This window comes from Nicotiana tabacum, chromosome 17 (assembly GCF_000715075.1).
Source record: "Nicotiana tabacum cultivar K326 chromosome 17, ASM71507v2, whole genome shotgun sequence".
In the NCBI taxonomy this organism is placed as follows: Eukaryota; Viridiplantae; Streptophyta; class Magnoliopsida; order Solanales; family Solanaceae; genus Nicotiana; species Nicotiana tabacum.
The window spans coordinates 42,467,690-42,539,778 of NC_134096.1; the positions used below are offsets into that span (position 1 = coordinate 42,467,690).

At 37.7% G+C, this 72,089-nt stretch overlaps 2 long non-coding RNA genes and 1 pseudogene across 5 annotated transcripts; 1 reads left to right on the forward strand and 2 right to left on the reverse strand.

Moving 5' to 3' along the window:
• The first annotated feature begins 14,164 nt into the window (after nt 1–14,164).
• Nucleotides 14,165–28,746, forward strand: LOC107765957 (ATP synthase gamma chain, chloroplastic-like; annotated as a pseudogene).
• Nucleotides 28,747–40,582: 11,836 nt separating this feature from the next.
• LOC142171532 (uncharacterized) lies at nt 40,583–42,330 on the reverse strand. Its single transcript, XR_012701159.1, has 2 exons — nt 41,330–42,330; nt 40,583–41,033 (listed from the first exon to the last, which is right to left on the reverse strand). It is a non-coding gene; the product is annotated as an uncharacterized LOC142171532 (long non-coding RNA).
• A 19,734-nt stretch (nt 42,331–62,064) lies between these two features.
• LOC107765955 (uncharacterized) lies at nt 62,065–68,860 on the reverse strand. Of its 4 annotated transcripts, XR_012701163.1 has the most exons (5): nt 65,204–66,398; nt 64,831–64,923; nt 64,652–64,749; nt 64,234–64,564; nt 62,092–62,384 (listed from the first exon to the last, which is right to left on the reverse strand). It is a non-coding gene; the product is annotated as an uncharacterized LOC107765955 (long non-coding RNA). The 4 variants fall into 4 exon arrangements; XR_012701162.1 differs by having other exon boundaries at nt 64,831–68,860; XR_012701161.1 differs by having other exon boundaries at nt 64,652–64,923; nt 65,204–66,400.
• Nucleotides 68,861–72,089: the final 3,229 nt, after the last annotated feature.

Below are 72,089 nucleotides of genomic sequence, written 5' to 3' on the forward strand. Positions count from 1 at the left end.
ATAGTGCAGTATCAGTACAACCGACCCCATGTACTTGTAAGTGCCGAGCCAAACCTCAACGAAGTAGTGACGAGGCTAAGGCGGGTCACTCACACTACAACCTGTACGCAGTATATATAATAAAAGCAGAATAGGAAATGCAGAATAGAAGAAAGCAGTAAGTTGCAAGAAATACAACAACTCCCAGAGATATATCAACAGTGTTCAGAAATTACCTATCCTTAAGTGTAAACGAGAATATCGTAAGGCTAACATAGCTCAGGGAAATATTAACACATAGGTTGTTGCGGCGCGGAACCCGATCCCACCATATCACAATAACACGATTATAATTCACCCTTATTCCACCAAACAATCCACCCTTATTACACATGTTGCGGCGTGCAACCCGTTCCTACCGTACAGTATAAATTCACCCTTTATTCCACCTCAATATACCAACCTTATTCCTCCTATTGCGATATGCAACCCGTTCCCACCGTACAGTATAAATTCACCCTTATTCCACCTCAATATACCACCCTTATTCCTCTTGTTGTGGCATGCAACCCGATCTCACCATATCAATATTAGTTACTCAGTATGTACAGAAATTTCACAATTTAAATCACATAAACCCTTTACAATACTTAAACTCCAAACCGAAACAAATAGGAAACTTGTACACCATGAAAATTCACATAAGTAATACTACACAGCGAGACCAATTAAGAATCTACAACAGAAAGGTACCGGTAAACCAGATTAAGAAAATAACACGAGATAATGAAACTATGGAAGAACAAATATCATTAATCGGAGGAAACAATGTCTAACACGTTGCAACTAGGCATGGGAGAAAAAGTAGAGTATGTAACAATTAAGACAGGGAAAGAGACAATATGAGAAAAATGGGAGAAACAAGGAAAACAGATAAATTGGCGGCGCATAAGTACTCGTCACCTCACATATATGCCGCTCACATGAATTTCACATAGCAAATAGTTTGAGGCTTCCTAATTCCCTCAAGTCAAGGTTAGACACAACACTTACCTCGTTCCAAAGGCCACTCAATGCTCAATTACCATTTTTCCTCTAGAATCCACCTCCAAACCACTCGTATATATCCACAAACGATTCAATAATATCAACTATTGCTAAACAAAATCAATTACAATGCATAAATTTAGATTCCCCAAACTTTACCCCAAAATGTCAAAAATCCACCCGGGCCCGCATGGTCAAAACCCGAGGTTCATACCAAAATCCATTCACCCATTCACCCCCGAGCCCGATTATATAATTTATTTCAAAATCTGACCTCAATTCGAGGTCTAAATTCCAATTATGCAAAAATCCCTAATTCTACCCAAACCCCCAATTTCTACCATGAAAAACCTAGATTTTAGGTTGAAAACTCATGAAATGTAATGGGTAATTGAAAGAAAGTATGTTAGAATCACTTACAAAAGAATTGGGAAGAAAATCTTATGGAAGAATCGCCTCTAGGGCTTTTAGTTTTGAATTTTTTGAAAGAATGGCAAGAATCCCGTTATTGGGACTATTTTATCACTGGGCGTCAGTGTTCATCGCGTTCGCGTGAACACTGACGCGTTCGCGAAGAGCAGAGCCCTAGTGGATTACGCGATCACGGGAGACACCACGCGTTCGCTAAGGTATAGCCTGCCTCACCTTCGCGTTCGCGAGACAGAGCTCGCGTTCGCATAGAGTCACCTTAAGCCCCCTGCCCAGCCTAGCTAAAGCTACGCGTTCGCAAATGACGTGTCACATTCGCGTAGAGCAAACCCCCCAATGCTTCGCGCTCGCGACCATGGTCTTATATTCATGTAGTGAAAAATCCTCCCCCAATCCAGATTCCCTTCGCGATCGCAAGAATGGTTTCGCGATCGTGGAGCACAACACACCAGAACACCAGTTGCAGCAAAACACCAGATTTGCTTTTTTAACTCCAATTCACCCCGTAGCCTATCCGAAACTCACCTGAGCCCTCGGGGCTCCAAACCAAACATGCACACAAGTCCTAAAATATCATACGAACTCACTCGCTCGCTTGCGCGATCAAAACACCAAAATAATGCCTAGAACTATGAATCGAATACCAAATCAAAGAAAATTTCCAAGAAGACTTTAAAACTTCTATCTTCACAACCGAATGTCCGAATCTCGTCAAATCAACTCTCTTTCTCACCAAATTCGACAGACAAGTCATAAATATTATAGTGGACCTCTACCGGGCTCCAGAACTAAAATACAGACCCGGTATCATTAAATCCAAACATCAATCGATTCTTAAATATCATAAATCTTTCAAACTTTAAATTTTCAACAAAACCTCACTAACTCAGGCTAAGGACCTCCGAATTCGATTCCAGGCATATGCCCATGTCCCAAATTACGATACGGACCCACCGGGACTATCAAAATATGGATCCAGGTCTGTTTGCTCAAAATATTGACCGAAGTCAACTTAAATAAATTTCTAAGGCAAAAATTCTTATTTTTATCGGTTTTTAACATATAAGCCTTCCAGAAGAACACCCGGACTGCGCACGTAAATCAAGGAAGGCTAAAATGAGGTTTTTGAGACCTTGAAACACAGAATTAGATTCTAAAATATAATATGACCTATCGGGTCATCACATTCTCCACCTCTAAAACAATTGTTCGTCCTCGAGCGGACATAGAAAAGTACCTGAATTGGTGAAAATATATGGATATCTACTCTGCGTATCTGACTCGGACTCCCAAGTTGCTGCCTCAACGGGCTGACCTCTCCACTGTACTCGAATTGACGAATAACTCTTAGACCTCAGTTGTCGAACCTGCGGGGCTAGAATAGCCACCGGCTCCTCTTCGTAAGTAAATCCTTGTCCAACTGGACAGGGCTGAAATCTAACATGTGGGACGGATCATCGTGATACTTTCGGAGCATGGACACATGGAACACCGGATGAACTACTGATAACCGTGGTGACAACGCAAGCCTGTAAGCCATGTCTCCTACTCTCTCGAGAATCTCAAAAGGTTTGATATACCTAAGGCTCAGCTTTCCCTTCTTCTCGAACCTCATGACACCCTTCATGGGTGATACCCGGAGCAACACTCTCTCCCCGACCATGAATGCAACATCACGAACTCTACGGTTTGCATAACTCTTCTTCTTGGACTGAGCTGTGCAAAGTCAATCCTGAATAATCTTAACCTTATCCAAGTCATCCTGTACTAGATCTGTACCCAACAACCGAGCCTCCCCCGGCTCGAACCACCCAACTGGCGACCGGCACCGCCTACTGTATAATGCCTCATAGGGAGCCATCTGAATGCTCGACTGGTAGCTATTTTTTTAGGCGAACTCTAAAAAGGGCAAAAACTAATCCCACGATCCTCCAAAATCTATAACACATGCGCGGAACATAACCTCCAAGATCTGAATACTGCGCTCGGACTGTCCATCCATCTGAGGATGAAACATTGTGCTCAACTCAACCCGTGTGCCCACATCACGTTGTACTGCCATCTAGAAGTGCAAGGTGAATTGCGTACTTCGATCAAAAATGATAGACATGGGCACACCGTGAAGACGGACAATCTCGCGGATATAAATCTCTGCCAACCGCTCCAAAGAATAGGTAACTACCACAAGAATGACCCAAACGGTATCGAACTTCCTCTGAGTCCGTGAGAGTCCAACAACGAAATCCATAGTGATACGCTCCCACTTCTACTCAGGAATCTCTATCTTCTGAAGAAAACCACCAGGTCTCTGATGCTCATACTTTACTTGCTGACAATTTAGACACCGAGCTACATAAGCAACTATATCCTTCTTCATCCTCCGACACCAATAATGCTGCCACAAGTCCTGATACATCTTGGCGGCTCTCGAGTGAATAGAATACTAGGAACTGTGGGCCTCCTCAAGAATCAACTCACGAAGTCCATCCACATTAGGCACACAAACACGACCCTGCATCCTCAAGACTTTGTCATCTCCAACAGTAACCTGTTTGGCACCACCGTGTGGCACTTTCTAAGGACCAACAAATTAGGGTCGTCATACTGCCGATCTCTGGTACGCTCAAACAAGGAAAACCGAGAGACTGTACAAGTTAGAACACGGCTGGGCTCTAAAATATCCAACCTAACAAACTGGTTGGCCAAAGTCTGAACATATGATGCAAGTGGCCTATCACCGACTAGAATGAACTCAAGGCTGCCCATACTCGCTGCCTTTCTACTCAATACGTCACCCACCACATTGGCCTTCCCAAGATGATATAAGATGGTGATATCATAGTCTTTCAATAGCTCCTACTACCTCCTCTACCTCAAATTGAGATCCTTTTGCTTGAACATATATTGAAGGCTCCGATGATCCGTGAAGACCTCACACGACACGCTGTAAAGATAGTGCCTCCAAATCTTCAGCGCATGAACAATGGCTGCCAACTCTAAGTCATGGACATGGTAATTCTTCTCATGAACCTTCAACTGCCGCGACGTATATGCAAATCACCCTGCCATCCTGTATCTCTACCGCACTGAGCCCAACACGGGACGCATCACAATATACCATATAAGATCCTGAACCTATGGGCAATACCAACACCGGCGCTGTAGTCAACGCAATCTTGAGCTTCTGAAAGATCGCTTCACACTCGTCTGACCATCTTAACGGGGCACCCTTCTGGGTCAACCTGGTCAACGGGGATGATATAGATGAAAACCCCTCCACAAATTGACGGTAATAGCCCGCCAAACCCAAGAAACTCCTGATCTCCATAGCTGAAGCGGGTCTAGGCCAATTCTAAACTACCTCAATCTTCTTAGGATCTACCTGAATGCCCTCTTCTGATACAACGTTCCCCAATAAAGCGACTGAATCCAACCAAAACACGCACTTTGAAAATTTAGCATATAACTGGCTGGCTCTCAGAGTCTGAAGTACAATCCTAAGATGCTGCTCTTGCTCCTCTCGACTACAGGAGTAGATCAAGATATCGTCAATAAACACAATCACAAAGGAGTCCAAATAAGGCTTGAACACTCGGTTCATCAAATCCATGAATGTTGTGGGGGTATTTGTCAACCCAAAGGGTATCACTAGAAACGTATAATGCTCGTACCGAGTCCAAAAAGTTATCTTAGGGACATTGGATGCCCTAATCCTCAACTGATGGTAGCTAGATCTCAAATCAATCTTCGAAACCACCTTGGCACCCTGAAGTTGATCAAATAAGTCATCAATCCTCGGCAATGGATACTTGTTCTTGATGGTGACTTTGTTCAACTGCCGATAATTAATGCACATCCTCATCGATCCATCCTTCTTCTTCACAAACAACACAGGTACATCCCAGGGCGAGACACTAGGTCTAATGAAGCCCTTATCAAGCAAATCTTGCAACTGTTCCTTCAATTCTTTCAACTCTAGCGGGGCCATACGGTATGGCGGAATAGAGATAGGCTGAGTGCCCGGAGCCAAATCAATACAGAAAACAATATACCTGTCGGGTGGCATCCCCGACAGGTCTGCAGGAAAACACTCTGGAAACTCACAAACAACTAGCACTGAATCCATGGAAGGAACCTCCGCACTGGAATCACGGACATAAGCCAAATACGCTAGACACCCCTTCTCGACCATACGTCGAGCCTTCATATAATAGATAACCCTACTAGTAGAATGGCCAGGAGTCCCTCTCCACTCTAATCGAGGTAACCCCAACAAGGCTAAGGTCACCGTCTTGGTGTGACAATCCAATATAGGATGATACGGTGACAGCCAATCCATACCCAAAATGACATCAAAATCGACCATATCGAGAAGTAGAAGATCTACACGAGTCTCAAGACCCCCAATGGTGACCACACACTAACGATAAACACTATCTACAATAATAGCATCTCCCACTAGTGTGGACACATACACAGGAGCACTCAAAGAATCACGAGGTACAACCAAATATGAAGCAAAATAGGATGACACATAGGAGTAAGTAGACCCCGGATCAAATAGAACTGAAGCAACTTTACTGCAAACTGAAATAGTACCTGTAATAACATCATCGGATGACTTAGCCTCAGGCCTGGCTGGAAAAGCATAACATCGGGGCTGGGGCCCACCACTCTGAACCAAATCCCTAGGACGGCCTCTAGCTGGCTGGCCTCCACCTCTAACGGCCTGACCTCCACCTCTAACAGCCTGGCCTCTAACTCTGGCTACATAACCCTTGCCTCTGGCTGGCTGAGCAGGCGGTGCAGCAACTGGTGCCAGAACCATGGCACGAGAACCTTGATGTTGTGGCGAGACACCCAATAATCTCGGACAGGTCCTCCTGATATGCCCATAACCACAACACTCGAAACATCCATCCTGGTACTTGGCTGTGGAAACTAAGACTGGCCCGAATGGGCCGGATGACCACGGTAATAACTCTGAATAGGAGGTGCACTGATAGGAGTTAGTGGTACACTGTAGGCTGGCTGGCCAGAATGAGGCACATAAGGACCACGACTCCCTGAAGCAATGTGGGATGCCTGAAGAACTGAATAAAATGGCCTGGGAGGATGGCCCCTACCAAAAGTACCCCTGCCTCCAGATGAGACACCGCTGAACCTATCGGAATGACGAGGTCTCTTGTCAGACCCCTGGCCTCCCTGTGCAAGAACCATCTCGACTCGCCTGGCAACATTGGCAGCCGCCTGAAAAGAAATCTCACTCCTAGTCTCCTTAGCCATTTTCAATTTGATAGGCTGAGAAAATCCTTCAATAAACCTCATCACCTTCTCTCTCTCTGTGGGAAGCAGAAGAAGAGTATGACGGGCCAAATCCATAAAACGGGTCTCATACTGTGTAACAGTCATGCTGCCCTGCTGGAGACGCTCGAACAGACGCCGATGCTCCTCTCTCAATATGATAGGCAGAAACTTCTCTAGGAAGAGCTGAGTGAACTGGTCCCAAGTAAGAACAGGCGACCCAGCTGGTCTGGTCAACAAATAATCCCTCCACCATTTCATGGCGGAACCAGTCATCTAGAATGCAACAAAGTTGACCCCATTGGTCTCCACTATACCCATGTTCCGTAGCACCTCATGACAGTTGTCAAGATACTCCTTGGATCCTCTGAAGTAGCACCACTAAAGTGAACTAGGAAGAGCTTGGTAAACCTGTCCAATTTCCACAAAGCCTCAGAAGACATAGATGACCCATCACCGATCCTTGCCACAACAACCGACTAAACTACTCCGACTGGATGAGCCACTGGATTCTGATACTGGGGAGCCATCTGCTCCGTAGTGTGAGTATCAGGAGTCTGGGCTCCTCCTCCAACCTGGGAGATGGCTGGTGCCATGGGAAATGCGCCAGTCTGGGGCACACTCTCCATAAGGATCACCAAACATACCAAAACGTCTTAAAGCATTGGGGTGGCAATGAACCCCTCCGGAACTTGAGCTGGTCCGGCAGGAATAGTCTGGGCTGGAATCTCCTTGTCAAACTCTACCTGAGGCTCTGCAGTTGAGGCTTCTGCTCAGGCTCTAGGGTGAACTATGCCCCTGCCTCGACCTCTGGCACGACCTCAGACTCGACCTCTTCCCCTCGTAGGAGCTGCTACTGGAGGCTCTGGCTGCTGCTCAGCTGAAGAAGCGGTACGTGTTCTCACCATCTGCGAGAGAATAAGAGTAGAAGAGTTCAATCAATATTAAGGAAACAAAATCACACGACAAAGAAGAATAGAAGTGAAATTTGTTCCTAAACTTCATAGCCTCTGGGAGATAAGTACAGAAATCTCAGTACCAATCCCCCAGACTCTACTAAACTCGCTCGTGAATTGTGAGACCTAGGCAACCTAGTGCTCTAATACTAACTTTTCACGACCCAGAATTCCCACCGTCTGGACCGTGATGGAGTCTAACATTTCACTTGCTAGGCAAGCCAACGTTAGAGAGTCATTAAACCAGTTCTTATACATTTCAGTAAATAACGGTAAATAAGCTATAACAAGTTTAAAATGAGTGCGGAAATATATAATAGCCTTAATATATATATACTACTACCCGGATCTGGAGTCACAATTCACAAACTTCTAAAAACTTTCTACAAGTAAATGTCTGAAAGAAATACAATTATTTTCGAAAGGAAAGAAACAATAAAAATGCAATGGCTAGAAGGGGACTCCAGGGTCTGCAGACGCCGGCAGATCTAACTTGGGTCTCATGTCCGATGAATCCAGCAACTAACCTCACGATTAGCTCGGACCAGCACTAATATCTGCACAGGAAGTGTAGAGTGCAGTATCAGTACAACCGACCCTATATACTGGTAAGTGTCGATCCTAACCTCAATGAAGTAGTGACGAGGCTAAGGCGGGTCACTCACACTACAACCTGTACGCAGTATATATAATAAAAGCAGAATAGGAAATGCATAATAGAAGAAAGCAGTAAATTACAAGAAATACAACAACTCCCAGAGATAAATAAATAGTGTTTAGAAATTACCGATCCTTAAGTGCAAAAGAGAATACCGTAAGGCTAACACAACTCAGGGAAATATAAACACATAGGTTGTTGCGGCGCGCAACCCGATCCCACCATATCACAATAACACAATCATAGTTCACCCTTATTCCACCAAACAATCCACCCTTATTACACATGTTGCGGTGTGCAACCCGTTCCCACCGTATAACATAAATTCACCCTTATTCCACCTCAATATACCACCATTATTCCTCATGTTGCGGCGTGAAACCCGTTCCCACCGTACAGTATAAATTCACCCTTATTCCACCTCAATATACCACCCTTATTCCTCATGTTGCGGCATGCAACCCGATCCCACCATATCAATATTAATTACTCAGTATGTACAAATATTTCACAATTTAAATCGCATAAACCCTTCACAATACTTAAACTCCAAACCGAAACAAATAGGAAACTTGTACACCATGAAAATTCACATAAGTAATACTACACAGCGAGACCAATTAAGAATCTACAACAGAAAGGTACCGGTAAACCAACTTAAGAAAATAACAGGAGATAATGAAACTATGGAAGAACTATTATCATTAATCAGAGGAAACAATGTCTAACACGTAGCAACTAGGCATGGGAACACAAGTAGAGTATGTAAAAATTAAGACATGGAAAGAGACAATATGAGAAAAATGGGAAAAACATGGAAAACAGATAAATTGGCGACGCATAAGTACTCGTCACCTCACATATACGCCGCTCACATGAATTTCACATAGCAAATAGTCTAAGGGTTCCTAATTTCCTCAAGTCAAGGTTAGACACAATACTTACCTCGCTCCAAAGTCCACTTAATGCTCAATTACCGTTTTTCCTCTAGAATCCACATCCAAACCACTCGTATCTATCCACAAACGACCCAATAATATCAAATATTGCTAAAAAATCAATTACAATGCATAAATTTAGATTCCCCAAACTTTCCCCCAAAAAAACAAAAATCGACCTCGGGCTGGTCAAAACCCGAGGTTCGGACCAAAATCCATTCACCCCCAAGCCCGATTATATAATTTATTTCGAAATCCGACCTCAATTCGAGGTCTAAATTCCATTTATGCAAAAATCCCTAATTATACCCAAACCCCCAATTTCTACCATGAAAAACCTAGATTTTAGGTTGAAAACTCATGAAATGTAATGGGTAATTAAAAGAAAGTATGTTAGAATCACTTACCAAAGAATTGGGAAGAAATTCTTATGGAAGAATCGCCTCTAGGTTTTTTAGTTTTGAATCTTTTGAAAGAATGGCAAGAATCCCGTTATTGGGACTATTTTATCACTGGGCGTCAGTGTTCATCGCGTTCGCGTGAACACTGACGCGTTCGCGAAGAGCATAGCCCTAGTGGCTTACACGATCACGGGAGACACAACGCGTTCGCCAAGGTATAGCCCGCCTCACATTCGCGTTCGCGAGATAGGGCTCGCGTTCGCGAGATAGGGCTCGCGTTCGCATAGAGTCACCTTAAGCCCTGCCCTGCCTAGCTAAAGCTACGCGTTCGCGTATGATGGGTGGCGTTCGCGTAGAGAAAAACCCCCAATGCTTGCGTTTACGACCATGGTCTCGCATTCGCATAGTGAAAAATCCTCCCCCAACCAGATCCCCTTCGCGATCGCGAGAATAGCTTCGCGGTCGCGAAGCACAACGCACCAGAACACCAACTGCAGCAAAACACCAGATTTTGTTTTCTAAATCAAATTCACCCCGTAGCCTATCCGAAACTCACCTGAGCCCTTGAGGCTCCAAACCAAACATTCACACAAGTCCTAAAATATCATACGAACTCACTCGCGCGATCAAAATACCAAAATAACGTCTAGAACTACGAATCGGACACCAAATGAAAGGAAATTTTCAAGAAGACTTTAAAACTTCTATTTTCACAACCGAACGTCCGAATCTTGTCAAATCAACTCTGTTTCTCACCAAATTTGACAGACAAGTCATAAATATTATAGTGGACCTGTACCGGGCTCCGGAACCAAAATACAAACTCGGTATCAATAAATCCAAACATCAGTCGATTCTTAAATATCATAAATCTTTCAAACTTTCAATTTTCAACAAAAATCAATAACTCGGGCTAGGGACCTCTGAATTCGATTTCGGGCATATGCCCAGATCACAAATTATAATACGGACCCATCGGGACCGTTAAAATATGGATTTGGGTCCGTTTTCTCAAAACGTTGACCAAAGTCAACTTAAATGAATTTCTAAGGCAAAAATTCTTCTTTTTATCAGTTTGTAACACATAAGCCTTTCGGAAGAACACCCGGACTGTGCACGCAAATCGAGGAAGGCTAAAATAAGGTTTTTGAGACCTCGAAACACAGAATTAGATGCTAAAATATAAGATGACCTATCGGGATTCGGGTCATCACAATATTATACTAATCAATGTGGATTATCGGGCCCTAAATAAAATCAATGTGAAGAACAAGTACCCTATCCTACTAATGGCAGACTTGTTCGAAGATTGGGTGGTGCTACAGTGTTCACCAAAATAGACCTGAAGACAGGTTACTGGAAAGTCCAGATTGCTGAGGGAGACGAACACAAGATGACCTGTGTGAAGAGATATGGGTCGTACGACTTCCTAGACATACCATTCGGGTTGACTAATGCTCCAGCCACATTTTGCACCCCGATGAACCAAGTCTTCCGGGAGTACATTGACGAATTCGTAGTGGTCTACTTGGACGGCATTATGGTCTACTGGGATGACATTGTGGTCTACTTGAGTCACAATTCAAGTTTCCATCCGCAATATAATGGCCAGACGGAGCGGTTCAATAACATGCTGGAGGAATACCTCTACCATTTTGTTACCGGATCGCGAAAGAATTGGGTGAAGCTTCTGGATGCTGCTCAACTGTGTTTCAATCTACAAAAGAGCTCTATTACAAATAGAGGCACTTTTGAAATTGTTACCGGACAGCAACCGCTACTCCCACTCACTGTAAATTCCCCAAACATGTTGAAATCTCCTATAGCTGCTAACTTATCGAAGGAATGGAAGCAAAATTTGGAGATAGTGCGGAGCTATCTTGTCAAAGCCCAAAAATGGATGAAAACGCATGCTGATCAAAATCGTCGCTTTGTTGAATATCAAGTAGGAGACAAAGTGATGGTGAAAATCCCAAAGTGATACTTGTTTGCAGGGGTCTGTGACCCTTGCCTGTTGCGAAAGTACATTGGACCCTTCTCCATTTAGAACCGCATTGGGAAAGTTGCATACCGGGTGAATACCCCAGCCTGGTGGAAAATTCATCCAGTCTTCCATGTTAGCCTTCTAAAACCTTTTCGGGAAGACATGAAAGATCCTTCGCGGAGACAACTTATAATGCCCAATATTTGAGGCCCTAATTCAACAGGGGAAAGGCGTGTAGAAGTTATTCTCGATGATCGAGTGATTCATACTTCAAGGAAAGATTACCAAGAGTTCCTAGTGAAATGGAAGGGCTGTGATACAGAGGAAAATACTTGGGAGAGGAGAACAAACCTCAAAGCCTACAAGATCCTGGTCCAAGATTATCTTGCAAGTAAGGCGTCGAGGACGTCGCCAACTCAGGTGGGGGAGAATATCATGGGCGGCTTTCCAGCCATGCCCCATGACCTCTTGGACGCACCCCATGGCGTCCTGGCAAGCCTCCCAATGCCTAGCGCCATGGACGGCCCCGTGGTCTTGGCCGCGCCAAGTGACAAGCGCGCATATGCCTATGTCGCCCCACCGATAGCTCTCGCCAGCACCCAGCCGCAGGCAGATACCAACAACGACGTGCACGTAGACTCTGATGCTAAATACAATGTTTCTGCCAATGGACCCGCTTCTACCTTGTAGGAATCTAAGTCATTTCTATTGTAAATATAGAGTACTTTTATTTCATGTATTTCTATTATGTCTCTCTAGCTTAGTTATGTCAAGTCTTGTAACTTTGGGTTTTTTTTAAGCATTATTAGGGGGATCAAGCAAGCAAACAATTATTTGTACTGGTGTCTCTCTTCCTCGACACGGTGTTGGTTTTCTATAATATATTTCATTAATGCAATCAAGCTTTCTTTCATTCTCAATTCTCTTTTTTGTTCCCTCAATAGCTCTTGACATTGGTTTTCCCGTACGGCACTGACAGTTTCATCTAGTGTAAGGAGGGAACCTCAGTTGGGGGATAGTTATCGCACAGACATCGGTTGATTAGCCTTATGTCGCCCTTCCAAAACATCTTAGGAAGGCGCCGCATAACATTACGTGTGACATCAATTGCCGTATCTTCTTCTCAACAAAGAAGCAAAATGATTAGAATCACCCAAGGGAAAAAGGTTTCACTACATAGTTTGTTTGTTTTTTCAAATTATACATACGGGAAAGGGATCAGAAAGGACAGACGGATTATGAGATGGATAACTTTCACCAAGAAGGTAAAAATTCAGACAATCAACCACTGGACTACTAATATTATCCATTTCACTAAGCAATTATTGGTAAGAAAGCTTGATTTCCAAATGAAATCACTCACTGTCAGCCTGTCGGTGGACCCTGGATTATGTTTGCTAGGGATTATCAACGGTTCACATATTTGGAGTTTCCTCGATTGTACTATATTCCACTGAATTCTTGACTATACTTTATATATAGTTACACATGCAATCTGTGCACTTTGAATCAAAAAGCCAACATTAATGCATTTTGGTACATGGCAATCGCTTGCATAAATGGCCGATGTAGTGGTTGAGTGAGTTCTCTTCACTCTTTTCAATCTTTTTAACACACTCAAAATCCCTACAAGTATGCAGACCAAATTGAATTCAGCTAATTCATTGACCTAAATTTCTTTTTAAATCTGTAGTTAATGATGATTAGTCATATGGTCAAGTAAATTGAGGGAATTAACTGCTTAACCGACCAAATATAATTACATAAAAATTTAAAAAAATTATGACAAAGCCCTCAAGAGGTAGCTAAATGACTGTAAGAATTTGGAGTATTTGAGAATCACACATGCATTTCTGCATATTCCTTCAGTGAAAGCATAATGGGGTTTCAGGCATCTCTAACACACTATGCTGACCATATGAAATCTTCGTCATAGAATTTGCTTTTCAAATATTTGTTAAGAAAATCAAAATCCCACTTCCCAAAAGTAAAACCAGAACGTTTTTATTCACAAACAGAATCTCCAACGCTCTTTGTCCTAAAACCTCATCCAAATGCCCTTTCCCTCCACCTCGCAGTTCCTCCTTTCCCAGTCATCCAATACAACCAAAAACCAAGAATTCTACCATTGTGATAAGCAGGGGCGGAGCTAGCCCATCGAGTACGGGTTTTGTAATTATGACCAATATTTTGGCTAATGGAGTCCATCTCACATAAGCATAAGTATCTTTGCAAAGTGTAGACTTTGTTGGCAATATTTTTTGGGACCCAAAAATATTATATTGTGTGTTGGATATCATTTGCACAAGTTGTATCTCTTCTTTTACACCTAAACAAAAGAAATAACCCCTAAACAAAAGCCAGCATACCTCCAATTCCCTCTTTCTTTTCCTTCTTTGGCTGGCCTATTGCTTCCCCATAGCCACCTTTTTATAGGAGCTAAGAAAATTGCTCATTTTGCCAAAACCATGTCCTGCTCAAATTTGACAATGTTGGTGTCCTCAAAACCATCTCTTTCCGACTCTTCTTCAATTTCTTTTCGCTCTTCTGTCATCCCTTTTCAGCTTCCTAACCACAATTCAGCCTCTTCAACTCTCCTTCTAGATCATCATTTGTCACCCCAGTTCACTGTGGTCCTCGTGAACTACGTGATCAGATTGATTTTTAAAAAAACACCCAGAAAATAACTGAGGCAATGAAACTTGTGGCTGCTGCTAAAGTCAGAAGAGCTTAAGAATCTATTGTGGGTGCTAGGCCTTTCTCTGAGACTTTGGTTAAGGTCCTTTACAATATCAATGAGCAACTTCAAACAGATGACATTGATGTTCCCTCACCAAAGTGAGACCTGACAAGAAAGTGGCTTTGGTTGTTGTCACTGGTGACCATGGACTTTGTGGTGGTTTTAACAACAATCTCATCAGAAAAGCTGAGGCCAGGATTAGGAATTTGGAAGCTCTTGGCCTTGAATACACTATTATCAGTGTTGGAAAAAAGGGTAATTCTTATTTCATCCGCAGGCCTTACATTCCTGTAGATAAGTTTATTGAAGGTAGCAATCATCCCACTACTTAAGATGCTCAAGCCATTGCTGATGATGTTTTCTCACTTTTCGTGAGTGAAGAGGTTGACAAAGTTGAGCTTTTGTACACCAAGTTTGTCTCTTTAGTGAAATATGATCCAGTGATTCACACCTTGCTTCCATTGTCACCAAAAGGAGAGATTTGTGACATCAACGGGCAATGTGTTGACGCTGCAGAAGATGAGTTCTATAGGTTGACAAATTGACAGTGGAAAGAGATGTCGCGAGGATTAAGACAAGTGAATTTTCTCCAATCTTGCAATTTGAACAGGACCCGGTTCAGATTCTTGATGCCTTGTTTCCACTTTACTTAAACAGTCAAATCCTGAGGGCATTGCAGGAGTCATTAGCCCGTGAGCTTGCTGCTAGGATGAGTTCCATGAGTAGTGCAACAGATAATGCAGTTGAATTGAAGAAAAACCTATCTAGAGTGTACAACAGACAACATCAGGCAAAGATTACAAGAGATAGATGCCTTGGTTTAAGCACATTTTCTTATTCTCCTAATGATCGCGCTCCTCGCTTGGTACTCTTTTGTGGGTGATCAATGTCTCTTTAAAGACAATAATCAACCATAGAAAACTTTGATATTGTAATTCTCAAACTCTTACAAACATTGTGATCAAAATGAGAACGTTGTATATTTTGCAACATAAGGCAGGACCCAACTCATCTTTGTATCTCAATATTTATGATGTAAAAGATTCACTTCCTCTTCCTCATATGGGTTTACTAAGTAATAGTGTAAAATAGTACATATATTAGATCGTTCATTTCAATATACTACAATATCAAGTTCTTTATAAGATGGTACAATCTATGCACCATGAAAAAGATTGGTTGCATGAATATATCACTCTTTATAGCAGAATACGTTGTTCTAATCAGTTAGTTGTCTTTGAATGTCTCAAACTTTCATGGATTTTTGTCATTCTGAACGTTATTCATCAAGATGATCTGCTATGATTCTCGAAAGGGACTTTAAGAAACCACTTGGAATGCTTGATCACAAAAGTAAAACATGTCATGTACACTTGAATAAAAACTAGCCAATTCCTGCATATTGTTTGATTTGCTTGTTGGAGAAGTAATAGAAGTTGGCTGGCATTAAACAGGTCAAAGATACATGATGTAACAGTAATATAATAGAAAGCGTAGGAAATCAGGATGGCAATGCTAAATCAGAGGGAGCCAAAGGAAATCAGGATTACAATGCTATCAAAAAGGAAATAAGATCAAGTGCAACTGATATGGAAAGCCAGTTCGTAAATTACGGAGAATTTTAGTAAAAGCAATCGGAAGATTCTGGTGATTGATCAATCAATCCATGTCATAAATCACTCCCTTAATTAGGAAGGCGAAAAGGAAGGAGATCATTGAATCAAGCCCATCTTGTGAGCAAGATTTAGAGGCAACCCTTGGGTCAAATCTCTTAGAATATTCTTGCCTCAGTAAATGGTCAATCTGCAACGGTTAGCTCAAAAAGAAGATTACAAGATCTCAAGACTCTCATATAAGAAGACTAAAAGACAAAAGAAGTTATGCAACTTACCACTATTTATATACCTTTCTAATTCTTAGGAAAAATAATCGTATTCTTGAATTTACAAGTGTGACAAAAGATAGGAAGAGTTAGAAAACAAAACAAGAGTTGTGTCAAGTTTAGACAAACATTGTTGTTGAACATCATTGGTGGTGAACGAACTAAAACCACTACTGTTGTAACGAATTATTAAAGATCTAAGAGAACCCTTGTGACCCAAGAGAACTGGATGTAGGTACCATACCGATACTTAACCAATATAAAATCTTGTGTCTCTACCTTTTTTATTCTGCACAACTTACTTTTTTGTGAATCGAACTTGCTTGAAAAGTTTAGTCGACTAATCCCTCTCTTAGTCAACTAAGGTTTTAATTTGGCTACAATCCCCCCCCCCTTGTACTTTCAATTAGTATCAGAGCGAGGACTCATAATTATTTCCTAACAACAAGTGAGGAAAGGATCATGGCGTCAAACACAGTCGTTGGAGCACTATTTCAAGAAGGAACCTCTCAGGTAAGACCACCCTACTTTAATAGCCAACACTTTTTACACTGGAAAGTGCATATGAAAACATATACGATGTCATACGATATTAAAGTATGGCGTGTGATCAAAAAGAAAAATCTTCCAATTCCACCAAGGAAAGATAAAGATGGTGAGATCATTGTATCATCTGATCCTCTTGACTGAGATGATTACACTGAAGAACAAGCAGCAATTATTTAAGTGAATGCTAAGGCTAAAAATCTCTTGTACAACGCCATAAGCGGTGAAGAGTATGAAAAGATATCAAGTTGTAAAACTGCGAAAGAAATGTGGGACAAGTTAGAAGTCACATACGAGGAACAAACAAAGTGAAGGAAACAAGAATAAATCTCTTGGTTCGTAACTATGAATTATTTCAAATGAAAGATGAAAAATCAGTCGAAGAAATGTTCTCTCAATTCAGCAAAATTCTTGGAAATTTGAAATCCTTTGGTAGACCAATCAGAAGTGGAGAACATGTCAGAAAAATACTAAGAAGTCTACCCACCATTTGGCAACCCAAAGTTATTGCTCTGGAATGTCAAGATCTTGACGAGATGTCATATGATGAACTTAGAGGTGATCTAATTGCTTTTGAGAAAACTCACATAGACTGGAAAGTTCATTAAGAGAAAAGGAAAACAGTTGCATTTAGCACCCAAGGGTGTGGCCTAGTGGTCAATGAAGTGGGTGAGAACCATGAGGTCTCAGGTTCAAATCCCAGCGGAGGCAAATACTAGGTGGTTTCTTCCCATCTATCCAAGCCTTGGTGGATAGAGTTACCTGGTACCTGTTGCTGGTGGGAGGTGGAAGGTATCCCGTGAAATTAGTCGAGGTGCGCACAAGCTGGCCCGGACACCACGGTTATCAAAAACAAAAACAGTTGCATTTAAAGCAACTGAACACGAACACATTCAAGCAGAATGCCCTGAACTGAAGAAGAAACTCAGCAAAAATTTCCAAAAGAAGAAGTCATTTGGAGCATGGAGTAATAAAGAAGAATCTAATCATGAGAAAATTGCCAACATGTGCTTCATAGCCATCAATGAAGACAGTGATGAAGATTCAAGTGAACTTGGTCTCATGGAAGATAAAGGAACAAGTGAGGTACGTTCACCTGTGTCCTAAATGCATTGAACTTCAAGAATTTATTGATATTCCACTTGCAAACATTGAGAAAGTTCTAAACAAGCTTCGAAAGATTCAACGAGAAAAGAAAGACTGGGCACTAAAACTAGAAAAAGACTGGGTACTAAAACTAGAAGTATGTGAAATTGAAAAAGACATTCTTCAAGAAGAAGTTCATGAACTTCAACTTCAACTGAATGGATTACGAAAATCCATCAGTCACAGTTCCATCAAATCAAACCGATCAACTTCTCGTAATAACTCATCTAGAACAAGAATTCATTCTGCATGCATTCATTGTGGCAAAGATGGTCACAACTCTAACCATTACAGGTTTAAAAATAGCAGAGAAAAGACTTCTGAAAGTCTTAATAATCCATCTTGTTTTATTGCGGGAAACCTAGCCATACATCTAACCATTGCAGGTTTAAGAGCAGCAGAAGATGGATTAGGCGACCCAAGGCCTCGAAACAGGCTAACAATCAGAATACTAACCATCCAGGACCCAAGCAGGCTTGGATACCTAAAAATAAGTAATTTATTTTTGCAGGAACACGACAAGAAGATTCAAAAAGAGAAATGGTATCTCGAGAGCGCGTGTTCCAGACACATGACTGGTGATAAACAACTATTCAAGACGGTCACCAAACTAGATGGAGGAACACGCGATGTAGTTTGATTCAAGACGGTCACCAAACCAAGTCCCTCTCGGCTCAACATGTGATGTAGACGAAGATACCTAGTTGATGAACTTGGTTACAACCTTCTCAGTATCAGTCAACTATAAGACAATGACTATAAGTTTTGTTTTAAAAAACATGATTGGTTTATTGAAGACGAATCAGGTAAAGTTATTCTTTGTGGAAATTGAGACATGAATGTCTATACTATCAGTAACATAGATAGCATAGGGAATCAAATTTGTCTAGCCTCTATGATTGATGATCCCTGTGTATGGCATAGAAAGCTTGGTCATGCTAGTATGCATACAATTCAAAAAAAATTCAAACACGATCTTGTCATTGGTCTTCCAAAAGTAGATTTTTCAAAAGACCAAATATGTGACGCATGTCATTTAGGAAAGCAAACTCGTTCCTCTTTTAAAGTCAAAAATATTGTCTCTACTACAAAACCTCTTCAACTTTTATATATGGACCTCTTTGGTCCAACCAGAACTGCCAGCATTGGTGGTAGAAAATATACTTTTGTTATAGTAGATGATTTTTTTCGATTCACCTGGGTTATTTTTCTGAGTCATAAAGATGAAGCATTAAGAAATTTTTAAGTCTTCTGCAAGAAGATACAATAGGAAAAAGGATATTACATCTCTGCCATAAGGAGTGATCATGGAAGAGAGTTTGAAAGCAGAGCTTTTGAAAACTTCTACAATGATCAAGGAATTTCTCACAACTTCTTTTCCCCAAAATCACCTCAACAAAATTGGAGTGGTAGAACGCAAAAACAAAACCTTGCAACATATGGCAAGAACCATGACTGTAGAAAACTCTCTTCCGCACTACTTCTAGGCAAATGTTGTAACCACTGCATGTCACATCATTAACAGATGTCTAATTCGACCTATTCTCAAAAAGACTCCATATGAGCTATGGAATGGAAGACCCAACATCAGTTATTTTCATCCATTTGGATGCAAATGCTTTATCAACAACAATGGAAAGGATAAACTTGGTAAGTTTGATCCAAAAGGTGACGAAGATATTTTTCTTGGATATTCTCCCTCAAGTAGAGCATATAGAGTTTTTAATAAATGAACTTTATCTATTGAGGAATCCATTCATGTTGTGTTTGTGGATACTAACCCTCGCTCAAGGAATGAAAAACTTCCTGAAGATGAGGAAATTTCCATAGTCCCAAAATATGTTCTTACTGGGAAGGACATTCACGATGAGGTGATTAACCAGCAACATCAGTCGACTGACAGCCACATGGAAAACCAGGAATCACCTACTACTGAACAATCAACTCCCATTGAAAAGGAGTCAGTCTCAACCGTCCCAAATGAATGGATCAGTGAACATGGCTATCCCCATAAGTCCATCATTGGAAGTCCACGGGAAGGTATTACCACCAAAAGATCTCAAAAGCTTAACTCTCGCATGGCTTTAATATCACAACTTGGGCCAACAAAGTTGATGAAGCTCTCAAAGATGACAACTGCGTCAAAGCCATGAAAGAAGAAATTGATCAATTTGAAAGGAATAAAGTATGGAACTTAGTTCCAAAACCTTTTGATGCATCTATCGTAGGAACTAAATGAGTTTTCAAAAATAAACTGAATGAATCTGGTCAAGTAGTTCGCAACAAAGCAAGGCTAGTCGCCCAAGGTTACTCACATCAAGAGGGAATTGACTACGATGAAACCTTTGTTCATGTGGCAAGATTTGAATTCATTCAAATACTACTTGCTTTTGTTGCTCATAAAGGGTTCAGACTATTTCAGATGGATGTAAAAAGTGTCTTCTTAAATGGATATATTTCTAAAGAAGTATATGTGAAATAACCTTCTGGGTTTGTAAAACAGTCTACCAAATCATGTCTTCAAGTTATCAAAAGCTAGTCAAACAAGTCTCCCGAGCCTGGTATGAAAGACTAAGCTCTTTTTTGTTAAATCATGGCTTCAAACGAGGTAATATTGATACAACTCTGTTTATTAAGCATTCAAATTCAGGTAATCTTATTACTCAAATTTATGTAGATGATATTATTTTTGAAAGTACTAACTCTGTGTTATGTGAGGAATTTGCTCATACTATGATAGGAGAATTTGAAATGAGCATGATGGGAGAGCTGACTTTCTTTCTTGGATTACAAATCAAGCAATCTTCCAAAGGAATCTTTATTGGCCAAACCAAATACACAAAGCAGATTGTTAAAAAAATTTGGTATGGAGAATGTGAAGCCCAGTGGAACTCCAATGAGTCCGTCAACAATTCTTGAAGAAGACAAAAACGGGAAAAGTGTTGATGAAACTATGTATAGGGGAGTGATTGGACCCCTTCTATGTCTCACGGCTAGTGGACCAGATATAATGTTCAGTTTTTGTAAGTGCAAGATTTCAGTCGATTCCAAAAAAATCTCATTTGACTACAGTAAAACGTATCATTAGATATCTCATCGGGACCACTAAATTGGGTTTATGGTATCTTCATTCTAACAACTTTGATCTAAAAGGCTTTTCAGATGCAGATTTTGCAGGTGATAGGACTGACAGGAAAAGCACTAGTGGTACTTGCCAACTACTGGGAAATGCACTAATTTCCTGGCATAGCGAGAAATAAAGTTGTGTTGCCTTGTCAATTACTAAAGTAGAGTATTTAGTTGTTGGAAGCTGTTGCACTCAAATTCTCTAGATTATGCATCAACTTCTTGATTATGATCTCAATCTTACTTCTACTCCTATTCTATGTGATAACACGAGTGTTATTTGTCTATAAAAAATTATGTGCATCATTCCAGAGCAAAGCATATAGAAATTAAACATTATTTGATTCGTGATCATTTTGCTAAAGGTAATATAATGTTAGATTGATTAATACTAAGTCTCAACTTGCTGATATTTTTACAAAACCTCTTTTGGAAGAATGTTCTTGCCTACTGCATAGTAAGATTGGTATCCTGCCTATTACGTAAAAAATCTGTTAAATATTTGCAAAATATTTTACTTCCTTTTATGAGTTGGCTTAATTGATAGGCTTCATTAATTTGATGTAAGTGTAATTATCACCTTCCATTGGTGCCGCCGAAGTAACTCCTCAAAAGTGTCACTTCAGTTTGTACCCAACCTTTCCTCTAACCAATGCAACCTTTCAATCTTCCAAACGCTTAAATAAGTACCCTCTTCTATCATTCTTCATTACTTTTCACCAAACTCCACTACCATGGCTAAGAGAAACCTCTCATCTTCTACTGTCACAAGATGAAGCAGACCGTTCCAAAAGACCCAAAAACCTGAAGAAACTGTCGACCTTGAGTCATCCCTCGACTTAGACCCTCTCAAAACTAATAATGAGAGTAGTGACTCGTCGAAAGACCAAACTCTAAGCCAGAAAAAAGCCGGTGAGAGATCCATGGATCAAACCCCCCAAAATACATGCATGCAAGAAAGGGAAAGTGGAAAGCACTGATTTTGGGCCGGAGGACAAATTGAACTTCTATGGTCCAACTGAGAAATTGAATCATGTGTATGAAGAACATGTGCGAATGTTCTATACAAATCTGTTTGTAAATGACAAAGATGACTTGGAGTCAATAGTTCTAGGTACTCGTATTATTCTTGATGCATATCAATTTGAGAAGATTTTTTCTGCTAAGTTTTATGGTTATGATGTGTTTGTTCAAAATTTCTGGCCAAAAGATTTTGAAGTGTCCCTAGAAGAGGAAAAAGCTTTCCTGTCTGAAAACCTCCCTAATATTGGCCCTAAAAGTCTTAAGTTTAAACATCGTGTGTTAGCTCATATGATTGCTACTACTCTTATTCCTAAGACTGGATCTTTCAGCACTTTAACCACTAGGGATATTTTTGTCCTGTACAGTCTTGTGAACAACAAAAGACTTGACCGATTTGTATGGACTCGTCAGTATATGCTTGAAAGTATTAGGGTCATATCTTCCTCTGCTACTTGTTTCCCATATGGTCTGCTTATCTCACATATTCTAGAAGTAATGAAGGTGGATCTGGCACCTTTTTCTCCCAAGTTTATCTCAAATACCTATGATAAGACAGTCTTTGCTATGATGGGCTACCCTTTAAGTGAAGATGGATTGGTTAGACATGCCAAGATTGGAAGCACTCCAGTACAAGTTGAGCCAACCATTGAACCCCCAGAACCTCAGTCGACTGCCACCAACAACTTACAGCAAATTCAGTAAGGACTAGATGGAGTAAAAACCACGCTCATTGCCATGAAAGAACAGGTGGACAAGATCAGGGAGGTCACTAAAGAAACAGGTACAGATGTGGCTAAATTTAGGATGGATATGGGAGCCACAAAGAGGCAAGGAATCAGAGAATTCAACTCAATGACAGAGAAAATGGAGAACTCACCAAAGAAGTTGAAACCTCTTATGACTATTTCTGCACCAAAGTAATCAATACCCTGAAATACTTTCTGGGAAGGAACTAAGGCCACTATGTTTGTGTTTAAAAACAATTTCTTTTGGTACTTTTTTTTTTTGCTTTGGTCGATAAGAACCATTACTATGTGCCTAAGTTGAAGGCATAATATATGCTACCTTAACTGGTATGTTCATTATCTGCTATATTACATATTACTTTCTGCATGCACCTTCTTCTTTCCTTTTGATTGATGTCAAAGGGAGAGAAATATTAGAATAAAGCAGAGCAGAGCAACAACTTAGGGGGAGTAGCGTTAGGAAGTGTGCTCTATTTACTCCTTTTGATTGTCATCATCAAAAAGGGGGAGATTGTTACACCTGCATTTCAATGATGACGATAGTGCAAATCTAATCTAATCTACTTGATTGCAAGAAATCAGGATGACAATGCTAAATCAGAGGGAGCCTAAGGAAATCAGGATGACAATGCTAAATCAGAGGGAGCCTAAGGAAATCAGGATGACAATGCTATCAAAAAGGAAATAAGATCAAGTGCAACTGATATAGGGAGCCGGTTCATAAATTAGGGAGAATTTTGGTAAAAGCAATCAGAAGATTCCGGTGATTGATCAATCAAGCCAAGTCGCAAATCACTCCCTTAATCAGGAACGCGAAAAGGAAGGAGATCATTGAATCAAGCCCATCTTGTGAGCAAGATCAGAGGCAACCCTTAGGTCAAATCTCTTAGAATATTCTTGCCTTAATTAATGGTCAATCTACAACGGCTAGCTTAAAAAGAAGATTACAAGATCTCAAGACTCTCATATAAGAAGACTAAAAGACAGAAGAAGTTACGTAACTTACTACTGTTTCTATACCTTTCTAATTCTTAGTATAAACATTGTATTATTGAGTTTACAAGTCTCACAAAAGATAGGAAGAGTTATAAAACAAAACAAGAGTTGTGTCAAGTTTAGACAAACACTGTTGTTGAATATTATTGGTGGTGAACGAACTAAAACCACAGCTGTTGTAACGAATATTGAAGATCTAAGAAAACCCTTGTGACCCAAGGGGATTGGATAGCTTCATCATGACACATACACAAACTCGACCACAAGTACATACTCAATAAGGTTGTATGTGTCTATCCTGTAGAGGTGTTGCTATTCTTTAGTGTATTTTTGAAGAATCCCTACGAAATACTCATGTCACATCCATTGGTGAAACAGGTATACCAAAGCAAATGAAAGATTGATGTAACATAGTCTGCGAGGATTGTTAATACTGCAAAATAAAAGTTCAGAGCAGATGAACAACTAAACGTACTTTTTACTAGACCGTGATTAGAAATTGGACATGTAATGTCATAAACACCAGAAGTAGAGCAGTAACTTCCAGCGAAATTACCACATAAAAATGGGGCATACAAGACATGCAAGAAAAAGATAATTTCTAACTTCACCATGGCTCAGAACATTTCAGTAGTGCTATGACAGAAGCCTCGCTGGAAGTGATTCTCAATGCAGACAGTCAATAAGCCAATGTTATGAAACCAAGACAGGTAAGTTATGTTAAAGCCAGCTGGAAAAGATTCTCACTTGTTCATTACTAGGAGAACACATCCTAAAGCTTGTGGAGAACTCGCCTACACCCCTCACCCCAGGAACACAAATTTAGGCGTATATAATGAAAGCATTCAACCATAGTATTCAAAATTCTCAAATGGCAAGACAATTCAGGTTATCTTCTCACAATTTTATCTACCTTCCAAACCACTATTTCCATGAAAAGCTCTACAATATTGAGTCGCGACTACACGGGTTGCATAGACATTCAAAAGGGATTGCCAGTATCATATTTACATTACCTTTTAAAACTTATTTTAGACCAAGATTGGCTAACTCTTCTTTAGTCATTCTACATCTATTCTGAGCCAATGAGAAACAAAATGCCTTCCTTGTAACTTTATCATCTTGATTTTGCTAAGCTCAATAAGAACATGGAATAGCAGAAATAGGTTTGTGTTCTTCTTCCAAAGTAAGCCATATTTTCACAAGTGTGGACTGCAGACGACTTTCCAATGATCCTATTCCTTCTTACTGAAACAAATTGCTCTTCACTGGTAATTATGATATCAAAGTAAGAACAAAACAAAGATAATGAAGGGTTCACACAAACTAACAGTCCAATAATCTCCAACCAAATCTCTAAAGAGGATTTAAGTGAACTGGCAGTCAGTACTAGAACATTCTGATGGAAAACAAATATAAATGTCGCTGAACCAGACTCCTAAACAATGAACTCAACTTCAAAAGATAGAAACTGGTGTAGCTTTTATCTTCAAAGAATCAACTCTGTACTTACCTGATAGAACCAGTTCAGATTTTTTAGTTTCAGCAGCTAATGCCAATTAACTAAGGGTACCTGAAAGATAGGCATACCAGAAAGAGGAATAGGGATTAGTAGTTCTAAATTAGTTCTTAAGAATGAGGATTTTAGAGGCAATCAATCTACGCAATACGAAGTAAAGTCTCATTTTATTTTATTTTTGCTGAAGGGAGAACTTCAACCTCCATTATATGCACAAGGAGAATATACACCAAAGAAATGTTTAGGTTGTCACTAATGCTTTAGAACTATGAGGATTACAATAGAAAGAGCTCTCACCTGTCACTATTTAAATTCTGTTCAATTCCTTAAATGAAAACAAAAGGAGATTGGATAGCATGCCTCTCATAATATAATACATAGTAACAATGCATGTTTGATAGTGAAATTGTTGAATTGACAGGAAAATGATGCTGTATGAGCCATAACTTACTTCATAGAATGCAGCAAATCTTTTAAGGAATCTTATACAGAGTAAACATTTTGGTCTATATACTTATGTTGTATTTCAAGACTGTTATTTATCAATATATATATATATATATATCATCCTGAACCCAGGATGCAGAATCATGACAGTAACAATAAGGAGACATAAAAATCCAAAAATTATGTCACAAACTGCATGATCATAATTTTATAGCTATACCATTCGCCATAATGACAGTGACTAAATGCAAATTAAGCACTAAGATGCAATAAAAGCAACTACCTGATGTCAAGAGTCACAAGATATTTGTGCATTTTTACTGCCTTATATTCTCTAAAGCAATAATTACCAAGAAACAGAATTTCCTTAAGAGGATTACTTCCATCAACAGTCATTTAACACTTAAACTAGCATCAAACTTAAAATGCAGTAAACTCAGCATTAAATAACACAATCGCTCCTCTCAAGAACTAAAATAGATTCAGGCGCATGCACATATATTATAAACATAAAAACAAAAGCTAAATATATGACTTTATTCATAAAATTTTCCTACAATTCTTCGCACTAATTAATACATATATCTCCATTCCATAAAGTGAACATAGTCCATATATTCTTTTCAACTTTTTTTATTTATCATATGTGTACATGATTCAAGTCGAAAAACAGTAAGTTCAATTAAACAACTAGATCCCCCTCTGGCAGAGTCATGGGGATGAAAATTGGTGCAACAGCACTGAGCTTCTGTCTATGAAGGCATCGGGGGCGGCTGTTTCGGATCCTCAAATTGAAGCAGGGAATGCCATCAATTGTTGACAGATCTATTACGGCACGGGGAATTTGTTGGTACAGTGCCAGTTGGGCTTGAGAATCGTGGAGCCTTGATTTAGCAGTGATTTTAGAGTACCTGATTTGGGCAAGTGCACCTGGTTTGAGGTACGTGTAAAATGATGGTGCTGAAGAAGATGTTTTCCTGATAATGGGTTTCATTTTTGGGCACAGAGAAGTTGTGGGGATTTTGGCAGTCAGTAGAAACCCTAGTGGAATTTGGGAGAATAGAATGAGTGGGGAGATGGGGTTTGAAATAAGGAGGTTGAAGGAGCGGGAAATTAGTGGCGCGGGAGAAAATTATTATTGGTCCTCAATACGTACTTTGAAAAATCCCCTCCAAAAGCCTCGAAAGGTTTTATCGCTCCGTCATAATTTTTTTCTTTTTAGTTGTATCACTCTTTGATTATAATTAGTCATAGGAAATCATATACTCTTGTTTTTTCTTTTGTTTGGATAAGTTTATATTAAGTATTTTTTTAACTTTGGCAACATCAAAAGTACTTTACACCAAAAGTCAATTTATAATTTGATTAATGTTTTATTATTTTATTTTTAATATCTTTTATAATCCTCGAAATATGCTTTCTAAAACAAAACCCTTAACTCTCTCTCCATTTCATTTTTGTCATTCGTCCTTTTTATGTCACAACAACGATAAATTCAAACAGTACTCTTATTTCGATAAACAACCTTAAGTCATTGCGGTCATTTTAAGAGAAAAAGTGTTCAGCATGTTTTACCAACTACACTCACTACTTGGTATCTATGTCAATATTTATTTAATTAAAAAATAAAATAAATATCACTAATAATTTATTTGAGTTATAAATTAAAAAAATTTCAAAAAAGTTATTAAGAATGATTAACATTGATAATATTTAGTTAGATCCACAAAGGAAGAAATTATGTCATAAAGAAATTCAAGGTACATTTTACAAATGGTCATATAACTATGACTTTTTTCACCAAAGTCATCTAACTTTTTTTTCTCATACAAAAATCATAAAACTTTCACTAACTCACATAAAAATCATAATGACCCGGTAGTATTTTTTTATTTCACGTTTTATCATTTTTTATTTTCAGTCTAATGAATAATAATCCAATTAAAATATGAGGAAGTTAGCACCTCAAGGCCACTTGATCTCCTCCATATGGATGTGTGTGAACCTATGAGGGTGCCAAGTAGAGGAGGAAAGAAGTACATTTTTGTTATAGTGGATGACTATTCTAGATTAACCTAGACCTTGTTCTTCAGAACCAAGGATGAAACTTTTCCATTATTTGTTGCCTTAGTGAAGAAGATCCAAGTGAAGTTGAGCCACAATGTTGTGTGTATAAGATCTGATCACGGCACAGAGTTCGATAATGCAAAATTCGATGAATTATGTGCTGAAAATGGCATAAGTCATAATTTTTCAGCTCCAAGAACACCTCAACAAAAATAGTGTTGTGGAGAGAAAAATTAGGACTCTTGAAGACATGGCAAGGACAATGTTGATTGACAGTGGCATTGTTAAAAATTTATGGGCAGAAGTAGCTAACATTGCATGTTATTTGGTGAACATGTGCGTGATCAGGGTCCCTCCTGAACAAGACTCCGTATGAACTGCTGAATGGGAGGAAACCCAAGCTAACACATTTGAGAACATTTGGCTGCAAATATTTTGTCCTCAACAATGGTAAGGAAGCACTTGGAAATTTTGACGCCAAAAGTGATGAAGGAATCTTTCTGGGCTATTCATCACAAAGCAAAGTCTACAAAAAAAGAACTCAATATGTTGAGCAAAGCATACATGTGTTCTTTGATGAATCACACCACTTATGTGGGAAGGATTCATATGATAAGATTGATCAAGACGAAGAGCAGTCAACAGTTCCTGGTGAAGTCATTGACATGGCAAATGGAAAGGCTGACATGATGAGTTACGTCAAGGAATCAAATGATGATGATGCGGCTGTATCTCCAGCTGATGTAGAGGAACCTGGTCCCTCAATCACAACAACTGAAGCTGAGAACAGAGTTGTTGATGCTGTGCAATGAACCTCAGATGTTAAGCTGAAAAGCGGGACTCATGTCAACCATGGGGCACATTCAAAAGTACCTGGACCCTCTCACAATAAGATTCAGGTGTCTAACTGGAAGCACAAAAGTTCACACCCTCTTAAAAATGTGATCACTCTTCTTGACTCAGGGATTCAAACTAGATCAAAGTCAACAAACTCACTTGCTTTCTCAGCCTTTCTCTCTCAAGTTGAGCCCAAAATATATCAAGGAAGTATTGAAAGATGCTGACTAGATTAGTGCTATGCAAGATGAACTCCATCAATTTGAGAGGAACAACGTATGGCACTTGGTTCCTCGACCTGCTGACAGAACCGTTATAGGAACCAGGTGGGTATTTAGAAAGAAACTTGATGAGTTTGGAAACACAACAAGGAACAAAGCAAGACTAGTAGTTCAAGGCTACAATCAAGAAGAAGGGATTGACTGTGATGAAACTTTTGCTCCAGTTGCTCGAATGGAGGCCATCAAAATCCTCATTGCCTTTGCATCTCATATGGAATTCAGATTGTTCCAAATGGATGTCAAAGTGCATTTCTGAATGGCTTTCTAAAAGAAGAAGTTTTTGTCAAGCAACCACCTGGTTTCGAATGTCATGAGCATCCTGAGCATGTTTTTAAACGCGACAATGCCTTATATGGGCTGAAGAAGGCTCCTCATTCATTATATGAAATGTTGTCCAAATTTCTCCTAGAAAATGGCTTTACAAGAGAAAAAATGACAATACCTTATTTCTGAAGAAATAGGGGAGGAGCCTGCTCATTGTGCAAGTTTATGTTAACGATATCATCTTTGGTGCAATAAATGATTCGTTATGTGAGGAATTTGCAAAGCTCATGGGAAGTGAGTTTGAAATGAGCATGATGGGGGAATTGAATTTCTTCTTGGGCCTGCAAGTCAAGAAAACTCCTAAGGGCACAATGATAAGTCAGCAGAAGTACATCAAAGAGCTTCTGAAGAGATTTAAAATGGAAAGCTCAAAAATCATTGATACTCCTATTGCCACTGCCACTCGTCTAGACATGGATGAACCTGGTTCCCCTGTGAACGAGACATTGTACAGAGGCATCATTGGGTCACTCTTGTATCTCACAGCAAGCAGGACAAATATGGTTTTCAGTGTGGGACTATATGCCAGGTTTCAATCAAATCCAAAGGAATCTCATCTCAAGGCTGCCAAGAGGATCCTGAGGTATCTAAAAGGAACGCATGACCTGGTTCTCTACTATCTCTTAGGAGACAATTTTGACTTGATCGGGTATGCTGACGCTGATTACGCTGGTTATCTGGTGGATAGGAAAAGCACTTCTGGCATGGCACACTTTCTGGGGTCGTGTCTAATTTCATGGTGTACAAGAAAACAAAACTCAATGGCTCTTTCAACTGTAGAAGCTGAGTATGTGGCAACTCCCTCTTGTTGTGCTCAATTGTTGTGGATCAAGCAGCAGTTAGAAGATTTTGGCATATTTTCTGATTGTGTGTCATTACTGTATGATAACACCAATGCTCTCAACATAGCAAAGAACCCAGTTCAGCACAAGAGAACAAAGCATATTGATGTGCGACATCATTTTCTCATAGACAATGTTAAAAAAGGGCTTATCTGCATGAAGTTTTGCAGCACAAAAAATCAAATTGCAGACATCTTCACCAAAGCACTGAGCAGAGAATACTTTGAAAAGAATCATTTGGCACTTGGGTTGATAAAATCAAGCTGAGAACTTGGTCCCTCGATGATTGGCTATGAAAGAAATGAACAGGTAAAATAGCTAAAAAGTATTTTCTGGCAAGGTCTAACTCATTTCTATACCGTTACAGGTAGACATGCATGGCGATTACAGAACAAACAAAGAGCTAATGGTATTGCACTTTGGTAAAAGGATGAGGCTCATATTTACGTTGTCAGGGAACCTGGTTCCTTTGACACAGGTTAGTAGTTCCTTTGTACTCTCATGCACAACTTTTTAAACGGCTAAAAAAGGTTCCACATTATTAAAATGTTAGTTTTCCCTTTTCCCCTTTTTAGAACCCAAGCGTCCTACCGTTACGAAACGACCCGTGTACCTAGAAAATCAATACCCATTCCTAACCGGTCCCTTGCCCCCCCCCCCTTAAATAAACCCAAATGTTGTCACTCTCATACTATTCACATCAAAACCCAAATTCCCCTTTCTCTCAACAACCAAACACTTTCTTCTTCCATAAACTCTCACTACACTCCACCATGTCTGAGAATCTCGAAGCCTCAAATGTCCCCAGTATCGTCCCCACTGTGTCTTCATCTCTTGAAGCACCGGTGACAAAGTCTAAGTACCATATGCCACCCAGTCCAAACCCTAAGCAAGATTTCCAACCACCCACTGCCTCTTCTCCAACCCAATCAAGTTTTGGTTCTCATCGGAGTCATAAAACTTCGTATCCCAAGAGGTTTATGGCTACGACCTCTCCTTCTGCCTCACCGAAAAAATGGCTGAGGGAGAAACAATAGAGGGAGAAGAAAATCAGGAAGTCTACAGTTGGAAGATATTTCTTGGCCTCAATTTGAATGTTGCCGATTCTACAAGTAATATTCTTCTTATGCCTTCTGAGTTTACTTTGGGGTTAAAAGAACAAGAGGCCATAGAGAATATGTTGTCAATAGCTGTTGAGGGATGTTTAGTTTGTGGTTATGAAGGTGTGTCTGAAACCAATAGGTCTCAGGAGGAAAGGTGATAGTCTACAAGAAGAGAGTAGGGAACTGGTGCCTGTCAAAAATCTAGCACCTGAAAGTACTACTGGGGAACCACATGAGGGACATGATCCCTCCGCCCAAGAGGAGCCCTCTGATCCTACTTGGGATGAAACCCCTTGTTCTTCAAAAGAACCCCAAGTCAGTACTGATCCTGCTCCCTCTCTTAATTTCTATGTCGATCCATTGCCATTGTCTCTCCTGAGATGAGATCTCTGTCTGAGAAAGAGCGTGAGGATAGTGAAGAAGACTATGACAATATGGCTCTTGCAAGCTTTATTAGTTCTAGGAGTAGAAGGGCAACTCCCAAAATGCCCACTCCTAAAAGACCTACTACTAGGCTGCAAAAGAAGGAAGCTCTTGAGTCAGCTCTGAAGAAAAATAAGAAAGAAAAGAAGAGGAGAAAGTTGGTGAAGGGTGGAAAGTTAGTACATGAAGAGGTAGTGCCTACAACACTTGTTGTTGACGTTGATGACGAGGTGAGTGAGGAACCCAGTCCCTTAATTCGTAAGTCCTCTAAGAAACCTACTGTTCCAAAATCTAGGAAAGAGTCATCTGTGAGAGTGATGAAGGTTAGTAATGTTGAAGTGGGAGAGTTTGGCGAGAAAGTGGCTGAGGAGTCTGGAGAGAAAGTGTCTGAGAAATCTACAGAGAAAGAGAAAAGTGTGAGAAAATCAGTGAAACAGAAGGCTGGTGCCAATGAGGAACCTGGTTCCTCCAAGAAGGCCAAGGTGGGTGTGGCCAAGAATGAAGGAAGGGAAAATCTGAGAAACCAGAAGGTGTTGTGGGGCAGAACATTTGCCCCTGATATTCTTAACATGACAGGAATGTGCCAACTGGTTGATATATGTGAATTTCAACAGTGGACACATTTGTTCACAAATGAGAGTCTTAAGGTGTATGAGGCAGAGGTGTGCAGTTTCTATGCTGACATTTTCACAATCGAGGATGACAACATCTGCATGAAGGTGAATGGTGTTGACTTTGTGACGGATGAGCCTGTGTTGGGAACCATCTTGGGAGTGCCTACTGACGGAATATCCTCCATTGGGGGGACTTGTTCTTCAAACTTTAGAAATGCCATATCTCTGCCTCCCCCTTCCAGTGCTCCTTAAAATCATTTTCTTCCCAGTGTCAAGTTCAAGTTGTCTGTCCTCTATTTTGGTCTCCTTTGTTTGGATATGTTTAGTGGCTGGTATTTTTTGTTGTTTTATTTTGTGGATGATTATGTAACAAATGGCACTGCTTCCTATTTATTTCCAAAGTTAATGAATATCCCGTTCTTTTGCTATGCATGCTTTGCTCTTCTGCTCTGGTTTTAGTCATGTTTGTGTGCATACATGTGGCATGAGTTAAGCTTGCTTGACTTCTTTTTTCTTATTACTTGTTACTAATCTTTTTATGATGCCAAAAGGGAGAAAAGTAATTGAGGGGGGAACAGAGGGGGAAACATGTTCAGAGGGATTATGAAATTATTTTTGGTACTATTTATGGTACTCTGGTTCTCAGGGGGAATTTTAATTATAAGTTTGTCATCATCAAAAACGGAGAAATTGATAAGTTATGTGTCATGTTATATTTTGATGATCTAATAAACTTAATGTTAAGAACCAAATGGGAAACATGCTCCACATCCTCAAAGTGCTCAAGATCAACAAGTCTCAAGTCTGGGACATGTTCCAACACTCAGAGTCAAAGAAACAACAGAGGGAACAAATGGACATCAGTTCCCTTGCTGATTGTACCGGTCAAACCCCACAGTTGTAAAGTTGCAGCAACTATTTCTCTGCACACGCAACAGTGCAAACATTGCACCAATCACTTTATGGGGAATGCCCTTGTACCAAACATGATTACACCATTCAAGTGATGTCACTTATGTAATATTAACATGAAGCAAAGGCAAAACATCACACCTGCACATTCTAGAATTCATCAAACTTTCTCTCAAGTTTGTTTCCAACTTGCAAGTGACATTTAAGGCATCAAGAACAAAGAACAATATAACGAAGGACCAGTTTCCTGCATTGAGTCATTATATGTCCTTAGTTGTGTTACACCTTTGTTAAAGTGATTTACTTGTAATTCCTACGTAGCTTAGTTAGAAGCATTGTATAGGAAACCTTTTGTAAAATCATAAACTTTGTGTTTGTATCTTGGCTAGAGTTAGTCGAGTTGTAAGCTTTGTAATAGAGTTATTACAAGTTAGTGAGGGATTAAAAGGTTAATTCCTATGTTACAATAGTTTATAATCTAAAGTTTTCTCAGTAGTGAAGTTGAAATCCTACGAGTGTAGGTCGTGGTTTTTAATCCCGTGAGCTGGGAGTTTTCCACGTAAAACTCTATTGTGTTATTTACTTACTGTTGTGTGTGTGTGTGTTCTGTGGAAACTAATAGAGAACCTAGTTCTCTATATAGTTTGGTGGACTCTTAGTTTCTATTAGTAAAAAGAGGATCAAACACAGTGCTGAGGAGACCATATTTTTCTTTATTGAGAACATTTTTCCTCCAACAGGCAAGTAGAGATTTTGTAGAACTTCCCGCTCTCATACAAAATAACAACAACAACAACAACAACAACAATTGTGCCTTACTCCCAAATTAGTTGACGTCACCTATATGAATTCTCACTTCTCCCTTTAATTAAGCTCAACTCATATGCTTTCCTAAGTAATACCTCTATCCATACCTTCTTTCATTACATTTGCTATGATGTTTGCATATTACTAGGATAACAAGGATGAAAATGGAATCCTTTTCATAACGAATAGCACTGAAACACACTTGATATGCTTGAGTTGGGAAATAAATATCTCAACTGTAAATACTTATATTCGAGTGATCTTGTCCTGGATGGTTTAACAAAGTGTTGACCCTGGTTTTTGACATATATATATACACTAATATGTTGTACATAACTTGTTGCAATGTATACTTTGCACCTCTTCTTTTGCATTGATTAGCAATTTTTCTTTGAATTTCTGGGAGTGATTGTTAGGAATAAACCCCCACAGAAATAATATTCACAGTAATAAAAGTAGAATAATAACGTAGCACCGAGATATGATGATCAATAATAATAAAAGAGTGACAACGACACTAAGGTTCTTACGTGGAAAACCTTTATGAATAAGGGGAAAACCCACGGCCCTGAGAGGAGCAACTGACATCACTATAGCAAAGAATTTTATACTTTATAGATCCGAGTAAAATACACCAAAGACCACTACAACACTTAAAAGAAATAACCCTCTTTTGATATTCCACCTCACTACAATATCGCTCACACTCTCTATTTTTCTCACAGACTATTTTCATATACCCAGTTTGTGATGCCTCACTTTTTCTTTCTCTCTTTGTTGGTGTGTTTGAAGAAGTGAGAGAGATCCTCCTTTTATAGGAGCAAAATACGTAGCCTCCAAGAATGCTACAGGTTTGGCTCCAAGAAAGAGTTGCTAGCCAAGTTTTATTTCATAGGCACGTGCCTATTGTTGAATAGGATGGACCCTACAAATTTTCCCCTCTAGTCTTATCACCTGAAGGAGGTAACACTGGGGTTGCTAGTTTGAGTGCATGCCAAAAAGTTCTTTGCATAGCTCAAACTTGTCTCTGTGTACCACCTTGATCAGCATATCTGAAGGATTCTCACTTGTATCGATCTTCTTGACCTGCATAGATCAATCCTCTATCTTTTCTCGAATCCAGTAATATCTCACGTCGATATACTTCGTCCTTGCATGATACATGGTGTTTTTGCTCAGGTCTATTGCACTTTGACCATCACAATAGACTACATACTCCTTTTGATGCAATCCAAGCTCTCGAAGAATAAATTTCAGCCATTCCATCTCCTTGCCAGCTTCAGTAGCGACAATATACTCTGTTTCAGTTGTAGAGAGTGCGATACACTTATGCAACTTTGACTGCCATGATATAGCTCCTCCTGAAAATGTGAACAAGTATTCAGTGGTAGATTTACGTTTATCAATATCACCTTCCATACCAGCATCCATGTAACCCTTCAAGATTGGATTAGATACTCCAAAACACAAACAGTCTTCAGAGGTACCTCTGAGGTACCTGAGTATCCACTTGACTACTTCTAGTATTCTTTTCCAGGATTTTCAAGGAACCTACTAACAACACCAACGACATGAGAAATATCTGGTCTATTGCATACCATTGCGTATATCAAGCTTCCGACTACTGAAGAACAAGGAAATCTAGCCATGTTCTCTTTCTCCTCAATTGTTATAGGACATATATTCTTGCTCAATTTTAGATGACCAGCAAGAGGTGTGTTGACTGGTTTAGCACTTTTCTTGTTGAAGCGTTCCAGTACACGTTCAATGTACTTCTCCTGAAATAGCCACAACTTTCTGCTTGTTCGCTCTCAAACTATCTTCATCCCTAGAATTTGTTGTGCTGGGTCCAAGTCCTTCATATCAAATGACTTGGACAGATCTCTCTTCAATTTTGCAATCAGCTCCTTGTCTTATCCTACAATCAACATGGCATCCACATACAATAATAATATAATAAAATTATTATCAAAAAATCTTTTGAAGTATACACATGGATCAGAATAGGTCTTTATATATGTTTGATTTTTTATGAATGAGTCAAACTTCATGTATCATTGCCTTGGTGCCTCCTTCAACCCATAAAGACTCTTATTCAATTTACACACAATGTGTTTCTTTCCAGCTACTTCAAATCCTACTAGCTGCTCCATGCAAATCTCTTCTTCCAAATCTCTGTGAAGAAATGCAGTTTTCACGTCCAACTGCTCCACTTCAAGATCTAGGATAGCTGCTAAGCTTAAAATTATTTGAATATAAGTTATTTTGACAACAAGTGAGAAAGTTTCATCAAAATTAATACCTTTCTTCTGTTCGAAGCCTTTAACCACCAATCGAGCTTTGTATCTGACCAGCTTGCCATTTTCATCTTTTTTGAGTTTAAAGACCCACTTGCATTTGAGTGGTCTTTTACCCTTGGGAAGTTCAACCAACTTGTGCGTGCCATTTTTCTATAGAGATTTAATCTCTTTTTGCATGGCTTTCATCCACCAGTTCTTTTCTGGATGGGACAACACCTCCTTAAGACTTTCTGGCTCCCCCTCACCACTGATGAGGACATATTATGTGGAAGGTTACCTACGATACTCTACCCTTGGCCTTTCTAATCTCCTTAGAGGTTGAGGTTGTTCTTCTCCCTGAGTGGGGTACTCCACTTGTTTGACATCATCATCAAGTTTCTCCCCCTGCTTAATAACCTTATCAGGTTGCTCCCCCTACTCGACAACCTCATCGGTCATACTTTCTGCACTTGTGGGATGGTTAGAAATAGAAGGAATGGTAACAAAGTTAGAGATTATACCATTCTTGGACTTTTCTAACTGGTCATCTGCAGTTCCAAATTCACTTTCTCGAAAGACTACCTCTCTGCTTCTGATGACCTTCTTTAGAGGATCCCACAATCTGTATTTGAACTCTTCATCTACATATCCAATGAATATGTAGGGAACGAATGTATCATCCAACTTGGTTTTCTACTGCTTTGGTATATGTGCAAAAGCTCTATAACCGAACACCTTCAAATGCGAGTAGGATACCTCCTTGTCGGTCCAAACTCTCTCTGGGGTGTCAAACTCCAATAGAACTGATGGACTCCTATTTATCAGGTAACAGGCTGTCTGAACTGCTTTACCCCAGAATGACTTGGCAGTTTCGTTATGCCGAGCATGCTTCTCACCTTCTCAACAATGGCGCAATTCATCCTCTTAGCTACACCATTGTGTTGTGGGGTTCCAGAAACTGTCTTTTAATGTCTTATCCAATGGCTCGAACAATACTCTTCAAATTCCCTTGAAGTGTACTCACCTCCATTGTCAGTTTGGAGACGCTTTAGCTTTCGACCTGTCTCCCTTTCCACCAAGGTATGAAACTTCTGGAAAACTTGAAACACCTGATATTTGGTTTTCAAGATATAAACCCATAATTTACGTGAAGTATCATCAATAAAAGTAATAAAATATTTGTTACCGCCCATTGATTCAATTTCCATTGGACCACAAATATCAGAATATACTAAATCAAGCATATTCAATTTTTTTTAGACGATGTCTAAAATGAGACTCTATGTTGCTTACTAAATAAATAGTAGTCACAAGGTTTTACCATTGTACCTTTGGAAAAAGAGATGAATGATTTCCTGCCAAGAATCTGCAATCCCTTCTCGCTCATATGACCCATTTTTTGTGCCGCAAATCTACATAAATCTCATATTGTGCCGCGTTCAATTCACCTTGGCATAATTCTGCATTTGTCATGTACAACGTGCCATGAGAAACTCCCTTTGAAATCACCAATGATCCCTTGATGAGTCTCCACTTTTGATTTACAAAATAGTTCTCTTACCCATCTCGGTCCAAAGCAATTCTCGAGATCAAGTTCATACACAAATCAGGTACATGCCGTACGTCCGTTAGAACCAATGTGCATCTGACATTTGTCTTGATACAAATGTCACCAATCGCCGCAATCTTTGAGTAACTTGTGTTATCCATTATTACAGTGCCGAAATCACCTGCTACATATCTGCAAAAAAGTTCTCTTGTCGATGTGGCATGGTAAGATGCTACTATGTCAACCACCTATTCTGACTTTGGACATGCCAAGTGCATGCATTCCTCTTCCTCATTCATGAAGAGAATAACATTATCATTGTTTTGCACCGTGGTGGTTGTGTTGTCATCATTTTTCTGGCCACTGCTTTCACCTTTGCCCTTACTTAAATTTGGCAGTCTCTTTTGAAGTGACCTGGTTGATCACAATTGTAGCAATTTTTGACTTTTGATTTGGATCGGTTCTTGGACTTCCCATGACCTCAGGATTTACCATAGTTGCTCGAACACCTTTGGTAACTCTTGCCTCTACCTTCTGTGATGACAACATGTCCTTGATTTTCAGGCTTCTTTCTCATCTTCTCATTGAGTAGAAGAGTCGATGTAATGTCTTTCAACTCAATGGTGGTCTTACCGTGCATGATGGTTGTTGCCAAATTATCGTACGAAGATGGCAACGAGTTCAAAAGCAAGATGGCTTTGTCTTCTTCCTCAATCTTTACTCCGAGGTTGGCGAGCTGTGTGATTAGTCCGTTAAATATATTTAAATGTGACAAAAAATTCGTACCATTACCCATGTGTAGGGCGTGTACTTGCTTCTTCAAGTACAATTTATTTGTCAACGTTTTGGACATGTATAGGATTTCAAACCTTGTCCAACATGCGGTGTCTTCATCAATGATGTTATTTACCACATCATCTTATAAATATAACCTAATTACACTAGCAGCCTTTTCATCCAAATCAGCCCAATCCTCAGCTTTTATGGTATGAGGCTTTTTGGCATCAGCATCTAGTACCTTGTGTAATCATTATTGAATGAGCAGATCCCTCATCCTTCTTTGCCATGTTGAGAAACCGCTATCTTCGTCGAATTTTGCTACCTCGTACTTTACTGCAGACATTTTGTTTTCACCGAGTATAGTACTACCGATCGTGAATAGTATTTCTATAAACGAGCAGAACCTATGCTCTGATACCAGTTGTTGGGAATAAACTTCCCACGGAAATACTATTCACGGTAATAAATGCAGAATAATAATGTAGCACTGAGATACCGTAATCAACAATAATAAAAGAGTGACAACGATACCAAGATAATTACGTGAAAAACCCTTCTGAATAAGGGAAAAAATCACAACCCCGAGAGGAGCAACTGATATCACTATAGAAAGAAATTTAGGAAACTACCAGTTATGTCTATTTATAAGTAACTTATTATAAAAATTGGCTAATTCATTAGATATTACTAATATTAGCCAAATGTTACTAATATTAGCCAATTAACTATTTGTAGCAAAACAAAAGGTCAAAATTTTACTTTCTTTTGAGTGAGTGTTATTAGAATAGATTGGGTACATTATAAGGAGTTTAAGTCTCAAATTTCGGATGATTTATCGGAGTTTTGAGGTGGTTTGAATTGAAAATTCGAAGTAGAAGATGAAACATGAAAAAAATGATATGTGTATCACACTATGTATCATTTGTGTATCATACTATGTATCATTTGTGTATCATACTATGTATCATTTGTGTATCACATATGTATCATATTTGTATTAAATGTGTATCACATGTATACCTGTGTGTGTGATACATGCGTGATACAAGTTCGATTTATGTATCGCAAAAGAAATCTTTGAACTCGCTTTTAACTACGAATTTTGACACCAAATTAGTCCAAATCACCTTCAATCTTTCATCAAATTTTATATATTGACTCATCTATATGTTTTCAATTAATTTCAACCATACCCATTGAAAAAGGTCCTTTTTGCTTAGATTTTTGGAATCTTGTATATATTTTTTTTTGTATTTCATCAACTTATTTGCTACCCCATCCTGTCTTGCATCTAATGTTGCTGATCACACTTAAAATTATGGAAAGAGATCTTTGTGTGTGATTTGTATTGAGAAAGAACCTTATTTATTTGGGTTTTCAATTTTTATATGTGTTTGACTAGTTTTGGTAAGTCTATGATTAATGGCTAGAGGTTGGTAAGTTAAAACTTATTTGGGACATTTATGTAAGATTTTTTATACTTTGTAGATCCAAGTAAAATACTCCAAAGACCACTACAACACTAAAAAGAAATAACCCTCTTTTGAAATTCCTTCCTCACTATAATATCGCTCACACTCTCTATTTTTCTCACATACTATTTTCTTATACTCTGTCTGTGATGCCTCACTCTTTCTCTCTCTTTGTTGGTGTGTTTGAAGAAGTGAGAGAGCTCCTCCTGGGAGCAAAATAAGTAGCCCCCAAGAATGCTACCGGAGATGCATTAATCTCCACCTGTTATTTCCAAACTTTGGCTCCAAGAAAGAATTGCCAGCCAAATTTTATGGCTGAATAGGATGAAGCCTACAGTGGTCAAGAATTAAAAGTCACTTATTATTTGTCATAAGAATATAGATAGATGTTGCGTAACAATCAACTAATATCTTGCCAAAAATATCACAAGGACTTGGGTAAACTCTTTCCTTGATGAATAGGAGAACAATTGGTTAAAACATTTCTAATCTAAACAATAGATCTAATAGATCTGGATCTTGAATGTTCTTACAGAAATCTATATAAGAGAATCTGATATCATCAAGTAGAAGAGGAGTTTTTCTTTTGACATTTTCTTTTAACCCATTTGATGCCCATTGAAGTGCCATTCTTCACCTTTTGAGCACCAGCCACTGCCACTGCTTTTGCTTTGCCAAGTCCTGCTGATGAACTGCCTTTCTTGTTGCTATCATTCTCTTTGTTGCTTTTGTGACTCTCCTCTTCATCCATTGCACCAAATCCTCCTGACCCCCATTGATCTGCCCAACTTGGTGCCTCAGTTGCCATCAATCCTATCAAATCTTGGTTTCCCTTTACTAAGCCTCAAATGTGTTTCCACCAATCAAGAAAATGTCCTTCAATAAAAAAGAAAGAAAAATGTGAGTATAACTCAAATACAAATTTCACTAAACACAGACGGAGTTGCTAACTGAATTCAGTATTTTTAGCACGAAATATAGATATATATGTCTAAAAACTACTAAAATTTCAATAAGAATAAAATTTTGAACTCTTAATCTCAAAAGTACAATGAGTTCGGTTTTAAGAAACTTACATCTTGAATACATCAAATTTAAATCCTAAATCCTCATCTAAGTTTCACTAAAATGTTTTATGAAGAAGGAAGAAAGAGAAAGGGCTTGGGAGTTACCTCTATAGGGAATTAACAGAGGTTGAGCTTCTTGGAACAGATACTTTTGTGTAATGGAGGAACTAAGTATGCTTAAGTAGGAGGCTAAGGAAAGATATTTAGTTGTAATATGCTCGAGGCTGCATGTGGATAGGCTGTCTCTCAAACTTGTCTATTCCTTTTTAAAAAGACTAGCCAGCTCACAACTTACCTTCTTCTGAAGCAAAGTTTGTTGGCATCATTACTTTATTCTTCAAAATAACTAAACTTGCCTATTATAACCTGCTCCACCTTCTGAATTGTATTATTTTCTTTTTAAAACTTGTCTATTTTAGTAGTGGTTGAAGTAGAAGGATGTAGTTAACCAATAATAGATTAATGTTCTGGCTTATACCAGAAGACAAAAGCCTTTGCTACAACTTTATTTTAGGCTTCAACATAACTTTTGCTTAGAACTTAGAAATGATGATGTTCTAGCACACAAGGGTTGAGAAGTACTTTAACGTTTTTTAGAATTAATGGAAATGCTACAGGGGAAGCATTTGGGATGAAAAAATTGTCGACTCCAACTGTAACTTGAGTGCCATTTTCAAATACATAAAAGATTGAATTACCTTGTATCATTCTAATATTGACCTAATACTATATGTTATACAAGAGATAGATATTGATTTTAAACTAATATAGGACATTTATACAAGAGGTTACTAAATTAGCTGACGAAACGAATTTATGAATTAACCTAACCGTAGGGAATACTAAGTTTAGTTTGATGTGCTTTACATGTTTAGCAGATCAACTTAGTTATTTGATTTTTCCAAAAATAATATACTCCATAGGAAACATTCCTAATTCCATCTCTGCAACTAAATTCAATTTAGAATGAATCTAGTTTTGATGTAAACTTGAAGACTGAGATCTCCATGTGGGAGTTGACCAGTTGACCTCCATGTTGGAGCCCGACAAGAAGCTCTTATCTTCTTTACCAAAAAAAAAAAAAACAAGAACAAGAAAAGGAATTGACTCAAATAATCAAAAAAGGAACCTGGCCACAATCAAGTTCTTCACATCTCATCATTAAACTCTAGTGTCAGAGGCTAAGGGCTAACTCACTTGGTTAGTCCCTGCCTTCTGCAATTGAGGTTCAGCGTTCAAACTTATCAGTAGCATAGTTGAGGAAAAAAAATACTCCCTCCGTTACAATTTATGTGAATCTATTTCCTTTTTAATCCGTGCCAAAAAGAATGACCCCTTTCCTTATTTATAAATAATTTACCTTTATGCAATAATTTATACCACACAAAATATATGTGCCTTATTTTACACCACAAGTTCAAAAGTCTTCTCTCTTTTCTTAAACTCCGTGCCAAATCAAATGGGTTCACATAAATTGAAACGGAGGGAGTAACAACTTTGTCATCGCGTCATTCATTACTTATTATAGCGGGTCAATTCTTCTTCCAACCAATCAACGTTTCTAGTCCAACGGTTAGGATAATTGCCTTCCAAGCAATAGACCCGGGTTTCGACTCCCGGTAGATGCATTTTAATCTATTTTTAAGCTTATGACATGTCATTCTATATGTTGTCTAATGGTGCAGATGTAGCTAATAGTTCATTTTTTTGCTTTTAAGTATTTGTCAGCTAAAGCAGTACTGTATGTTTTTTGGATATGTTGGATATGGAACACTTAAATGTTTTCTGTACCTTTAAATACTCTCTCAAAACTTGATGTCGTTAATCATAATGGATGATTAACGACATTCGCTAATAGTATAAGCCTAGAAGGTGAGGGATGGTTATTACGGAATAAGAATTGAAATAATTGTAAGTTGTTTTATTCAGCACTTGCTGCAAGGAAAAAAGACCTTCTCTCAGAAAATCTCAACACACAAATGTTATTTATAAGAAAAATTATTAAAAGAATATTTTCGATCATATTAAATGTTGGTGAAAACACAAGAAATTACAATTGAGAAAAATATATGAAGAAAAATAAATAAATATTCGTTAGGCCTCACAGATATCTCGCTCTTTTTAAAGGAGATTCAAGCTCATTGCGCTAGAATATTTACCGATCCAACAGTAACATTCTTGACTTGTCTCTTCCAAGATATATTAGTCCGATAATATCGTATGACTCGAACAAACCCTAGATAAGTTGTTGAGTCCAAAACTCCGTCATAAAAGAATACCTTTGTTCATAAAGTAAAATCTTTTTTGTAGTGAGTAAGTTGGACACTTAAATTTTCTTCTTCTCTCAACTCTCATTTTACCGAACCAACTTTACTTTTTTTTTATGCACACTACAATATTTTTTCATACCCAAATTCAAGGAAAAAAGATCATTATTTATAGGTGTATAATCTCTTTCATAAATTATGTAACAAGGTAGTAGGACAATAAAATTGTAGAACATGAGTTGGTGATTATAAAATTTAAGCTTTAGCGAGGAATTAGTAGTAGATCGTGGTATTAGTGGTTATATGAGTTGCACCAAGGAATAATGATCACTTTCTTACCAATTTATAGCCACTAGTATGACAATAAATTATGCATTGTATATTATAATTTTAATATTACTAGTCTCCACGTTCATGCGATGCACAAATATCTTATGTTAAATATTACCAAATACGTTTCAAAAGTAACAAACATTCTAAAATAACACAATTATGTGATTAAAGTTGTAAAATCACTTAAAAATGCAACAATACCTAATATTATGCTTGTGATTGGATAGTTTACTTTAATTTAGTTAAATGTTAATGATGTAGGTACATAGAAATTATATATTTTTTTAAAATTAAGATACATTAATAATGAAGAACACAAAAATTAAAAAAATCATTAGGCATAATCCAATATCTAGATTCAACTCCAATTTTAATTAATTAAACTTCAATCGTGTATCTCATCCATAAGTATATATGCTTGTGCATGTGTCTAAATATCGATCGTCATCGGTGTACCTACATATACATATTCTTATGTCTTTTACGTAAAATAGTCAACACGGTTGTTCATTATTATGTTGTATTTGAACTCGTGTAAACTATTTTATCATATTATTAGTGAGTTATGGTTTTTGGTTTAAATTTGTAGTGGCTAAATTTTTAAATATTACGATCTATCCAACAAAAAAATATTTTCTTGAAAAATAAATAAATTTAAAAGGCATAAAAATCAGTTTACATAATGTATGATGTTAAGTGCTTTTTTTTTTGCACTTGTCATTTTATATTTATTTTTGGGCCAAACTTATTCTTGATTTGATCCAGGAAGTTCCACTTTAAGGGGCAAAGTGCTTCGACCAAAACGAATTTCCCAAAGCTCAAACCTTAAACTTCAGAGTAAGGATGAATAGATACTTACTATTACAACATAACCTTTGTGGTGATTGAGTGTTATTTTATCTTATGTCAAAAGTATTTTTTTTATCTCTGCTGCTTTAATAATGTGACTATGTTGGTTTGAGTCGGGGTTCTATAAAAAATAACCTCTCTACTTACACAAGGTAGGGGTAAGGCTGTGTATAAACTACCCTTATCAGACCTCACTTGAGGGATTATACTTGGTTTGTTGTTGTTATAACCAAAAGTATTTTGCAGGTACTAAAAAAATATTCCAAAATCAAGTGAATCCCTAACAAATTAGATGAATTAATACGGGAGATACTTGCCTTTATCTCTAAATTTTAGACCTTTTTAGAGAGTTCAAGAGACCGAAGGGGTTCTAGGGTGGAAAAGCTTTTGAAAAGTTTCATACCTAGGTAATTTGTACATCTGTTCTTGGTCCGCATTGGCTCTTTCCTCTTCAATTATAAGAGCAGATCGCTTATAAGCGAACAACAAAATATTAACCCAAAATCGCAAGAAAAAGAAAAGGAATAGTGATTAAATGAAGTTTATTAATTGACGAATTTTTTTATTTTTAAGGAAGTTGGAAAGGATCATCAAGTAAATAATATACTTTAGCAAGTTGTATGAATAAAGGTTTTTCTCATGTTTTTTATGCAGACCTATTGTACAAATTACCGATTATCTATTTAAGATAACATAGTAAAATATAGTAAGCACAGATTAAAATATAAAAGTAAAATAAAAAATAATCATATTCATGACTGAGAAATGCCTAAAAATATATTTTGAAAAATTATCGTAAACATATAACTAAATTAAAAAAAAAAAAAAAAAAAATTAATGCTAATGCATCAACATACAAGACTGCGTACTATCCAAATAGAGCTAATCATTTATAATATTGTACAGTAGTCGGAACCGAGTTACTCAATAAAAGAAAAAAGAAAAAAATATTAAAAACTATTACTACTATTTTGGAATAGCAGAAACAATCACAAGTCTTATTTTGTACTCCTACTTGAAAAGTAATCTTAAACTTATTCTTTTTTTTTCCTTGCATAATAAATCCAATTTTTTTTACTGTTGCAATTAATTAATAAGGAAATATATGTGTCGGCTTTTTGTTAGTGTCACGATGTATTGGTGAAAACAAGGCATGACACGTGGACTACTATCAAGGTGACAAGTGGCACATCCAATCAAGCGGATTAAAGAATTCAAAAAGGCGAGGGAGAAAACCTCCCAGTGTTTCTCTAGAAAAGGTACCGGTCCTGATAGCTGGAAAAGAAGAAATATGAACGAAATGGATAAAGATCATAAAGAGGGAAGGTACACGAATCTGTTATAAATAAGGAAGGGAAATCGACATCGAACGTGATTACGGAAAATCCTCAGTCAGTAATTCTGCTGTTACAATCATATATAATAATGGGTAATCAAGGCAATTAATGCCATTAACAAACCAGAATTAAGTAGGAAAAATGTTATAATTATGTACTCCTATATAAGGGCCAGATCCTCATTTATAATGGTATCTGAATTTTAATCAAATATATGCAATTATTCTTTTGCTTTAATCGAAAGATTCTAACCGTAATTCTAGGAAAGTTTATCAATCTCTCTTGAGTTTTCTTCCCTTGTCTATTAGTTTCATTACTCTTTTTATTCTTCAGATTACCAAAAAAGTGAAGTAATTTTGGTTATCAGTAATCCGATTTTTTCTTGATATTGACTTTGACCGAGAAATCTATTTTTGGGTTATAATCAGATAAAATGGACCCTTTAGATGAGAAAAAAATCTCATTTATCACAGACATAGGGACTTATTGTTATAAAGATATGCTATTTAGCTTGAAAAATGCTGGAGCCACATATCAAAGATTGGTGACCAAAATATTTCAAGAACACCTGGGAAAAACTATGGAGGTTTACATAGACGATATGTTGGTCAAGTCAAGACAGGCTGGGGAACATTTTCAACATTTGGCTGAGACCTTTGAAATTCTCCGCAAGTATAACATGAAGTTGAATCCGGAAAAGTGCGCTTTTGGCGTAACTTCAGGTAAGTTTTTAGGCTTTCTTGTTTCTAATAGAGGTATTGAAATAAATCCCGCACATATCAAAGCTATTGAAGAAATACTAGATATACTCACGAGCAAGAAATAAATACAGAGGTTAACATGTAGAATAACGGCTTTGGAAAAGTTTATATCCAAGTCATCGAAAAAATGCTTTAAGTTCTTTTCAGTATTGAAAAAGCAAAATCAGTTTGAATGGACTGACGAGTGTGAACAAGCTCTGAAGGACTTAAAGGCGTATCTATCAAATCCACCTCTGTTAGTAAAACCAAAAGACGAAGAGAGATTGCTCGTCTACCTGGCAGTATCAGAAGTACCGGTAAGCGCGGTATTGGTACGTGAAGATAAAGGTAAACAATCTCCGATTTATTATGTTAGTAACTATTTACTAGATACTGAGACACAGTATTCTCACCTAGAAAAATTTGCTTTAGCTTTAATTATGGCATCAAGGAAGTTACAATCTTACTTTCATTGTTATCCTATTTTTGTCGTAACTGCTTTTCCACTAAGGAATATATTGCATAAACAAGAGTTATCAGGAAGGTTAGCTACATAGGCTATAGAACTCAATGAATATGATATTATATATTAACCTAGAACCGCTATAAAATCTCAGGTGTTGGCAGATTGTGTAGCAGATTTTAGCTTAAGTTTAGTTCATGAAGCAAAAAAAGAACTACGAATATTTACCATAGCTAATCCGGGGACTTGGACATTATTTACTCACGGTTCTTTAAATGTTAAAGGAGCAGGTTTGGGGATTGTTTTAATTCCACCATCGGGAGAAGTAATAAGACAAGCGATAAAATTTTACCCAATTACTAACAATGAGGCATAATATGAAGCTGTGATTGCAGGCTTGGAACTCGCACAAGATCTTGGTATTGAACAAATCGTGATCAAAAGTGATTCCCAACTAGTAGTCAATCAAATACAGGGCACTTATATGGAAAGAGATACACGAATGCAGTAATACCTTGAAAAGGTACGAGAATTACTTAGGCAGTTCCAGATATGGAAAGTTGTACAAATACCCAGGAAGGAAAATGCAGAAGCAGACGCATTGGCAAATCTCGCGTCTGTCGCCGATATAACAAATGCAGAAAATGTAGTTGTGGTACATTTATTTCATTCAGCCCTCGACCAAACCAAGAGTGAGGTAAATTTCAATAATTTAATTTGGGATTGGAGAAACGAGTTTGTGAATTTTTTTCAATATGGTATTTTTCCTAAGGATAAAAAGAAATCCCGATTGTTACGGTTGAAGGCTGCTCAGTATTGCTTAATTCGTGGGAACTTATATCACAAAATATTTGGTGGACCTTTAGCACGATGCTTTGGAGCATCACAAACAGAATATGTAATGAGAGAAGTATACGAGGGGCATTAAGGCAATCATGTCGGGGGGAGATCATTGGTAAAGACACTAATAATAGTGGGCTATTATTGGCCAAAAATAGAAGAGGAAGCAGAAGACTTTGTAGCAAGGTGCGATAAATGCCAGCGTTACGCTAATAATATGCATCGACCGACAGAATTGTTACATTCAGTCATATCACCATGTCCCTTTCATGAAATGCGGAATGGATATTGTGGGACCATTGCCTAAAGCTTAGGGAAAGGTATGATTTTTGTTAATTCTAACGGATTATTTCTCAAAATGGGTAGAAGCAGATGCCTTTAAATGGGTGCGAGAAAAGAAAGTTGTGGATTTCATTTGAAGAAATATAATATGTCAATTTGGAGTCCCAAAGGAGATCGTTTGTGATAATGGGCAGATTTAACGGATCACTTCTGCACCATACCACCCAGTGGCTAACGTGCAAGCTGAGTCGACAAATAAGGTTATCATTAACAACATAAAAAAGCGATTGGAAGAGTCAAAAGGCAAATGGCCAGAAGTACTATCAGGTGTGTTATGGGCTTACCGAACAATGGCAAAGACTAGCACGGGAGAAACCCCATTTTGGCTTGTGTATGGAACAGAAGTATCACGACCCAAAATCCCACTACATGCATCGTGATGGCACTTAGTCTCTAAGACTAGGTAAGCCGATTTTAATAATAATTCAAGCTATTTGTTTTATAGATAATCGAAACCAACAATAGAAATAATTATAACAACCTCCCAAGACTGGTAATACTGAGTCACGAACTCTAACTGAATACATATAATGATCTCAACGATTGAATATACAATACTTTTTGAATAAGAGTTGAGAGTATAATAAAATGGAAAAACTCCAAGGGACTGCGACGACCAAGCAGCCCTACCTTGAATCTTTGCGATCAAACTCTAATCTATGCCCGAATCCGATATCTCCAATACCTGGCTCTGCACAAAAATATACAGAAGTGTAGTATGAGTACACCACAGTCGGTACCTAGTAAGTATCAAGACTAATCTCGGTGGAGCAGTGATGAGGTACAGTCAAGACAATCACTAGTCAAATAATCTGTGCAATATAGCAATATATAATAGTACTGGAAAACAACTAGCAATGATAGCAACAAGAACACCATAATTATTTCTCAAACGAATAAGGAACACAAGTACAACCAATTAAACAAGTCCTTCAAATATAAATCTTTCACATATAATTCTTTCAAATAAATATCTTTCGAATATACTTCTTTCAAATAAATATCTTTCGAATTTAATTCTTTCAAATAAAAGTCACTCTGTGACACCTCATTTCAAAATCATAAAACACGGGTCTCAGCCCGCTTTCATATTTTCATAACACGAGTCTCAGTCCACTTTCGTATTTCCACGGCACCTCGTGCCCATATTCCTATCATAACCACACGGACAACTTACGTGCCAATAATAAAAATTATTATATTTACCCGACACCTCGTGCCTACATTTCATATCACATCTGCTCGGACAGTTCACGTGCCAATAACATAATCATTATATTTTTCTGGCACCCCGTGCCCACATAAATATCATATCTGCACGGATAGTTCGTGTGCCAATAACATAATCCGCCCGGCAATATCCACATGCTCACAATTTCAACATAGATAAGACTATTATCAAATTTACCGAAACAACAAGACAAGTTGCACAAGATATAAAAATAAACATAAGGAAAATCACAACACCAGATGAAAATCAACAACATAATAACCTCACATCACCACATAATATCCTTGACAATAGCCACTCTTATCTCTCCTATAGCCACCCTTATCACTCCTATAATAGCCTCCCTTATTCCTATGCCCTGACAATATCAATAGCCACCCTTATCGCTCCTATAGCCACCCTTATCGCTCCTATAATAACCTCCCTTATCGCTCTATTTAATAGCCACCCTTATCGCTCTGTTTAATAGCCTCCCTTATCATTCTGCCCAGACAATATCCTAACATACATAACAACAAAGAAATGTCACCCTTATACCTGCATAATATTAACAATGGAATGCCACCCTTATACGTCGTACAACAATAACCCAAATCACACAACAATTTACACAGAAGATTATCACAACAACACCACATAATTAACTCGTAATTACAAATTACCCGTAGGCCACAACCTTTCCAAAAGTACAACGAAATCAATTAATTTCACAGCAAATAGTCTAAGGATCCACACAACGTATATTAAACCTCAAAAATAATAACAAGGATGAAAAAATAGCTCCGCACAGGACAACGCCTTCTTTAATCTAAATTATAGATAAATATATTAATGCCTCTTTTTAAACTTATTTAATTAATTATTTTCAGGAAATGTCAACTCAACAAACACACGGGATTCACATAAAAATCAAAACGGCAATCACACCAAATTATCATATAAAAACAAAATCGACAAGTAAGGGTTTGAGGTATGGCAAATAGAGAATTTAATAAGTGCCAATAATTTTCCAATTTAATACATAAAAATGCCTAAGGCTTTAAACCAATAAAATTTGCACATATAAGCCCGAGTACATACTCGTCACCTCACGTACATAGCTTTTTACGTTTCACAAATGGCACATACGACTCAATGCCTAAGGGGTATTTCCCCCACTCAAGGTTAGGCAAGATACTTACCTTTTTGAAGTTAGGCCGATATTCCAAAATAGCCTTCTTACGTGAAATGACCTCCGGACGGCTCAAATCTAAACAAATTAATTGTATAACTTCATTAAAATTCATTGAAAATAATTCCGGATAATATAACGTCGACTTAAAATTTCAGATTAAAAAGTCAATCGAAAGTTAGCACAGGGCTCGCCTCTCGGAACCCGACAGAATATTTACGAAATCCGAACGCCCATTTTGATACGAGTTCAACCATACCAATTTTGTCAAATTTTGATAACAACTCGACCTCCAAATCTTAAATTTCCGTTTTTGAAAAGATTTTGCAAAAATCCCAATTTCTTCCATTTAAATCGGAATGCAATGCTGAATATAACCATGAATTTATGAAATATAATCACTTTCGGATATAGGATACTTACCCAAGTTGAAGTCTTGAAGAAATCCTCAAAATCGCCCAAGGACCGTGCTCCAAAAATTCAAAACGAAATGAAGAAAATGACCATTTTTGGTCCTTAAGTTTCTGCCCAATAAAAATACTAATATGGTAAAAGTCCAATTCCCATCGCTACAAGTGCCAAATCTGGTCGCTAAAGGTGTGCACCAGAACTGTTTAAACCAACAATTTATTTTTCACTAAAAAGGCTCTAACTTCATCATACGAACTCGGAGTTCGAAGATTCTCGTTCCTGTGAGTCACAAATAATAATACGAACTTAGTTGTTCAATCGAAACTCAATTTAGAGCTCATTTGCTCAATGCGATACCAACTTTGCTTGTTAAATAATTAACTCATATTTCGCGCTAAAAACCCAATCACGACATGATGAAATTAGACCAAACATTCCTATAATTCATTATCAAACTCCCGGAAGTCTCAAAATCGAATTTCGATCTCTAGAACTAAAAACGAACCTTTGGATCATTACATGCTTATGCTCAAAACAATGACAAAACACCAAACATGTTAAAAACCCATCCAAAACACATCCGAGCACCATGAGACCCCAACGAAGTATACTAACAAGTCCCAACATACAATACAAACTTAGTCGAGGCTTCAAACAACATCAAACAACATCGAAATTACGAATTGCGCCTCGAATCGAATTATGAGTTTTCAAATCTTCCAACTTCTATATTTTGGGCCGAAATGTATCGAATCAATCTAGAATGACTTCAAATTTTGCACATGAGTCATAAGTGACATAATGGACCTGTTTCAATTTCCGAAATCGAATTTCAACCCCGATATCAGTAAAGTCAACTCCTGGTCAAACTTTTTAAAAATCTTTCATTTTCCAACTTTTGCCAAAATACGTCGAATTGACCTACAGATTTCGAAATCCAATTTCAGACATACGCCTAAGTTCGAAATCACCATACAAAGCTATTGGAATCATCAAAATTTCATTCCGGAGTCGTTTGCTCAAAAGTAAAAACTCCGGTCAACTATTTTCATTTAAGTTTCAAAAGTAAGAATTGTTCTTTCATTTTAATTCTGAATCTTCCGAAAACCAAACTCGACCGCACACGTACGTTATAATACATATTACGAAGCTGCTCGGTGCCTTAAACCGTTGAACGGGATGCCAATTCACAAAATGACAAGTCGGGTCATTACATTTTCCCCCTCTTAAAACATACGTTCGTCCTCGAACGTGCCAAGAAATATTCTGAGGACATTAAATCACTGAGTTTATTCTTACACCCATACTCGCGGATGGTTCTACGTCACCGCAATTAACATAAGCCTGACAACACCATCTCATTTGAGATTATTTCTTTTATCCATACTTATAACCTTAGAACCATGTTCTTACACTCTAATCATTTTCAAAAGGTACGATTTTCATATCAACACACTGTATTAGCCCCAACTGGCTGTAGCAACTCGTGCCTACACACACATCATACGTATGCCCATAACCACATCTCTAGTCATAATAGCTGTTCATAATTAATTCCAACCTCCGTCAATTAACCTCATATTAACTAAAACCTCATTTCAAATTTTCACAACACTGACAGCAAAACGCGAAGGCATGTAGACCTCATAATTATTTACCCGAATTAACGAGTCACATTTAACGCCACCTGGGCACTCACCTCATAGGCTAAAACTCAATAATTACAATATGAATATAGCTAAATATACACAGAAAACATATACAAGAATTATCAAATAAGCCTAACAGGCATGACTCTCCATTACTACCATAGTACAAATATAATTTCACAAAGGGAGAATTTAAAACACATGAATTTAACCACAAGGATCTCATCCTGATATAACATCCATCGCGACACATGGCCCAGTTCAAACATATCAAAATCACATGAAAACATGAGGATCCCATCCTCAACTCTGAATCACAAATATTATGCATATTGTGCCAACTGAAACTTTCTATTTCTTTTTATTCTTTTAATAAATTCCAATAAATAATTTTCACAACACATAATGAACCCCCATACCGGTAGGGCATTAAATTCACATTTGTTTTAATCAAACTATTCCGAATTTATATCAAAAGCCATTGTAGTGAGTAATAGAAAGTCACTTTTGGACTCATAGCCCTCAATAGTATACAAAACAAAACAAATGATAGACACGGGCTAACACCATCAAATCTCCCAACATGGATAAACACGTGAGTGGAGTACAAATTCACACTCACCGTAGAAGGAGCATGATAAGAGATCTCACCTTGATAATCGAGATTGAATCAAAATAAGAATAATGCTCCTCTATTACGAATTAAATCATACCTGTAACGACACCATCTGGTGTAGCAGACTCAACCATACCATAACAATTATATCAACGGACTGGGCCTCCCCCTTTAGGGCGCCCTCTACCCGCATGTCCTCCACCCCTAACTGGCTGTGCATGTGGGGTAATAACTGGAATAGAGCCTGTAGCCTGAGTGTTCTGATGAAATCAACCTCTCCCAAGTCTGGTACAATCTCTCATGGTGTTCCTAGTATTACCACACTCATAACAACCCCTCTGTGGGTGCGGCTTCTTATACTGAGTCTGTGCCGGATAATTAGAATAACCACTGTAAGAACCCTGTGCCGGTAGTGCACTAAAAGTATTAACTGGAGCACTACGATTACTCTGAATTGCGGACTGGGCTAACCGATTGCCCGAGCCTCCGACATGATGAGTGCTAGATGCAGAGTAGCATCCACCAAATCCTCCAGAACTTCGAGACCTCTTGGCTTCCTTAGACTCCCTTTCCTCATTCCTAACACGTTCTAACATTCTGGCAATTTGTACTACTTGCTAAAATGGAGTATCATACTACAATTCTCGAGCCATGCATATTTTAAGATCATAATCGAGCCCTTCAATGAATCTACGGACTTGCTCCCTGATTGTAAGAAACAAAACAGGTGCATGACAGGCTAACTCACTAAACTTGATGGCATATTCTAACACTGTCATAGTGCCCTGACGCAACCGTTCAAACTATGTGCATCATGCATCTCAGAGAGTCTGGGGAACAAACTCTTTCAAAAATATTACCGAAAATTGAGCCCAAGTTGGTGGTGTTGCATTGGCTGGTCTACCTTCTTCATAGATTTGCCACCACTGATATGTTGCGCTTGATAGATGAAATGTAGTAAAGGCAACTCGGCTCACTTCCACAATACCCATGGTGTGGAGAATATGGTGACACTTTTCTAGAAATCCCTAGGCATCCTCAGTAGCTGTGCCACTGAAGGTAGGTGGACTATACCTCTTAAATCTCTTAAGTCTCTTTTGTTCTTCTTCTGATGCCTCTGGCCTGACCTCAGGCTAAACTGGAATAACATGTTGTACCAGTACTATACTCGGAACCTGACCAATGTGAACTTGTTGCTCTGGAGTACGGGCGATAGGAGTCTGAACTCCTTCCCAATCTGTGAAATATTTGGTGAAACGAAGATCAATCCCACCTGAATTATTGTACCAAACATGTTCAGGAGATGTGCTAAGGTCTCCTGACGTCCGGAGGTAACACCATGTGTCTCTGGTGCCTGTCCCCCAACCGGAGCTACTGGCGGCTCCTCGACTGCTGTTCTGATAGGTGTTCTAGTTACGACACGTGCCCTTCCTCGGCCTCTACCTCATCCCCGGCCTCTCGCGGCCCTAGTAGTATGCACGGGTGTCTGATCAGCTAACTCGGTAGCACGTTTCCTCACCATCTGTGAGAGAATAGAGATACAAAGGCTCAAACTCCAAAATCAACAAATTTCGCATGACAAGAATGAAAGAAGTGGAAATTTTCTAACAGTTTAGTAGCCTCTCCAAGATAAGTACAGACGTCTCCGTACCGATCCGCAAGTATAGTAGACATGTTCGTGACTCGTAGAACCTGTGAACCTAGAGCTCTGATACCAACTTGTCACGACCCAAAATTCCACCACAGACATCGTGATGGCACATAGTCTCTAAGACTAGGTAAGCCGATTTTAATAACAATTCAAGCCATTTGTTTATAGATAATCGAAACCAACAACGGAAATAATTATAACAACCTCCCCAAGACTGGTAATACTGAGTCACGAACTCTAACTGAATACATACAATGATCTCAAGGATCGAATATACAATACTGTTCGAATAAGAGTTGACAGTATAATAAAATTAAAAGACTCCAAGGGACTGCGACAACTAAGCAACCCTATCTTGAATCCCTGCGATCACACTCTAATCTTTGTCCGAATCCGATATCTCTACTACCTGGCTCTGTACAAAAATATGCAGAAGTGTAGTATGAGTACACCACAGTCGGTACCCAGTAAGTATCAAGACTAACCTCGGTGGAGTAGTGACAAGGTACAGTCAAGACACTCACTAGTCAAATAACCTGTGCAATATAGCAGTATACAATAGTACTAGAAAACAACTAGCAATGATAGAAATAAGAACACCATAATTATTGCTCAAACGAATAAAGAACAGAAGTACAACCAATTAATCAAGTCCTTCAAATATAAATCTTTCACATATAATTCTTTCAAATAAATATCTTTCGAATATACTTATTTCAAATAAATATCTTTCGAATATAATTATTTCAAATAAATATCTTTCGAATATAATTCTTTCAAATAAAAGTCACTCTGTAACACCTCATTTCAAAATCATAAAACACGGGTTTCATCCCACTTTCATATTTTCGTAACACGGGTCTCAGCCCATTTCATATATCCACGGCACCTCGTGCCCATATTCCTATCATAACCGCACGGACAACTCACGTGCTAATAATAAAAATTATTATATTTCCCTGGCACCTCGTGCCCACATTTCATATCACATCTGCACGGACAGTTCACGTGCCAATAACATATATCAATAGCCACCCTTATCGCTCCTATAACAAACTCTTTTATCCCTACGCCCTGACAATATCAATAGCCACCCTTATCGCTCCTATAGCCACCCTTATCACTCCTATAATAGCCTCCCTTATCTCTCCGTTTAATAGCCTCCCTTATCGCTCTGCCCAGACAATATCCCAACACACATAACAGCAATGAAATGCCATCCTTTTACCTACATAATATTAATAATGGAATGCCACCCTTATACGCCGTACAACCGTAACCCAAATCACACAACAATTTACACAGAAGATTATCACAACAACACCACATAATCAACTCGTAATTACAAATTACCCGCATGCCACAACATTCCCAAAAGTATAACGGAATCAATTAATTTCACAGCAAATAGCCCAAGGCTCCACACAAAGTATACAAAACCTCAAAACTAATAACAAGGATGGAAAAATAGCTCAGCATAGGACAACACCTTCTTTAATCCAAATTATAGATAAATATATTAATGCCTCCTTTTAAACTTATTTAATTAATTATTTCCAGGAAATTTTAACTCAAAAAACACACGGGATTCACATAAAAATCAAAGTGGCAATCACACCAAATTATCATATAAAAACAAATTCGACAAACAAGGATTTGAGGTATGGCAATTAGAGGATTTAATAAGTGACAACAATTTTCCAATTTAATACATAAAAATGCCTAAGACTTTAAACCAATAAAAGTTGCACATATAAGCCTGAGTACGTATTCGTCACCTCGCGTACACAGCTTTTTACGTTTCACAAATAGCACATACGACTCAATGCCTAAGGGGTATTTCCCCCACTCAAGGTTAGGTAAGATACTTACCTTTTTGAAGTTAGGCCGAAATTCCAAAATAGCCTTCTTGAGTGAAATGACCTCAGACGGCTCAAATCTAGCCAAATTAATTGTATAACTTCATTAAAATTCATCGAAATCAATTCCGGATAATATAACGTCGACTTAAAATTTTACATTAAAAAGTCAACCAAAAGACGCGGGGTTCGCCTCTCGGAACCCAACAGAAGTTTTACGAAATTCGAATACCCATTTTTATACGAGTTCAGCCATACCAATTTTATCCAATTCCAATAACAACTCGACCTTCAAATTTTAAATTTTCGTTTTTGGAAAGATTTTGCCAAAATCTCAATTTTTTCCATTTAAATTCGAATTAAATGATGAATATAACCATGGATTTATGAAATATAATCACTTTCAGATATATGACACTTACCCGAGTCGTTCAATCAAAACTCAATTCAGAGCTCATTTGCTCAATGCGATACCAACTTCGCTCGTTAAATAATTAACTCATGTTTCAAGCTAATAAACCAATTGTGACTTGATGAAATTAGACCAAATATTCCAGATCATTCCTATAATTCATTATCAAACTCCCGGAAGTCTGGAAATCGAATTCGATCTCTAGAACTAAAAATGGACCTTTGGATCATTACATGCTTATGCTCAAAACAATGACAAAACACCAAACACGTTACAAAACCCATCCAAAACTAATCCGAGCCTTATGAGACCCCAACCAAGTATACTAACAAGTCCCAAAATAAAATACGAACTTAGTCGAGGCTTCAAACCATGTCAAACAATGTCAAAATTACGAATCGCGCCTCGAATCGAATTATGAGTTTTCAAATCTTTCAACTTCTATAATTTGCGCCGAAACGTATCAAATCAATTTGGAATGACTTCAAATTTTGCAAACGCGTCATATATATGACATAATGGACTTGTTCCAATTTTCGGAATCGAATTTCGACCCCGATATCAATAAAGTCAACTCATGGTCAAACTTTCTAAAAATCTTTCATTTTCCAACTTTTGCCAAAATGTGTCGAATTGACCTACAGGCTTCCAAATCCATTTTCGGACATACGCCTAAGTCCGAAATTACCATACGAAGCTATTGGAATCATCAAAATTCTATTTCGGAGTCGTTTGCTCAAAAGTTAAAACTCCGGTCAACTCTTTTCATTAAGCTTCAAAAGTAAGAATTGTTCTTTCATTTTAAATTCTGAATCTTCCGAAAACCAAATTCGACCGCACACGTACGTTATAATACATATTACGAAGCTGCTCGGTGCCTTAAACCGTTGAACGGGATGCCAATTCACAAAATGATAAGTTGGGTCGTTACAAGAAGCTCTAATTCCAGTAGAGATAGGCGAATCGAGAACGAGACACACACATACTAATGAGGCAATAAATGAAGAAGAGCTTCGAGCAAATTTGGATTTGACAGAAGAAAGGAGAGAAGCAACACTAATTCGGATGGCTGCTCCAAAGCAGATGATTGAACGATACTGTAACAGAAAGGCAAACCTGAGGTACTTCAAAATTGGGGACTTTGTCCTAAAAAAAGTGTTCCGATCAACAAAAGTGGCGAATGAAGGAAAGTTGAGTACAAATTGGGAAGGCTCATATAGGGTTAGAGGCATTGCTGTAAAAAGAGTATACGAATTGAAAACCATGGATGGCAAGGTGTTGCCATCACATTTGAATGCAGTCCATTTGAAGAAGTATTATTTCTAAAAGAAGGTTAATACCCACAATCAGGTATCATGCAAGTCAAGTTTTATTTTATTCGTTTAATATTTACTAACCATTTTAGATGATGGAAAAAAAGCTGGCCCATACCAAATGATGATATTAAACCCAAAAGACACGCGGAATACTTAATTATTTCTAGTCTAGGTTATAACATTTCTGAAGGCAAAAGGGTTAGGCAGTCATCATCTAAAAGATTACCTCCGAGTCCCGTATGTATTTCCTTTTTCAGGAAAAGGACCGTAAGTAAGGAGATGATCCAGTGTTCGAGATTTCATGCTTCAATGCTCTAACACAGTTTATGCATACAAAAGGATGCACAAAGAAAGAGGATGTATACCACAAGAGCATAATTCAGCCAGAATTAAAACCCTTGAAGAAAATGTTAAAATTTCAAAGGCGTTCAAGCTCCCACGAGCTTCTAGGTTAAGGCCATAAATGTAATCAAGGGAAAATATACCCGCATTTGTAAACCTGCTACAAAGAAAGTAGTTATGAAAATGTTGTAAAAATTTATTTATTTGAAAGTTCAAGAAATAAAACTTCTTCAAATTACTTCATATTTCATATCTTTGCACCAATATGAAGATGAGACGTCATCTTCATTAGTGTTGTTAATATAAAAGGGCCCTCTTTTATAAAACAAATTGTGCATATTGAAGACACGGTCTACTAAAGTATTTTTAATGTAAGTATAAGCTCAAAAACTCAAAGAGCAGAAAGTATAATATGCAGCAAAGAGATATTTATATCATCACCCCAAAAATGGGGGCGCAAAACCTTCCAAAAACTATCCAAAAAACAAAAGGAGAGTTTCAACAAAAACCAAACCAAAATCAAAAAACTTCCACAAAAACCAAGGGAAAAAACTAGGGAGCATCATCCACGGGAGAAGAAGGATTAACTTGAAAAGATGAGGGTTGAACATCAGCTTCACCAAGAGTAAGTCCATCATCATCACCTTTGGAACCTTCATCCTCGGGTGTTGAGAAGCTTTGAAGCTGCTGAGTCTGTCAATCGTCTCTTTAGCCTTTGCAATTTCAGAGTTAAGGTCAAAACCCTCATGGATAGCTTCTATCAGAGTCTCAAAGTGAGTGTTCAATAAAACCCAGCTAACATCAAGTGTTAATTTGTCTTCAAAGACCTCGTAATTCTTCTCCCACTGCTCAATTTTAGTTTTCAACTCTTCTTTTTCTGCTTCTGAGGCTTCATAAGATGTCTTCAAAGGAGTAAGAAAATTCTCAAGGAACTGAATCTTGTCTGTTGAGGCAGAGAGGTCTTCTTGAGTCTAGATGATCATTTGAACAAGATCACCCGCGTATGCCTCTTTTTGGTTAGGGAGCTCTTTCAAGCTCCTTATTTCTTTAGTTGCCTTGGAGTGCTGTTCAGCGAAGGAGGATTCCAATCTATCCTTGTCTTTTTCAACTTGATTGGAGGAAACTTTTAAAACCGCTAGTTCGGTAGTGATTACCCTCAATTTTTATTCTAAAGCTTCCTTCTCATCAGCAAGAACATCTTTCTCCAGCTGAAGGCCTTCGAATTTCTCTTTTCAATTATCAGACTCAGTGCGCAACTCAATTACCCATTGATCTGTCCAAGAAATCCTTCTCATATGCTCCGTACCTGTCAAATTGATCAATAAAAAAACAAAAGAAGGGGAGTTACGAACATCAAATGAAGGAGAGAAAAGTAAAGAGAGTAAAGTAAAGAGAGTAAAGATATACCTTGAGGGAGGAATGAATGATGCCATTCATCAGGGTCAAAGAACTGTGAGACTCAAGCTGTTTTCTTTTCACGAGACCAAGCAATGGTTTTAACCATACTGAAGCTTGTCCAGACTTCTTCAAAAGATTCCCACCATCAAGGACTTCAATTAAAACTTTCTTCATACCCCGTCTACTGCTAGAAGGCTCAGCTTCTTCACGAGAAGTAGCAACGGGGGCAGATACTGGGGTGATTGTAGGCAAAGAAGCAGGGGGATTAACAACAAGAGCAACTGACGTCATTGAAAGAGAGGCAAGTGGCGGCTCTTATGAGACAGGACCAAACTCTTCTTCACCCTCAAAACCATGGGCAAAGAACCTATCAACAGGACTTGGGGGGGGGGGGGGTATCAAGGTTACCAGCATAGGAAGACACACTTAGAATATGTTCTAGTGTAAAGCTTACGGAGAACCTCGCAGAAGGAACAAAAGCGGGACTGATGCCATGAATGACAAACCCTAAAAAAAGAGGGAAACTGTATATGCATTAAAAGAAAGGAACAAACAAAGAGAGAGGGAACTATAGGAATAAAAATTTACCGAGTCTTCACTTTCCATCCAAATTTTTGTGAAAGAAATTTCCAAGATCTCTTATCTATGGGAACAACGGTCAACATCTTTTCTACCCAAGCACAGAAGTCAGGAATTTCTTTGAAAACTTCCATGGTTGCTGAAAAGTGAACATACACTCATGAGAAGAAAACCAAAATGTCAAGAAAACTAAAGGAATAAGAGGAAAAAAAAACTTACGTGGAAAGTTCCACTTTTTAGGGAAAGACATATTTTCATCACCCACTAACCCATGAGTAGGGGCGATAATAAATCGAGCATACCATCCACGACCATGGTCATCCTCGGGACTGACTAAAACCCTTTTACTTCTAGCCACGAGGGAAAAGACACCTTCACGAAATAGTTTTGGAGAATATAAGTGGAGCAAGTGACGGAAGGTGAAAGGGGCGGAAACTGACCCCGACAAGTAGCGAAGGCAAGCAACTGCTCTCCACACGATGAGACCTATTTGACCAAGGCAAACATTGAAGTAGCCACTACAAGAAAATAAGGCTTTAGCGAGGGGAAATCAGGTCGTTAAAAGTCCAATTCCGATCGTTATAAGTTGATAATGACGGGAGAAAATTCGGTCATCACCGATCGTTAAAAGTCCCGACGTTAAAAGTTAATGACCAGCTTATAATCCGGTCGCTAAAGGATATTTAGCGACGACATAATTTTCGGTCGTTAAACATGCTTTTTAGCGACATGATTTTTCTCTCGCTAATTTGTTATCCGGTCATTAAAAGTCTTTAATGACAACAATGTATTAAGTCAATTCGAGTACTTTAAGCGACCGGTATTTCCTTCGTTAATTGTATAATTACTTTTAACAACCAAAATTCTCTTTGTTAATAATTATTTATCTGTTTGAGAAACCTGTCGTTAAAGAGTTTTAATGACCATATTTTTTTCGCTAATATAAAAATGTAATAAATATAATAAAAATTTAAATTATCTGAATAGTAATAATTATTTATATGCTTTCATACACGCTCAACAACATTGAAAAATAAACCAAATACTTGATATCTTATTAATACAAAGAACTAAAGTATCATATTTACCAGAAACCAATTCAAATTGTAAGAAACTCCATCTTACTAAAATAATGAAAAGTAAAAATAACGCAAACCCAGTCAGGAAGCATAAAGTGAGATGAGTTAATCATCATTTTTAATAATTCCTAAAAAGAAAAAAAGTAAAATTGAAGCATATATATGTACATAAGACAACGCCTTTAAACCATCGTTGACGAACCAAAAACCTCTTGTACTTTAACTTGCTCTATACTTTCTTCAAGGATAGGTTCTTCACACTTCAAATTTTTGATCTGTTAAAATAAGAAATTTATGCCAGTTTAGTAACAAAGAATAAACAACTAAAGAAGAAAATGAACACGTTAAAAGGAAAATGAACAGATAACACCTTAAATTATCAAATGCACAGATAGATAGCTATGTTCACGAGAAGTAAGTTGACTAGCCAAAGAAGTGATAAGTTCAATTAAATTCTAGCCAAGTATCAGACTAACTTATACCAGATAGAACTCTGTTTCTATTGAGATCATATTTGAGACCCCGTCTATAAAAGGTAGCCGTGAATTATAGTATCTTATAGTGCCTTTGATAAAGGTGAAGTTCATATTCTGGAAAGAGCTATAGTCGTGATGCTGGAGAGATACCTCAGTCTACCAACCACTTGTAGTTTCGAATAGTTCTTTAAGTTACTGAAAGTGTTGTTAAAGCAATATTTTTTCTGTTTGTGTGTGATAGGATCTAATCTCTCAGCTATGTTGCGCGAACTCTCCAAAATGTTGCCGCACCCGTGGCGGATCCTCCAAAAATGCACTGCTTTAGGTGGATCCGACACGTACCTGGCAACATTTTCAGAGAGACCGAGCATAGTTTCTCATTGTGTCGATGTAGCTTATCCCATCTTCATTCATTTTGTGATTAACGTTTGACTGCAAATTGAAAATTATGCATTTCACAAACAAAAAACTACTGACTTACGTAATCGTCTATCTAAACAAGAGCAGAATTTTGCTGAAAAGTAGATCTGTTTTTTCCTTATTCTAAGTGTCCAATGCATACCAAGTTTGTGATGTTGATTACCTGTGATGATAGATGTATTGACGATATGGAGCAACATCTAGCTCATTCTGTTCTCTCAAAGATGCCTTAAGGTTTCAAGTCCCATTTGAAGCAATCTTTGCTAAGTTTGGCGGATGACATGGGTAGGCTTGCCATACTCCGTACAGATTGATTAAGAAAAAATTTTCTAGTCTCTTCTGCTATATGCTTATTTTATACATCTCCGTGTGCGTAGAAAATGAGCTAAGAGAGTTTCTAGGAAGATAAATGGTTATGCCGTAAAGAGAGCATTTTGAAATAGTAGAAGGTTTATTGCTAAGTGATTTAAATTGTTTATGAACGCGGTGCAGCAATATAAATGCTCTAATGAAGTGATGAGTATGCAGCAGGAGGATGGTAACGCAATGTCAAGAACTGGGCAACCAAAACCTACAGGCAGTGATACAAAGTAGAAATTTTCAGAGAGTCTAATATCCTCTAGGCTAAAAGACATGATTTCCCTATCAGATGAATAATCAAGCCATTCAAACCAGAGAATTATTTTCGAAAGGCAGTAGGTGTTGTTAGACAAATCCAGAATTAAAGAGACTTCTCTTTTCTCCAGTAAGTCCTTCAATCCAAAGATCGAGCAATTCTTTTTTAAAGCCAAATGCAAAATATGTAATTTCAGTCAGATGTTATATTCTTTGATGGAACAACTCATCTTATTGACAATTGATTTGAGAAATCAATACACTGTATTTTTTAGGAATATATGATTTTGGTGAAGATTAGAGTGTTAAATTTAAGAGCAACTGGCTAACTGTTTGGGACCACAGAGTTCATATGTGAAGCTATTCACTGAAGAAAGAAAAATTACTAATCACTGGCTCTTCTTTTTCACATAGAACAATCTAAATAAATATCCTTCTAACAGCGTCTAATGGTGATACATCACAAATTAAAAAGATACAGGAAGAAACAGGAAAATACAAAGCACAAATCGATAATTTAACTTAGGGCATGCGGAAGAAACCAAAAGGACTAAAATTAGGTTACTATAAAGGTATGCTTTATAGAGTAAAATAGGATTTTCAATGTACTAACCTGTTATATGATTCAATCTATTGATCACTTAAAGATGGTGATGAAGGCTGATCAAACACTATCTTTGTAAGTTGTGCATATTTACTCCCTAGCTCATCATATTTATTCTCTCGCCCTTCCAAACGTCCTTTTAGTGATTCATATTTTTTTTACAGTAGCATTCAGCTTTTCCAACAATGCAGCTTTAGAGGAGTTACCATTTCAACTCCTTAGTGGTTATCCCACCACCAAATCCAGCTATATGACTCTTTCGTTGAGGTCCAAAGCACTTTTCTACAACCTCAATGTTTGCAAGAGACGATTCAGATTGTACCAATTCTTTGATTTTATCCTGTAAAATAAAAAATAATTTAATTAAAATAATACAATACAATATAATAAATAAATAATATAAATTAAAATTTATCAATAAACATACATATTTCTCATTGGTTTCAGGTTCGAAAAGCGTGTTGTTCTTCTTACGAGTCTTAAAAAAAAAGTTGCCACATCCGATGGATTACCATATTTACCTCCCTTCACATTAAAATAAACAAGTCAAAGAAATCTTTTGTAACAAAGATGAGGTTTCTTAATAGAATTATAAGATTTACTCACCAATTCATAAATGATCTCCCTAATTGGTTTACTACCCGTACGATGATGCATACTCAACTTAGACCTATTGACCGAGTTTTTTGTACTTGTCTCCTAAATTAACAATATACTGGCAAAATTCTGGTTAGCCACTTAATATAACGCGATGTGAATAAATAACTATGACACAATGTTTGAAAAATATAAATATTAACTAGTACTCTCCTTTTCTTTTAATCAACCAATGAATTATCTATCAGAATTTTCTTGAGAGGTATCAATTGGAGTTAGTGAAAACTCTCTACAAATAATTAAATCATAATAACATGCCATTTTAATGAAAAAAATAGAGAAGGTACATAAAAGTAAATTATTGAAACAAGTCATTACTTACTCGAGAAATGGTTGAAATTCATCACAATTCTACAAAATATAAATATGTGCTTGCTCTAGTTCATTTGAATCAAGTTTGCGTCATTTGCCACCTCTTAAAGCTCTTCCAGGTTGACAAAACATTGTTAAACCTCCATCAGATTCTATAATACCACCATCATAATTTCGTTCAAGGCGATTAAACTTTATTTCCATTGTATGTATATACCTTGAACATAAGGTCATACATTCAGTTGCTAAATATCCCTCTGCAATAGAACCTTCCGCGCAAGCCCTATTACGAATAAATGGTTTCATAAAGTATATATATCACTCCATTGGATACATCCATCGATATTGAGAAGGTCCAACAATCTTAGCTTCATTAGCTAAATGAATTGGTAAGTGCTCCATGACATCAAAAAATATAGGAGGGAAAATTTTTTCTAACTTGCACTCAGTTATTGGGATTTGGGCATCTATCTGCTCTAATTCATCCACACTTAAATATTTCGATCCAAGCACGTTGAAAAACAAAGACAACTCAATAAACGGTTCACACACAGATTTGCATAGCATGCCCCGTAGAGCAAGTGGGAGTAAATGTTATAGAAGAACATGGCAATCATGACTTTTTAAACCTAAAATTTTGCGATCTTTAAGGTTGACACACTAGGAAATATTTGATGAAAATCCATCTGGGACCTTTAAGTTCTTCAAGAAACTGAAAAACATGTGCTTCTTTTCAGGAGATAATGTGTAACATGCTGTTGGTAAGTCATATTTATCCCCAATTTTTATTGGATGCAATTCTTTCCTAATGTTCATTGCTTGCAAATCCAACCGAGTGTTTATGGTGTCTTTGGTTTTTCTTTTGATATTTAAGATTGTCCCCAAAATATTATTACATATATTTTTCTCAATGTGCATTACATCTAAGTTATGCCGCAATAAAAGAGTTTTCCAATATGGGAGATCAAAGAAAATACTCTTCTTATTCTAGTTATCACCCTACTCTCATGTGATATTTTAATCTTCTTTTTAGATCCTTTATTAGTTGTAACCCATCTAAATCAGCCACTTGATCAAGTATATCATCACCAGACAAATGTTTTGGTGATAATCTTCGCTCCTTAGTGCCATCAAATGATACTTTTATCATTCCTCCATTTGTGATTAAGAGGAAGAAAGCGTCTATGGCCCATATAGCACTTTTTTTTATTTATTTATAATTTTGTAACCTAATTGAGTGAGTTTCTTTATTACAACATGGGCACACTAGTTTTTCCCTTTGTACTTCATCCAGACAAATTTGCATAGGCGGGAAAGTCATTAATGGTCCATAATAAAGATGCATGTAACACAAAGTTTTGTTTAGTTGACGCATCAAAGGTCTCCACTTCAGATTCCCACAATTCCTTTAATTCCTCTATCAAAAGCTGGAGATAAACATCAATAGCATCTCCAGGACTCTCAGGACCAGGAATAATCATTGACAAAATAAAATTTTCTTTCTTCATGCATAGCCAAGGTGGTAAGTTATAAGGAATAAGTACCACAGGACAAATACTATAAAGAGTTTTGGAATTTCCAAATGGTTGAAAACCATCGCTAGCAAGTCCAAGTCGAACATTACAAGGCTCGGATGCAAAAGATTGATGAAGTTCATCAAATGTTTTCCACGCTATTGAATCAGCTGGGTGACTCATTATTCCATCATCAACTCTTTTGTCATGGTGCCATCTCATCAGAGAAGATATTTTCGAGGACATAAATAATCTTTGAAGTCTTGGCTTTAGAGGAAAATAACGTAAAATCTTGTATGGTATATTTTTCCCACTTTTAAATTTGGTTTCCCCACTATGTTTATCCTCCTTCCATCTAGATGCACCACAAACTTTGCATGACTCAAGAGACTTATTATCCTTCCTGTATAACATACAATCATTCTTACATGCATCAATCTTCTTGTAAGAAAGCCCTAGGTGCCGAATTACCTTCTTTGCTTCGTAATATGGATCTGGCAAGTTTGATCCATCCTACAATAAATCTTCCTTCAAGATCTTCAACAACATTGTAAATGACGCGTTACTCCAATTACCAATACTTTTGATATGAAGCAACTTTACCAAAGTAGAAAGTTTAGAAACTTTTGAATCTTGGTACAATGGTTGCTCAAAATCTTTTAAGATCCTATAGAATCTTTTTTGCTTCAATATTTGAATCCTCCTCAAACTGCCCATCACCATCATTGTTCATATTGTCTCCTTCAAAAGTGGGATATAAATCTCTTAAATTTCATGTATTTCATCCTCACCATCACCCTCTTCATTGATATTATCATCTACAAATTCATAATCTGAAGAGGACTCACCTAATCTCTCCCCATGGTGATACCAAGGGGTATAATTTTGAACTATTCCGTGTACTATTAAATGTAACCTAACCAGCTCACGTATTCCTGAAATTGCATTATCATATTTGACCCATGGACAACGTATTTCATGTGTTTCTCCCAATCTTTTAAAAGCATAATTCAGAAAGTTCTCCACCCCAAGTATGTAAGCGTTATCAAGTCGATCATGAATAAGTTTCATCCATTGCTTATCAAGTACCATAATCTGGTGCATACACAAAATTGATATACATGTATAGTCAACCAAAAAATAGTATAGCAATGAACAAGAAATGAACATAAGCGAATAAAAACATATTAGTCACCTTTACTAAGGAATATTAGTCAATCTACTTTCGAAGATTATTTTATAATCCGTTTGAATAATTTCTCACATCCACCATTTCAGTGGCCTATAGCTCAAGTAACAACCTTAATTTTTACAATAAATGATGAATAAATATGTTAAATTTTTAGTACTTTTGAAAATTGAGAATATTTTTTGTAATGATTTTATAAATAAGCTACAAATCAGGAAAACTAAAAGAATATTTACTTTGTATTGATGCTCTTATAGTGTGGTTGTTGATTAAGAAAATAGTGTTATTTCAGGAAATAAAATAACCAATCAAGGAAAAGAATGTGAAAGAATTTTAAGTGAACAACTAAAAATTCAGGTAGAGAAACTGAAAACTTTAGGGCAGAAAAAAATGACTAAGAAAAAGAGGTCATGTCTAGTCATGTTTTACTTATTCATTCAACAAATCAAACATGATAGTCAAATCAGAACCACTTAATTCCTAAACAAGTCATGTTTTACCAACATGCTGGCACTTCAAGTCTGCTATGATATTAAGATCAATTTTTCTCTGGTGTGACTAAGTTAATAACTAATTTTGCTCATGAGTCACTCTATTCCCATCCTTAAATTAGAGTCCATAACACCAGGTACATAATACAACCTTCAAACATGAAAAGATTTAATTCATAACTCACTAAAATACTACTCCACATCAGACTCCATATAATTGGTATGCCAAAATCATGTAACAGATTGGAATGTAGTAATAGATTTGGTGAAGTTACAATATATGGAATGCCAAAATCACCTAACAGATTGGAGTGTAGAAATAGATTTGGTGAAGTTACAAAATCATTTTTCTACAAAGTGAATTAAGTGATTCAGAGTGAGTATCTCAGTAAAGTACATATAGAGTGAAAGCAACAAATAATGAATATGATATTAGTGTAATCTATTTGCACAACCAAGACTGAGTCACTAATACTGAAATGTCAAACCAAATAGACCAAATCTTTCTGATAACATAGATGAGTGAAGCCAAATGTATATAGTGTGAATGAGTCACAACTACTATACTAAAAATTATGACAACCACTAAATAATAAACAAGACAATAAGACAACAATAAAAGAACACCAGAATTTACGAGGTTCGGCTAATTTTGCCTACTTCTTCGGACACAATCAATATTTTATTCCATTCCAAAATTACAAGTGAAATAATACTAAAGAGAGAAGATACAAATGCCTTAAGAAGATAAAAGTCAAATGAGAGGTGTGTCTAAATCCTAAACATTAGGCCTCCTTTTATAGGGTGAAATTCCCATTCAAAATTGCCATCCACCGATGTGGGACTTTTGACAATTTCAACAAATCTCCACCTTGGCAAAATTCCACATCTTCAATTTTCTCTCAATAACAAATTTTGGTTGTGTCTTCATCTTCAATCTTTAGTGTTCAACAATGTTGATCAAATCCAAACAATATTGAAACTTGACCGCAGTCACCACTTTTGTCAGCATATCAGCAGGGTTCTCCGTAGTATGAATTTTCTTCACCGTGACTCCACCTTCTTCTATGATTTCTCGTACGAAATGATACCGAACATCAATGTGCTTCGTCCTTGCATGATAAACTTGGTTCTTCGCTAATTGAATAGCACTTTGACTATCACAAAAAATTATAATATTATTTTGTTCAATACCAAGCTCCTTTAGCAACCCCTGAAGCCAAATTGCCTCCTTCACAGCCTCTATAATAGCCATGTACTCTGCCTCTATTGTAGACAAAGCAACTGTTGACTGCAAAGTAGACTTCCAACTAACTGGTGCCTTTGCAAAAGTAAACACATAACCAGTAGTTGACCTTCGTTTGTCCAGATCACCTGCAAAATCTGAGTCACAATATCCAACTATAGACCGATTGCCTTCCTGCTAAAAAACTAACCCAACATCTACAGTACTATGAATATACCGTAGAATCCATTTCAGAGCTTGCCAATGCTCCTTTCCTGGATTATGCATATATCTGCTAATAACTCCAACGACTTGTGAAATATCAGGTCTCGTACAAACCATTGCATACATCAAGCTACCAACAGCATTTGCGTATGGTACCCTTGACATATACTCCTGTTCAGTTTCATCCTTTGGCGACATAGTAGTACTTAGATTAAAATGGGGAGCAAGTGGCGTACTAATTGGCTTAGTCTTCTTATCTATGCCAAAACGCTGTAGTACTCTCTTCAAATATTCTTTCTGAGATAAACAGAGTTTCTTTGAACGTCTATCTCTTATTATCTCAATGCCAAGAATTTTCTTTGCCTCACCCAGATCCTTCATCTCGAACTCCTCCTTCAGTTGAATCTTCAACTTATTAATTTCTTCTGAATTCTTGGAAGTTATCAACATATCATCAACATATAGGAGAAGATATACAAAGGAACCATCATTAAGTTTGCGCAAATACACACAATGATCGTATTTGCTTCTCTTGTACCCTTGCCGCAACATAAACTTGTCAAATCGCTTGTACCATTGTCTAGAAGATTGTTTCAATCCGTACAACGATTTTTCAAGTTTGCATACCATATTTTCTTTTCCAGCAACTTTGAATCCTTCTGGCTGAGTCATGTAGATTTCCTCCTCCAAGTTTCCATGTAAAAATACAGTTTTTACATCCATCCGAACTAGTTCCAAATCCAACTGTGCTACCAAAGCCAACATAGGAAAAGGTTTCGCAGAAGAGGCTTCACTTCAGCGGTGGGGAAATGCGCAGGAGTGAGTGGGGTCGCAGGTGCGACACGTTTTGTCGCAGGTGCGGTCGTTTGCTCGCAAAAGCGGACTCTGTGGACTTAAGAGAAGTCCGCACCTATGATGAAAATTTTGCAGGTGCGGAGCCGCAGGTGGGTTCGCAGATGCGAAATAACCGGGCAGAAAAGGCCTAAGTTCGAGGGTTTGATTTCATTATCCATTTTTGGACCTAGAGAGCTCGGATTGAGGCGAAAGTTTGAGAAATTTTCAGAGGAAGCATTTGGGTAAGGATTCTTGACTCATTTTTAATTAATTCCCACGAATCTATTGTTGTTTTCATCATTTAATTAGTGTTTTTAGTTACAAATTTTGGGAAAAATTGGAAAAACCTCTTATGCTAAAAATTAGAGATTTGAAAAGTAATTTGAGGTCGGATTTGAGTAATTCTTGTATGGTTGGACTCAATATAGAATGTGTGTTCGGATTTTATGACTTTGGTTGGGTTCCGAGACATGGGCCCGGGTCGACTTTTTGGATCAATTTTTCAATTCTTTGCTAAGTCGTAATTTCATTATTTAAAGTACTTTCCTATAGTTATATTTATAGTATAAATTTATTTTTGCTAGATTCGAGCCGATCGGAGTTGGAAAATCGAGGGAAAGGCCTTCTTATTGATTGATTGAGCGAGGTTTGAGGTAAGTGACTTGTCTACCCTTGTGTGGGAGAAATCCCCACTTAGGATTTGGTATTGTTGTGACAACTGTAATATGTGAGGGCTGTGTGCGCGAGGTGACGAGTGCGTACACGGGATAAATGTAAAAATTCCGGTTTTATCTAAGTAGTTTCCTTTTTATGCCTTAACTGAGTTACTTTAGCATGTATAGTCTGTTTAGCCTAATTTTACATGTCTACTTGTCTTATCTCTTATTTGCAATTTGTACTACATGCTGTCACGACCCAATTTCACCTATAGGTCGTGATAACGCCCAACACTACTGCTAGGCAAGGCAACATATAAATTAAACCCATATTCAATTTTTTAAAAATTAACCGAGTAATTAAACTCTTCTTACTAGCAAGAAATTAGTAAATTAAAACAACCAAGAAGCAAATTTAAATCCAAACATTTTACTAGTGTGTGTGCCAAGACTTGATGTCACAAGTGTATGAGCATCTATTAGATTTTACAAAACTCCAAATACTGTCTGAAATAAAATAGACAGAATGTAAATATAAGAAGAGACATTGTAGCTGCAGAACGGATCAGAAAGGCAGCTCACCACTATGCCCCTGGATAACGTGGGTATAAGATGATATGTCCCCCACCAGTACTTGCCTCAGGTCTTGCACAAAAAGTGCATTAAGTGTAGTATGAGTACGTAAATAACACGTACCCAGTAAGTATCAAGCCTAATCTCGAAGTGGTAGAGACGAGATGGTCGACTTTGACACTCACTAAG